The 72,089-nt window shown below is 45.3% G+C and overlaps 2 protein-coding genes across 2 annotated transcripts in view; both read right to left on the minus strand.

Moving 5' to 3' along the window:
* LOC115098949 (ADP-ribosylation factor-like protein 8B-A) overlaps window positions 1-2,839 on the minus strand; it is a 25,542-nt gene extending 22,703 nt beyond the window's left edge. The window contains exon 1 of the mRNA XM_029616096.1: window positions 2,530-2,839. Within this exon, the coding sequence (XP_029471956.1) occupies window positions 2,530-2,652 (123 nt within the window). The 5' untranslated portion in view covers window positions 2,653-2,839. The remainder of the gene's footprint in view (window positions 1-2,529) is intronic.
* Window positions 2,840-34,440: 31,601 nt separating this feature from the next.
* Window positions 34,441-52,912, minus strand: LOC115099159 (hyaluronidase PH-20-like). Its single transcript, XM_029616553.1, has 3 exons — window positions 51,840-52,912; window positions 48,583-48,672; window positions 34,441-35,596 (listed from the first exon to the last, which is right to left on the minus strand). Exons 1-3 carry the CDS (start codon window positions 52,812-52,814, stop codon window positions 35,042-35,044), a joined length of 1,620 nt encoding a protein of 539 aa, XP_029472413.1. The 5' UTR covers window positions 52,815-52,912; the 3' UTR covers window positions 34,441-35,041.
* Between the last annotated feature and the right edge of the window lie 19,177 nt (window positions 52,913-72,089).

Raw genomic sequence — 72,089 nt, forward strand, 5'->3', positions numbered from 1 at the left:
CCCATGATTCTCCTCTGGGAGTATTAGAGAGGGCTGAAGATTGCACCTGGAGGAAGGATTGCAATCCCTCTACCCATGAAAAGGTAGAAAAATCCAATACAGAAGGTACTTGAGGTGTTCGCACTAAGCTACTGTCCCCTGCTGAGGAACCAAGTTAGGGGAGTTCCAAAATCAGGTGCTCCACCTGAGCAGTCTGTGCCCAGGCCTATAGCCGGCTGGGAAGAACCAGGGTTAGTGAAATCAGAGGAAGGCAATTCTCCCTGAGCCTCCAAACAATGCTGGCACAAATTGGCGGGCACTCCTGGTTGAAATGCCTGAATATGACAGCTTCCTAGCTACGATTAAGTACCTATGATTATCGTAGCTTCCTAGCTACAATTAAGTTAATGTTAATTTACCCTTGTTCGATGTGAAACGATGTGATAGGACATGCATCATGAATGTCAGTATAGAAAAGAATTAAATAAAGAGAAAGGTACTTAAGCTTCTTAGGCAGAGGCACCATTATGGCTGACAGTGCGTTTGAGCAGCAGCTGAAGCATCCATAAAGTTTTAGCTTTATTTTTTTTTTGTACGTCCAAATATTAGGCATCTCACACCTAGGCGTCCCAAAAAATAAGCACCATAAAACAATTTAAGCACACAATGTAACTTGTGTGCACAGATAAGTATGTGGCCACTTACGGCACCACTTAACTTAGATGCACATAATACAAGGCCCGACTAAGCATCCAAAAACTGGACGCTCAGCTAGACAGACATGCTGAACCAACAATCCTGTACAGGGTAGCCTAAGAAAGCATGCGAAATGCCATTGCGGCCTACCACACAGCGAAAAAGCCTCAGAGCTGGGCCTAGCCTACTGAGTCTGCTCAACCCACTACCCACATCCCTTGACCTCCCACAAAGTGAGACAAACATTGGAACAGCGCATCTAGCACAGAAAAAAAAGGAGAAAGCCCTACACTACAAAGCGCTTTTATGTCTCTGTAAATATATTTATTTTTAAACTTACCTGAGCTCAGCCTTACCTAGCTGAGCACAGAGACAGTCTCGGGGAAGAGGGCATTTGCAGTCCCACTGCACTCAGCTTCCTGCACCTGCTGCCTTTCTGCCACTTAATCAGTTAAGTCCACGCAGGCTAAAAAAAACAGCAACTGGACCAAGACAGAGGGACCACAGAAATCACCTCAGGAATTCCCAATGGGGAGGGACCTTTTGGTATCACCGCAAGAGAGCGGGATGAATGTAATATCCTTAATTCTCCTTTTTTTCAAAATGAAACGATCCTCAGTAAGGAGATGCACATCCACCATCTGCTGGAGATGGAGAATACTGGCAGGCTGATGTCACTGCAGGGGTATATGTATTGTGACATCTGTTTGCTCCTTCTCCATCTACTGGTGGAGATGCATAACCCACTTGTTCTGAATTCATCTGAGTGGACGCTAAGAAATCTATATTTAAAGTTTCCCCAAGAACTCATGATAGGATGAGGGTTTAGCCATACGGGATGGGATTATACAGAGATCATATGACAGACAGGCCAGTGGCTGCTGACAAGCCTTTGGGTTGTTTGCTTGGTTGGTTTTTTTTGGCTAATTTCTAATACTGTATGTCATAAAACCAAGAGCCTAGGACTCCACTTCCTCAAGTTCACTGCAGCATAATTGATCCCCAAGCCCTTGTCCTAAGTCAGGGATACAATTTTGTACAGCTTTGTTACTGACCAAACGTTCCAGCCAAATCTAAAGGAGACTACTTTCCAGCCGCACACGTACATAGTTCATTCGTTTTTGTTACTATGTACTCACATTGCCGAGAGACTGCAGAATAAGCTTTTTTTTTTTTTTTTTTTTTTTTAATAAATATGCATGGATCTAAAAAAAAAAAAATGTATAGCCCACGTACTCCAGTCTCGGAAATCAACTAGAATAAATGTTTTCAGGTGTTTTTTAAATTTTCAGCACGAGGTAAGCCAAATCTGTTTTGGCAGGTCTCCCACCGTCCTGAAAATGTGTTGGGGAGGGGGATATCATACACATCCTTCTTTTCGTAGGGTAGGCTTAAAAAAAAAATTAAAATCCAGATCTTCAGGGGAGGGAGAAAGGAAGACAAAATCAGTTCACCCAAACCTCAGATTAGTAAGAGTTCTGCAAATCAATGTAGACTGTAACCAGGATCCCAGATCAATTAAAAAAAAAATCCACAATCAAAATCTGAAATTATTTGCATGTTTTGAGAAGTCAAAGAGTAATTAGAAGACTATCGCAGGTTTTTTTTCAGAGAAATACCAACATATTTTTCTTATGGACACGAATATTCCTTTTAGGAGGGGGGAGGGCGCGCTGGGATGTGGGAAGAAAACGCACAGGACAGGTTAACCGACGCCCGGCCAGGCAAGAAGCCTTGGCGAGGGAAGGCCGGGGCGGCAGGTGACACAGCACAAACCCGGAACGCGAGAGACACGGAAGGAGGGAAAGAGGGGAGAGGAGGGCTGGGGGGGACGGGGTAGGGAGAGCACTGTACCGCTATGACGTTGACGAACGTCGTCTTGCCCGAGTACTGCAGCCCGACCAGGGTCAGCTCCATCTCCTCCTTCCAAAAGAGCGACTTGAACCAGTCTAGCAGCCTGTTAATAAGCGCCAGCATGACGGCAACGCACGACCGCCACCGAGCAGGAGAGAAGCCCGGCCCTTCACACACACAGCACAGCCACCACTTCCCCACCCGCCCGCTCCCGGACCTCGGCGCAGCCCCAAACCGTCCGCCCGGCCCGGGTCATATGACGGGAGTGACGTCACACTGCAACAAACCCGACACGCGGGGCGCCGGAGCGTTCCAAGGAGCGAGGCACGTGACGCCCGTGACTACTCCTCGCCAGCCTTCCAGTCACGTGCCTCCCCGGGGCGGGGACGAAGTTCTTCCCAAGCAGGGTGTCAGCTCTTTGGTTTTGCTTGTTTAGCTTGCGACCTGTAGTTTGCGGTTCGCAGGGTTTTTTTTTTTCTGCTACAGAAAATAATACGGGTAATGGCAAATTGTGTTTTGGGCGTAGTAGCTTCCAGTTAAATTTAGAATAACATAGAGTTGAAGAAAAAAAGAGTCTGTTACAGTGAGATTTGAGCGAATGATGATAGCACAGTGAGCTAATTCCATTGTCAATGAGTCATTCGAGAAGTGGATGAAATCGGGAGTAAGGGCATGCATCTTACTGTAAATCGATTGAAACGTGAAGGTGGTTAACGTGGAGCAAAGATGGAAATATAAAGTGAAGACGTAAACGTTATATTTCAGTTTTAAGCATCACAATTTAAAGTAATATTTTTATGTTGGCACAAGGGTGCCCAAACTTGATTTGCAGAGCAACTTGCTTTGCCCGCAGAGCAAGATTTACTTTTCAAAAAATGTGTGTGTGTGTGAGGGAGGAGGGGGGGGGGGGCAGTGTGAGGGAGAGGAAGGGAAGAGAGTGTGCATGAGAATGGGAGGAGGCTGAGAAAAAGAGAGAAGAAGAAATGGGTAATATACAAGGGAAGGGGATAAGAGGACAGGAAAGCAGTGTGAGTGAAGAGGAGATGGAAGGAAGGGGGAAGGAGAGAAAGGGAGTAAGTGAGCGGGGGAGGACAGATGGTGTGAGAGAGGAGTGAGAAACATGAAAAAACAGAGAAAATGGATGGGGAAGGGGAGAAAAGTAGAGAGCAAGAGTGGGGGGGGGGGGGGGGGGGAGGAGACAGAGGCATAGCAAGGGGTCCTGGGGCCAATGCATTTGTGTTGACTGCCCTGTGCCCCCCTCCTCCACCATCCTTGTAGAAATGCTTGTGGTCACAGAAAATCACACTGATATAAACCCCAAAAAAGAAATGAACCTATAGACGCTTGTGACTACCTATGGGGCAAAAGCTTCCTTGCCTGCAGACAGGCCGCCAATAGATTTTCATTTGCCTTTTCCCTGTGTGGTACTGCAAACAAACAAAAACAGCCTTTGAAAAGAATGAGAGTGTGATGTAAAGTTTCTAATTTCTTCCAAAATGTCCACTTGACTATCAGGAAAAAAAAGGAAAAAACTATTCCAAATGTGTCCTTTTTTCCAGACTTGCAGCCTCATTACAGCAGTATGCAGTGATGTGTGCAGAATAATTTACTACAAAGAGAAACATGGAGATAAAAGCTAAACTGGAAACTCCAAAAAGCCACAATCTGCAGTAAAACACCAGAGAAATACATAAAAATTGCATTTTCTATGTACTGTAAAAAAAAATAAAAAATAGAACATTTCTAAAAAATGATAGAAAAAAAATCAAATTCTTCCCACTTCCAGTCTCAGAAACAGAAGCAATAGCAGTCTCACTTTCCTTCTTTCCCAGTCCCCAGCAGTCGTGATCCCAACTCCCTCTCCCCTCCCAGACCTACCAGCCAGATTCACTCCTGCAAAAACAGAAATATTTCCATATTCATAAAACAAAATCAAGAAATATAAATCAATTATAATAGTAAACCATACTAATAAAAACAATATATTAAGACAGGTGATCAAAAGAGCATCTAATAAATAAGAACAGTAAGGATATACAGTTGTGCTCATAAGTTTACATACCCCTGGCAGAATCTGTAAGATATGTAGCATTAAAAAAAAAGCCACGAGTGATCAGACAAAACACGTCTGTTATGTTTAATAAGGTAAGCTCCCTTTCAAATTAAACTATTATGCATCACAGAATAGCTTTTATGCTCAGGTTGTGAATCCTTGGGCCGATGGGAGGATGGTATACCTTAGGAAGTGGATCCGTAGGTTCTCCCATCGGGTGGCGAGGCAGGACAGAAGATGCGACCAGCTGACCCTCGGCACTGGAGACTGAGGCAACTGGAGGAAGACGAAGAGTCATGACGTCAAAAAGAGGATCGGAGTCTTTGCCACTGGAAGTCCGCAGTCCCCCCAGGAGGAGCCCGTAGGGACCCGGACCGCTGGGACTTAGGTGGACCTTTGAGAGGTCAAGGGATTGAGAGTTCGGTGCAAGGGCTAACTGGAGCTTCACCACTGGAAGCCCATGGTCCCCCCGGGAGGAGCCCGTAGGGACCCGGGCCACTGGAACTTAGGTGGGCCCTTGGAGACGATGGTCCAGAAGAGGTCCGAGGTCAAGTGCCAGAGGGTCGTCGCTTACCAGTCCAAGGTCTTACACTGAGGGATCGCCGCTTGCCAGTCTGAAGTCACACACCAGGAATCACCACTAGCCAATCCGAAGTCAGGAACCAGGAACACCAAGACAAGACAGGAACAAGGATTCGAAGTAGAACTCACCAAAGCAAGCAGACCTGACTAGAGGGACATTGCCAAGTCGAGGAATGGGCAGAGGAAGCTTCCCTATATACTTCCTCTACTCAGGCCCATTAGAAACAGCTGTGAGTAGTTAAGGGGCCTGGCCCCTTCAAATCTAAGGAGAAGGCGTGGCCTTGCACCTAACGATGGCGGCGGCCATCTTGGATTTCCTCTGCGGAGGAAACTGCAGGACGCCGCGAGGAAGGAGCAGGGACGGCTCCCCACCTGGAGGCCAGACCAGGGACTCGCGCCGAAGCGATGGGCACCCGCCAGGAGGCTATTCTAGGAGCTGCCGCGGCGGGTCGCCACCGCGGGTGAGGTAGGGGGCGCACCCGTGGCTGTCCACGGGCGCGGAACACAACAAAGCACAATCATTAAACAAACCATAGCAATAAAGGAAATAATAAAATAGTCCTGTTGAAAGGTTTGCATACCCTTAATTCTTAATATCGTGTATTGCTCCCTTTTGCACCAATGACAGCTTGCAGTCTTTTGTGATAGTTGTGAATGAGGCCCTTTATTTTCTTATATGGTAAAGCTGCCCATTCCTCTTGGCAAAAAGCCTCCAGATCCTGTAAAATATTTGGTTTGAGTTCTCTCCAAAGTGGCTCAATGATATTGAGGTCAGGAGACTGTGATGGCCACTCCAGAACCTTCACTTTCTTCTGCTGCAGCCACTGAAGGGTCGATTTGGCCTTATGTTTCAGATCATTGTCATGTTGGAAAGTCCAATAGCTTCCCATGCGCAGCTTCCTGGCTGATGAAGGCAAATTCTCCAGTATTTTCTGATAAGATGCTGCATTCATTCTGCCATCAATTTTGACTAAATTCCCTGTGCCTCTGTAGGTCACCCCAAAAACAGCAGAGATGCTTCTCGGTAGGGCTGGTCTGCTTTTATTTATTTATTTTTATTTATATACCGACATTCGATCGAGATATCACATCGGTTTCCAGATAACTAAAGGAATAGGGTGGTAACAGCCCTATTTTACATTATAACATGGTATTAAATAGATATAAGAATATTTTACATTATAACATGGTAATAAATATAACAAGAATATTTTACATTATAACATGGTAATAAATATAACAAGTTGTAACAGAACTAACAGGAGTACATGGAACATTAGACTATAGTATATAACATATGTACATAAATGCTTTTCATCATAGCATTTATGGTTGTGACCATATGTTCAATTTTAATCTCATCAATCCAAATTATTTTGTTCTATATGTTTTGAGGCTTCTCTAGGTGCTTTTTGGTGTATTGAAAGCAGGCTGTTTTGTGGTGTTGGCACAGCAATGGCTTTTTTCTGGTAACTCTTCCATGCAGCCTACTTTTGTTCAAATATCTTCTTATTATGCATGCACACCACTTTGTTTCAGAGAAGCCTGTATTCAGTAGAAGTTGCTTGTGGGTTTGTATTTTCATCCCAACAAATTTTCCTGGCAGTTGTGTCTGAAATCTTCTTTGGGCTACCTGACCATGGCTTGGTATTAACAGAACCCATAATTTTCCACTTCTTGATCATAGTTTGAACAGAACTGATTGACATTTTCAAATCTTTGGATATCTTTTTATATTTTTTTCCTGGTTTATAAAGTTGGTCTACTTTTGCTTGCAGATCCTTTGACAGTTCTTTTGCTTTCCTCGTGCTTCAGTAATCACCAAAGTCAGGGCAGCCCTGATTGAATTGCACAAGGATTTCTCTAGAGCTAAGAAATTCATTGACAATCTGTACACAGATACTAATTACAATCAGACATTGTCATCTCAAACTGTGTGTGTCAACTTGAGTTACTCCTTGGGGAATTCTGCACAAAAATACTTAAAATTCTGCACACAAAAATTATATTGGTCAAAATAACACAATACATATCACAGTCTTTGAATAATTAATTTAAAATTCAATACAGAAAAGTTATTACTCAAAGATGCAGTGTTTTAACTATTTTGAGCAGAATATCCCTAGAAGTACACTGTAAGAGTGTCCCTTCTGCCTCTCTCCTACTCCCCTGGCCAGAACTCTTTCACTCTGCCCTTTCAAGCCCCAACTCCTCCACTTTCCACTATCTCTCCTCTTCCCCTTCAGGCTTAACTCCTTTCACTCTATCTTTACTTCCCAGCCCTCCACTCCCACAGTTTGACCCCCTCTCTCATACAGCCGCTCATAGAGGAAAGTTAATTGGAGATTTGAGTTGCCCCGCTCTCCTGCGGTGATACCTAATGGTCCCTCCCCCAGTTGAGAATTCCTGAGATGATGTCCACGGTCCCATAATGAGTTACTTGGTCCAGTAGCTGGTTATTCATTCAGTGTGGACTTAGCTGAATTAAGCAGCTGGAAGCCGAGCACAGTGGTGACAGTATATGCTCTCTCCCCCTGCAGCCGGAGACCCTTTCTGTATTTGGCTGGGAAGGCTGAGCTCAGGTAGGTTTAAAAAAAAAAAGAAAAAGAGACAGGGTGGAGGGGTTGTTGTAGGACTTCCTCCAGTCTCCGTTCCGATGTTCGTTCCCACTCCCATGGGGGTTAGGGGAACTGAGCAGCCTGGTGGGTTGAGCAGCCCAGGTGGGCTAGGCCCCATTGTTAGGCTTCTTTCTGTGCGCTGCGTGGTAGGCCACGGCGGCGATTTTGCAGGCTTTTTTCTGTGCGTTCGCTGCCCTCTACAGGACCGTTGGTGTGCACAAATGCATCTGCTGTGCACCTGCATTGTGCACCCGGTTTCTTTTGGGCGCTCTGCCTGTGCGCACATTCTGGCATATATTGGTTGTGCGCTCAGGTTTGGCGCAGTAACAGTGCGCTTAGTTTTATGGCGCGCAGTCTTGGGATGCTTAAAATTTATGTGCATACATTTTGTGCATCTAAATTTTTTCAGTCCCCCTCACGTGCTCGCCGCTCTCACACAAGCATTCTTTTTCACACTCACACACACACACACACCAATCGGGCCCCAGCCTCCACCCCGTCTCTAGGCCTCCTCGATGAGGTCCACGGCAGCCCTGCTGCGTAGGCCTCCTTGTCTGTGCTGCCAAGGGATGAGATCCGTGGCAGCCCTGCTACAGGGTCGTTTCTTTGAACTCCGTAGAGGGCTAATTGTGTGGACCATGGCCCACCCCACGGCCTCAGAGACGCTGCTGAACAATCTTCTCAGTATGGGGACGAGTCCATCCTGCCTCCTACTTCCTGCCTGCCCGGCTCCTGCACTCATTTTCCGAGTGCTGCTTCTACAGGAAGGAGCACCCGGAGTTTTCAGATGGCCCGGAGACCCGGCAATTTCTGCAGAATTCTGGCCTCTCTAGGCCAAATCCAGAGAGTTCCCAAGTATGGCCATCAGGCTGGCCCTAATAAGGAATGTTCATGAAAACATTGGAGGATTTAGGTGCAGAATTCCCTCTTTTTTCCCTGCAAATTTTCTAGTTTTAAAAATTGTTCTTTCATAAAATTCATTAGTAACAATGAATGAATGCCAATGCAATATTAGGAAAGCTTGACAATTTCAAAGTTGTAAGCTAATTTTTCTTGCTTTTCTTATGGCTAATACAATTTTTTTTTTACAGCAGTGTCATGGGTTTCTGTCTCAGAATAAGTTTAAATGTGTCATGTTAAATGTGCCTACACAGATTTTGCTTATATTTCTTGTGTAGTAATATTTTATGATTTTTTTTACATTTTTTTCTGCTCCAGTCTCTACTTCCCCATCCCTGGGAGAACCTTTAGGTGTATGGGTGTGTTACACACATGCTCATTCTAAACCACACAGATGCGTAATGGAGTTATGTGGCTCCTCCCATAGCTGGGGGAGTTATACTATGTATTGTTTAATAATTTGTTTACTTAGATTTCCTGAAGTGGAGCTTTCTCAGATGATGTTGTTCCACCAGTTTGTTGCATTAGTATTCTGTGTATCGAAATATAGAAATGATGGCAGAAGAAGACCAAACGTTCCATCCAGTCTGCCCAGCAATCTTATGGTAGAATCTGCTGCGCCATACAGGTCACCTTCATACTTATCAGTTTCCCAAACTGTAATTCAGGGCTCTTGTTTATTGCTGCCTGAGTCCAGTTCCCCGTTACCTCTTGCTGTTGAAGCAGAGACCAATGTTGGAGTTGTATTAAAAGTACCAAGCTTATTGGTTAAGGGTAGTAAAAGCTGCATCAGCAAGTTATCCCTGTGCTTATTTTTTCCCCCAGACCATAAAAATCAGGGTCCTTGCTGTTTTCTCTCTGAATCCAATTCCCCTTTTCCTCTTTTCCCCCTGCTGTTGAAGCCAAGAGCAATAATGGAGTTGCATCAACAGTATGAAGGCTTATTGGTTAAAGGTAGTAACTGCCACACCATCAAGTTACCCCCATGCACTCTTTTCTTCATTTCCATCCTCTAGCCTTTAGGGATTCACAGTGTTTATCCCATGCCCCTTTGAATTCCTTCACTGTTTTGTCTTCAGTACTTCCTCCGGAAGGGCATTCCAGGCAACGACCACCCTCTCTGTGAGAAATATTTCCTGATGTTGGTTCTGAGTCATCCTCCCTGGAGTTTCATTTCGTGACCCCTAGTTCTACTGATTTCTTTCCAACGGAAAAGGTTTGTCAATTATGCATCATTAAAACCTTTCAGATATCTGATGGTCTGTATCATATTTTCCCTGTACCTTCTCTCCTCCAGGGAATACATATTTAGGTTCTTCAACCTCTCTTCATAAATCATTTGATGGAGACCCCTCACCATTTTGGTCACCCTTATCTGGACTGCCTCCATCCTGTCTTTATTTTTTTTGAGATGCAGTCTCCAGAACTGAACACACTACTCCAGGTGAGCCCTCACCAAGGACCTGTACAAGGGGATTATCACCTTTTTCTTACTGGTTATTCCTTTCTCTATGCAGTCCAGCATTCTTCTGGCTTTAGCTATTGCCTTGTCACATTGCTTCACCGTCTTCAGATCGCTAGACACTATCACCCCAAGGCCCCTCTCTTGGTCTGTACACAACAGTCTTTCACTCCTATCACATTACAGCTCTTTTGGATTACCGCATCCCAGATGCATGACTCTGTACTTCTTGGCATTGAATCCCAGCTGCTATATCTTCGACCACCGTTCAAGCTTCTTCAAATCACAACTCATTATCTCTACTCAATCAGATTTGTGTTGCGTCCGTCGGTCTCAGACGGCTTCGACCTTTGTGCCTCACCTTTCTTCTCTCTCCTCAAGCCTTGGGAAGTTGGCTGCCACTGCGTTTTCATGCTGTTCTCCCCTTCGTCCCCGGATCAGCAACAGCGATGGTGTTCGCCATGTTTCTCCTAAGGGGCTCCTAGGGTGCGCGAGCGCACGCCACCCATGTCTTTATCCACGTCATGGCGGGAACCTCGGGGGCATCTCCTCCGAGTGACGTCAGCACATCCTGGTATTTAGCCTGCCCTTCGTTTGCTAACAAACTGAGTTAGCAAAGATTAGATTGGATTGGAATTGCTCCGGTCTAAGCTGCTCTGCCGCTTTCCAGCAGCCGCTGGAAGCTCTCTTTTTGCCCTTCAGGGTAATTCATCGCTAACCTGGGTACCTGCTCCTCGGGGGCCCTTCTTCTCTCTTTCAGGTACCTATCTGGGAAACCGGGTACTCGCTCCTCGAGGGCCTCCGCTCCCTACTCTGGTGCCTGCATCTGATCTGCTTCTGCCTGCCAGGATCTTCATCAATACAGCTAACTACTCAGTGAGTACTAACTCTCTCAGTCTATCTCACCTTCAGCTTCAGCACTTGGAGTCTACATCCGGGTCCTGCCTCTGCTACCCTGCGCTGCCTTTCATCTACTCAAGTGTGAGACTGGTCTCCTCTGCCGAGGACCCCTGGACTACTTCTACTGGGTTACCTTCACTACCGTCCACCCCGGGCAGTACCATCAAGCTGTATAATAAATACAAATTCTCTGTGTCTGCGTGTCTAGAGTCTAGCCTAGTACTGCGGTTCCTCATGGGGCTCCTCCCCGTGAGAGTGGCCATCACCGCAGTACCCAAGGATCCACTTCAACACTTCAAAACAATAACAATTTGTCTGACAGGACCTTCCCCTTGGGTCCAGCAATCCTCTAGACTGTAGATCAGGACTTCCCAAACCTGTCCTGGGGACCCCACAGCCAGCTGGGTTTTCAGGATATTCACAATGAATATGCATGAGATAAATTTGCATATATGGAGGCTCCATGGTGTGCAAATGTATCTCATGCATATTTATTGTGGATATCCTGAAAACCCGACTGGCTGTGAGGTCCCCAGGACAGGTTTGGGAAGCCCTGCTGTAGATAGTTCATTATCCTTTCCTTCAGCAGAGTCTATTACTTTTCCCATCATTGAGGTGAGGCTAACCGGCCTGTAGTTTCCAGCTTCCTCTCTCCTCCCACTCTTGTGAAGTGGGACCACCACCGCTCTTCTCCAATCACTTGGCACCATTCTCATTTCCAGGGATCTGTTGAACAGGTCATGCAGTGGACCTACTAGTACATCTCTGAGCTCCCTCAGTATCCTGGGATGAACTCATCCGGCTCCATGGCTTTATCCACTTTCAGGACAGTTTGTAAGTTTTATGTATTGTTTCTTCATTCTTGTTGCATTGTCTGCATACTCCTGCCTGCAATATTTACATCTTTCTTCCTTCACTAGCTTTATCTTCACTATAATGAAGCCACACACTCATTTTTTTTTATTAGGCATTATTAGGAGTACTTCAAACCTAAAGCACTAAAAAGCTAACAGATCTTATGCAAACACTTGCAGCTTCCCCATTTCAGTAAAAGAAATGAGACACTGCTCTGTGTACTGAAAATGAAACACAAATTAATCACAGGGTTTGGGTTTTTTTTTTGCAGCTAATAACAGGAAAACCACAAATCCAGCTCTTTCTCTTTCAAGCAAATCGAAAATGAGTTCTGAAATTTCCATGTAAATTCTGGCCAGAATATTTGCATAAGAGATCTCAGTTTAACTTCACGAGATTGCTGAATACTTTAGATGAATTTCTTTGCGGTTCCGTTGCTCTGATTGGGTGATGAACACAATTGCAAGATGCTTGGGAAATCCACAATGACTTCTAGTGCTTCATGTGAACCAAGTGATCCTCACCAAAATAAAAAGTTTCCTCAATTCTGAATAGAATCAGAACATATTTACTTATTTATTTATTTGTCGAGTTTTATATACCGTCGTTCGGTTTCGCCATCGCAACGAATATCTTCCAAATATTCCCTAAAACTAAGTTTCCTAATACTAATAGGGTGTAAAAACTATCCTAATATTGTTCATCTAACTAGAAAATAAACAAACCAAAATTTATCTAAAATCATCTTAATTATCCTTGCTAAAAAAACACAGCAAAAAGACTACACTTGTTTCAGCCGACAGAATAAGAAAGCAGACAAAAAGCAAACTTCTGGCAGCAAAGAAAAATTCCCTTTCCCCTTTTTTACTCTTTTGTTTTCCACAGCCAAGCTGCAGGCAATCTCACCTCCTGGCTGTATCATATCCCTGATCAAACAAGAAAAAGTCAGCTATCAAAGAGACAGCTGTGATTAAGAATTCTCATTAGTACTCTGGCATTATTGGCTACAGTGATATGACTTGTTAATGTATTGCTTACTTAAGCTCTGATGCAAAGATCTGCTATTTTAAAAGAGAATGTATTATATCCCCCCCTTCCAGTAGTGTCCACTTGCTGTCGCTCTTGGCCAGTGAATGGCTTCCAGCCAATAGATCACATAGTTCTTCATTTGCAATTATAAGGCACCAATGTCCCTTACCCATGAGATTTCAAAAGATAGTATGGACTTCACTAGTACACCATAAACAAGAGTTGATTACCTTTTGTCTATCAAAACAATATTTGCTATCCCCTGAAAATTAGGTGGTTCCTAATGGCCAGGGCTGTCTCATTTATTACTGAATTACACCTTAGCTAAGCAGAGGGTGAGACCATTTAAGTTAATAAATGCTTCTAAGTTACTGACTTGCACACAGTATAGACATTAGCATCTATATTTTAAAACTGTGGTCTTCCACATTTTCAGATCCAGGACCCATTTTTAGCCTGAATATTCATTATAATAAGGCCTGCTATTTATTTATTTATTTATTTATTTTACCATATATATATATATATATATATATATGGCAGTAGTGCCATTAATGCAATCCACCATCAAGTCAGGCTGTGACCCATCAGTTGAAGACCAATGTTTTGAAACATTACCATTCTGAAAGTTGTTAATGCAACTCTGGACTGTTTATTTATTTAAAATATTTGTATCCTATTTTTCTGCTTGTGTATTGTTTTGGCCGGCCATGGGATGTCCCATGATCTCCTGCCATGTCAGCCCAGGGACTCCTAGGTGTTACGATTCCTCCCTTAGCTGGAGCTACGGGAGGTCTCTCACCTTTCTCTGGAGGCCGCGCCGAAGCCGGGGCCTCACCTGATCTGGTTGCCCATGGCCTGGGAGGCCTTCGATGTCCTCGGGGCCTGCCTGAGAGGCCTGCTTCAGTCTTCACCTGGACTTCCTGGTTTGGGCCCCGCCCTTCTCCCTAGGGGTCGGCCCGCAGTGCTTCTCTCCAGTTATAGGGCCAGCCAGGTGTGGCCCATCTGAACTCCTCCAGGGAGTTGCTTGTTTCCTGTCCTATAAAAGGACTTCCTCTTCCCTCAGTCCTTGCTTCGGCAAGGGGCTAGTCCACCTAGGCTATGTCTCCCTTGGACTTCCTGTGTGTTCCAGTGTTCCTGATGTGTCTGGTCCAGACGCCAGAATGTGGGACCCATGCTGCTGAGAGTCTCCTCCTGTGTTCTGAGTCTTCAGATTCCTCGTTGCCTTGCCTAGTTCCGACTCTGAAGGATCCGAGGGGTTTCCATTACCCTGTGCTAAGTGACTTTCTGAGCTTCTCCCGCTCTTCTCGTGGTCCGCAACCAGCCGCCTGGCTGTGTAGGGCGCATAGGAGACAGTGAGGTCCGCGACCAGCCTGCAACTGGTAGGGCGCCTGAGGGTTCAGCTCATCCCTCTTGTTCCTGTCTTTGTCCTGAACTCCACTTGTGCCTTGCTCCAAGTTCCAAGACCTTGCTTTGACCACTTCAGTCCTGTGCCTTCCTGACCTCTGTCCGGCCTGCTGCCTCTGCTGCTCCCTGCCGCAGATCCGAAAGGGCTGGGAACGGTCGGAGGACCGTTCAGAGACCACCATAGTGTTGTGGTCTCCCGGGGTGTGTAGGTTGGTGGAGTGGCCGAGACTTGGACCATCTTCACCACCGCAAGGGCACACCTCACTTCTCTTCCACCTAGAGAGCCCTGGTATGCCAAGCCTCGAGTGCTTGCTCGAGACTGCTGCTAGCCATAACACTAGGTGCATGCAGCGCAACTCCCCTTAGTAGGCCCCACAGCAGGAAAAACCTCAGTCAGTGTATTCTGATGATGTCATGTGGTGGGGTATTTAAACCCTCACCAGGCTATGAACCAATGCTTCAATAATAGGTTCTCTTGCTCCTGCAGTACATATTGCTATTGCAGTCTTGTGCTTGTCTTGCTTTTCCTCACTGTTTTCTTTGACTTGCCTTGCTATTTCCTTGCCTGTTCTTGTTGTGCCTTTCCCTGCCTTGCCTTATTTGTTTCATCCGTGTCTTGGTCCCCAATTTTAGTCCTGTCTGTCCGTCTCTGCCTGACTCCTGGTTTTGACCTTAGCTTTGAGCCTGATTTTGCTCCTGGACTTCCACCTGCCCTGACCTCAGCCTGGACCTCGACACCATTTTCTTGCTGCGTACTCGGACCTCAGCCCACTACTCAACTTCATTTTACTGCTCCTTTCAGGACCCTTACCTAAGCCCTGATGGCCCCTGGAACCCAAGGGCTCAACCTGAGGAGAATATGGCTGGTATAGGTGAAGCCCTAGACCCAGTCCTTGTAAGAGCATGTCCACCTGCAATCAGCATGGGCCTAGTAGGTTCTCCTGCTAGGCTGCATCAACCACACCACAGCCCAAGAGCTCACACCCATGACAGCCTGCAGTAAGCAGATCGAGCTTAGTGCTCTGGATGATGGCAGAGGCCAGACTATACTTCCTTTTGGCTATGCAATCCCAGAGCAACTGAGCAGCAAATTGAGCATCAGAGTTTTTTTTTTCTGGGATAGAAAGGCGGGGAGCAAGCTTCCTGATATTTCTACTTCTTTTGATGGATGAGGCCAGCCTAGAATATGCTAAAGTCAAAAAAATATTTAAGAGCATAAGAACCTGCCAAACTGGGTCAGATCAAGGGTCCATCAAGTCCAGCTTCCTGTTTCCAACAGTGAGCAATCCAAGTCACAAGCACCTGTCAGGATCCCAAGGGGTAGAGAGATTCCAAGCTGCTTATCCCAGAGATAAGAAGTAGATTTCTGTAACTCCACTTTAACAATGGTTTATGGACTTTTCCTCCAGGAACTTGTTCAAACCATTATTAAATGCAGCTACACTAATAGCTTTCACCACATCTTCCGACAACAAATTCCAGAGCTTAATTAAGCATTGAGTAAAAAAATATTTTCTCTTATTAGTTTTAAATGTATTATCTAATAACTTCATTGTGTGTCCCCTGGTCTTTGTACTTTTTGAAAGAGTAAACAACTGATTAGTATTTACTTGTTCCATTCCACTCCTTATTTTATAGACTTCTGTCGTATCTCCCCTCAGCCATCTCTTCTGCAAGCTGAAGAGTCCTAACCTCTGACCTCTCCTCATAGAGGAATCATTCCATCTCCTTTATAATTTTGGTTGCCCTTCACTGTGCTTTTTCTAGTTCTGCTTTATCTTTTTTGAGATGTGGTGACCAGAACTGCACACAATACTCAAGATGAGGTTGTATCATGAAACAATACCGAGGCATTATGATATTCTCTGTTTTATTCTCCATTCCTTTCCTAATAATCCCTAGCATTTTATTTGCTTTCTTGGCTGCTGCTGCTGCACACTGAACAGAAGATTTAAACAAATTATTAATGATGACGCCTAGATCCCTTTCCTGAATGGAGACTCCTAAAGTGGAACCTTGCATTGTGTAGCTATAATTTGAGTCGCTCTTCCCTAAGTGTATCACTTTGCACTTGTCCACATTACATTTCATTTGCCATTTGGATTCCCATTCTCCCAGTTTTGCAAGGTCCTCCTGCAATTTCTCACAATCCTCTTGTGATTTCTCAACTTTGAATAATTTTATGTCATCTGCAAATTTGATTATCTCACTTGTTCCCATTTCAAAGTTAAAAGTTGTTTTTGTTGTAGGAACTTGGTAGCTCAAGTGAAAAAGCAGATTAGCAAAGACTGGAAAATGAAAATGTTGAACTGCCAGGTCTGGGAAAAGAAGCAGCATGATCCTTACTTTGAAGATCACTGTTACCACAATCTACCATGAGTAGCTGTTTAAGGTTTTTATCAAATTTTATGGACAAAATATCAAAAGAAATCAAGACCAAGCAGATGAGACATGAACTCAGACCATATTTGCAAGTGGTGCACCTTGTTACACATCTGAAAATTAATACTGAAAGCAACATTACAAGTTAATTTGCTGATCGTATATACTATTGTCTTAGTAACATAGAAATGATAGCAGATGAAGACCAAATGGTCCATCCAGTTTGCCCAGCAAGTTGCTCCTGGTAATACCTGCTGCTCCTTGCAGGTTACCCTCATACATTCCATTAAGGGTAGTCACTACTGCTCCAATCAGGTTATCTCCATGCCTTCTGCTAAGGATAGTCACTACTGCTCCATGCAGGTTATCTCCATGCCTTCTGTTAAGGGTAGTCACTACTGCTCCATGCAGGTTACTCCCATGCCTTCTGTTAAGGGTAGTCACTACTGCTCCATGCAGGTTACTCCCATGCCTTCTGTTAAGGGTAGTCACTACTGCTCCATGCAGGTTATCTCCATGCCTTCTGTTAAGGATAGTCACTACTGCTCCATGCAGGTTATCTCCATGCCTTCTGTTAAGGGTAGTCACTACTGCTCCATGCAGGTTACTCCCATGCCTTCTGTTAAGGGTAGTCACTACTGCTCCATGCAGGTTACTCCCATGCCTTCTGTTAAGGGTAGTCACTACTGCTCCATGCAGGTTATCTCCATGCCTTCTGTTAAGGGTAGTCACTACTGCTCCGTGCAGGTTATCTCCACGCCTTCTGTTAAGGGTAGTCACTACTGCTCCGTGCAGGTTATCTCCACGCCTTCTGTTAAGGGTAGTCACTACTGCTCCATGCAGGTTATCTCCATGCCTTCTGTTAAGGGTAGTCACTACTGCTCTGTGCAGGTTATCTCCATGGCTTCTGTTAAGGGTAGTCACTACTGCTCCGTGCAGGTTATCTCCATGCCTTCTGTTAAGGATAGTCACTACTGCTCCATGCATGTTATCTCCATGCCTTCTGTTAAGGGTAGTCACTACTGCTCCATGCAGGTTACTCCCATGCCTTCTGTTAAGGGTAGTCACTACTGCTCCATGCAGTTTACTCCCATGCCTTCTGTTAAGGGTAGTCACTACTGCTCCATGCAGGTTATCTCCATGCCTTCTGTTAAGGGTAGTCACTACTGCTCCATGCAGGTTACTCCCATGCCTTCTGTTAAGGGTAGTCACTACTGCTCCATGCAGGTTACTCCCATGCCTTCTGTTAAGGGTAGTCACTACTGCTCCATGCAGGTTATCTCCATGCCTTCTGTTAAGGGTAGTTACTACTGCTCCATGCAGGTTATCTCCATGCCTTCTGTTAAGGGTAGTCACTACTGCTCCGTGCAGGTTATCTCCATGCCTTCTGTTAAGGGTAGTCACTACTGCTCCATGCAGGTTATCTCCATGCCTTCTGTTAAGGGTAGTGTTATCAATCTACTGCTAGGAGTAGCAATCTGTTAGAAATCTGCTCCCCAGGGGGGCAGAGTTAGCAATCTGTAATAATTCACCCTGCCAAGGGGAGGAGTTGGCATTCTGTTATAAGTCAGCTAGGGAATTAGCAATCTGTTATGGATCACCCTGCCAAAGGGGAAGAGCTAACAATTTGTAATTCTCCGTAGGCGTAGTTAATGATCTGTGGTGGGTTGGCTTCCCACAGAGTGGCAGTCTGTAATACCGCTCTAGTAGTGTAAGGAATGAACACTTAATATAAATTTGTGAATCCCTGGGCCGATGGCAGATGACAGCTCCCCCAGGAGGATATCCTGAGAGGGACCACCGGCTAGGAGTATGGAGACAAACACAGATAGTTCTTTATTAGACAGGAAGTAGAACCACCAGAGGTGGCAGTAGTGAGCTGATGTGCCCAGCAGGGCTGAAGTCCTTCAGATCCTGGAATTTCGGTCTCTGGTTCGCTGAGCTGTAGAGAGAGGCTATAGGTAGTGAGTAGACAGGGTATGCTGGATACATAACCATTAGTAAATGATACACTCACAATTGTAGATATCTGTAATGGCTTCTATGCAACAGAGAGTCTTCAGTATATTCAGGAACAGGAGCTGTAGGCGAGTACTGGTTCCTATATGCAGTCTGGAATGAGAACTCACAATATCTGTGTATGAGATGGCTTCTGGAATAGAAGAGAGTCTTTGGAGGATTTTTAGGAACATAGGCCCTCATGGAGCGAGTACCGGTTCCTATCTGCAATATATAATAGTAATTCACAAGATATAGGTATGTAATAGCTTCTGAAATAGAAGAGAGTCTGTGAAGGGTTTTAGGAACATGGGCCCTCGTGGAGCGAGTACCGGTTCCTATCTGCAATCTGAAATAGTAGTGCACAGATATAGGTATGCGATAGTCTCTGAGATAGAAGAGAGTTGAGAAGGGTTTTAGGAACATAGGCCCTTGTAGAGCGAGTACTGGTTCCTATCTGTAATCTGCAATAATGACTCACAATCTCTGTACCTGCGATAACGTCTTAGACAGGAGAGTCTTCGGAGATTAGGAACATAGGCCCTCGTGGAGTGAATACCGATTCCTATCTGTAATAGAACTCACAGAGTTCACGTCTGCGATCGCTTCCAGGTAGTAAGGAGTCTTCTGAGCATTCAGGGACATAGGCCCTTGAGGAGCGAGTACCGGATCCCGTCTTAGCAATCTGAAATCAAGAAGAGAGAGTGGGGCCCCTGAGGAGCGGGTACCCCTAGGCAACTTTGTGGAGACAGAGCAGCGGAGAAAGAATTCCCCTTGCTAACTCGATTCGTAGTTGCAAGCAAAGACCTTTTAAGTTGGAAGCGGATGATGTCACTACTGGGGGACGCCCCCGAGGTTTGCGCCCTTGCTGGTATAAACTCTGGAGCGTGCGCATGCGCGCGCCCTTACATCATCAAAAACATGGCGGGTCTGCAGCGTCAGGCTAGCCCTGGGATTCCGGGGAGAAGCGGCGAGGAGAAGCCGCAGCAGCATTTGTCCGTCAGACCCGAAGAGAGTCGCCACTAAGGTAGAGAGGGTGGAGCGAGGGCGAGAACAGGCACGAACGCAACAGGTAGTTACTACTGCTCCATGCAGGGTATCTCCATGCCTTCTGTTAAGGGTAGTCACTACTGCTCCATGCAGGTTATCTCCATGCCTTATGTTAAGGGTAGTCACTACTGTTCCATGCAGGTTATCTCCTTGCCTTCTGTTAAGGTAGTCACTACTGCTCCAATCAGGTAATCTCCATGCATTCCATTAAGGGTAGTCACTACTGCTCCATGCAGGTTATCTCCATGCCTTATGTTAAGGGTAGTCACTACTGCTCCATGCAGGTTGCCCCTATGCATTCCATTAAGGGTAGTCACTACTGCTCCATGCAGGTTATCTCCTTGCCTTCTGTTAAGGGTAGTCACGACTGCTCCAATCAGGTAATCTCCATGCATTCCATTAAGGGTAGTCACTACTGCTCCATGCAGGTTATCTCCATGCCTTATGTTAAGGGTAGTCACTACTGCTCCATGCAGGTTGCCCCTATGCATTCCATTAAGGGTAGTCACTACTGCTCCATGCAGGTTATCTCCATGCCTTATGTTAAGGGTAGTCACTACTGCTCCATGCAGGTTACCCCTATGCATTCCATTAAGGGTATTCACTACTGCTCCATGCAGGTTATCTCCATGCCTTCTGTTAAGGGTAGTCACTACTGCTCCATGCAGGTTATCTCCATGCATTCCATTAAGGGTAGTCACCATTGCTCCATGCAGGATATCTCCATGCCTTCTGTTAAGGGTAGTCACTACTGCTCCATGCAGGTTATCTCCATGCCTTCTGTTAAGGGTAGTCACTACTGCTCCATGCAGGTTATCTCCATGCCTTCTGTTAAGGATAGTCACGACTGCTCCATGCAGGTTATCACCATGCCTTCTGTTAAGGGTAGTTACTACTGCTCCATGCAGGTTACCCCCATGCATTCCATTAAGGGTAGTCACTACTGTTCCATGGAGGTTATCTCCATGCCTTATGTTAAGGGTAGTCACCACTGCTCCACGCAGGTTATCTCCATGCCTTATGTTAAGGGTAGTCACTACTGCTCCACGCAGGTTATCTCCATGCCTTATGTTAAGGGTAGTCACTACTGCTCCATGCAGGTTATCTCCATGCCTTCTGTTAAGGGTAGTCACTACTGCTCCGTGCAGGTTACCCCCATGCATTCCATTAAGGGTAGTCACTACTGCTCCATGCAGGTTATCTCCATGCCTTATGTTAAGGGTAGTCACCACTGCTCCATGCAGGTTATCTCCATGCCTTCTGTTAAGGGTAGTCACTACTGCTCCATGCAGGTTACTCCCATGCATTCCATTAAGGATAGTCACTACTGCTCCATGCAGGTTATCTCCATGCCTTCTGTTAAGGGTAGTCACTACTGCTCTGGGCAGGTTATCTCCTTGCCTTCTGTTAAGGGTAGTCACTACTGCTCCATGCAGGTTATCTCCATGCCTTCTGTTAAGGGTAGTCACTACTGCTCTGTGCAGGTTATCTCCATGCCTTCTGTTAAGGGTAGTCACTACTGCTCCATGCAGGTTATCTCCATGCATTCCATTAAGGGTAGTCACTACTGCTCCATGCAGGTTATCTCCATGCCTTATGTTAAGGGTAGTCACCACTGCTCCACGCAGGCTATCTCCATGCCTTCTGTTAAGGGTAGTCACTACTGCTCCATGCAGGTTACCCCCATGCATTCCATTAAGGATAGTCACTACTGCTCCATGCAGGTTATCTCCATGGCTTCTGTTAAGGGTAGTCACTACTGCTCCGGGCAGGTTATCTCCTTGCCTTCTGTTAAGGGTAGTCACTACTGCTCCATGCAGGTTATCTCCATGCCTTCTGTTAAGGGTAGTCACTACTGCTCCATGCAGGTTACTCCCATGCCTTCTGTTAAGGGTAGTCACTGCTGCTCCATGCAGGTTACTCCCATGCCTTCTGTTAAGGGTAGTCACTACTGCTCTGTGCAAGTTATCTCCATGCCTTCTGTTAAGGGTAGTCACTACTGCTCCATGCAGGTTACTCCCATGCCTTCTGTTAAGGGTAGTCACTACTGCTCCATGCAGGTTACTCCCATGCCTTCTGTTAAGGGTAGTCACTGCTGCTCCATGCAGGTTATCCCCATGCACCCCTTTCTTCATTTCCAACATCTAACCTCTAGGGATCTGCAGTGTTTATCCCATGCACTTTTGAATTTATTTAGGGCCTGATTTTCAAAAGCATTTTCACTTGTAAAATTGGGTTTTACATGTGAAAATGCACTTTATTCATGTAAGTGAGCTTTTGAAAACTACTACAATATGTGCCATTAAATTGTCCATAGGATTTGCTCACACAAGTGCACTTTACGCTTGTAAATGATTTTGAAAATTACTACAATAGTATGTTACATTCACACGCACAACTCCTTTGAAAATTTATCTTTTACTTTTTTTTTCCTCACCACGTCTTCCGGGAGGGCATTCCAGGCATTCATTACCCTCTCCAGGAAGAAATATTTCCTGATGTTGGCGCTGAATCATTCCCCCTGGTGACCCCTGGTTCTTCAGTTTCTAACAGAAAAGGTTTGAAGTTTGTGCATCATTAATTCCTTTCAGGTATCTGTAGGTCTGTACTATAACTTCCCTGCATTTCCTTTCCTCAAGGGTATACATATTTAGATCCTTTATTCTCTCTTCATAAATCTCCCGATACAGACCCTACACCATTTTGGTCATACTTCTCTGGATCACCTCTTGTTGTGCTCGAGGCCTTGGCAACCTGTTGGGCTGGGACAAGTGGAGTGTGCCCTTGGACATCAGCGAACCGGGAGAGGAGCTCCATGGAAGCGCCGAGGCAGGTGAGACGGAACCTCGTCTGGGCGGAAACCAGAAGCCCAGGCCCCTGCCGACCTGCATGGCCTCCGTTAGGTCAACCATGCAAGGTTGGTCTCTGAGTAGTCCTCTGACCATTCCAAGCCCTTTTGGACCTGCTGCTGGGTAATGGCAGAGGTGGCAGGCTGGACAGGAGGCAGAGGTGGACAAAGACCACAGGTACTAGACAGACTCAGGTGCTGATGAAGACGAAGACTCTGGAGCTGAAGAAGATGAAGACTCTGGTACAGACAAAGACTCTGGTACTGACGAAGACTCAGGAACAAGGCATGGCACGGCATGGCAAGGCATGGCAAGACAAGGCATGGCACAGCAAGGCGTGGCATGGCAAGGCAAGTTAAAATCAAGCAATTTAAAGTCCAGAACTTCCAAGAGAGTGTAGGACCTCCCGTCACTCAGACACTCGGTGAAGAGCAGCACAGAAGCGCAGGAAGGATGGCAGCCCCTCAGGGAACAGGAAGGGGTGGACAGGCGAGCAAGGTCCCTCAGGCGCCGTACACAGCCCAGCTGAGCTGGTCACGGACCACACTGTCCCCTACGTGCCCTACACAGCCGTCCGGCTGGTCGCAGACCACGAGGGGAGCGGTCAAGCCCAGGAAGGGAATGACATCCGGACTCACGGACATCAGGACAGGCAGGCATCAGGTCAGGCAGGCAACATGATAGGCAGGCATTAGGACAGGCAAACAGGCAATGAATTTCATAGCTTAATTGTGCATTGAATGAAAAAAAATTTCACAGATTAATTTTTTTACTCTTTATATATATGTTTATTCAATATATACAAGCATAGCTTGCAGCGTAATACAGAATATTGGTAATAGAAATTCAATAAATAAAAATAAGGAGAAACAAAAAACATATTTCAGGAAATACTTGGGGGATTCCAGAATCAAGGGAGAATAAAAAGAAATGAAAAAAAAAAAGAAAATTCTTCTCAGACAACAAATATACTATAGCTAAATACACAGGGCCATTCCCTATTCTTACCCTCCGCTTTATCAAGGATAGAATCTGGAAGAGTTCCTCTTACTGGGAGTCTGGAATCAATAAAGAAACAAAGCTGAGAGGGCTCAAAGAAAACAAACTATTTATAAGTAAATGTGACCAAACATTTTACATGTAAATCTTAAGATAAATCGAGCCCCAAGAGCAACAACTTTATGACGCACATTAAGAAATGTTTTCCTACGCTGTTGGGTATCCTTAGAAAAGTCAGGATATATCCAAACTTTGAAACCCATAAAAAGAATATGAGCACAGCAAAGATATAGTCTAAGGACCTTATCTCTATCACATAGTAATGTAAAGATAATGAGCAAAGTAGCCCGGTGATCTTCATCTATCACAGTGCACTGCAAAATTGCAGTGAGATCTAAATCCAAAACTCCTTGGTTTCCATCAGTCCCCACAGTTTGACCATAGCCAGGAAGGTAATAGACCTTCAGGAGAGAAGGAACAACTGTGGGAAGATTTTGAGAATGTCTCTCATGTAAGATTTAAAAAGGTCTTCCATAGAGATCATGGAGACTACAGGAAAATTTAAAATCTGCAGATTCGGATTTTTAGCCAAATTTTCTAGCCTCTGATTAAACACAATCTTGAACCAAGGAAGCTTGCACAGATGACAACCTAGAAGTCTTTTCTTGTAAAGGTCTCCATCTGTGAAGTATAAGATTATACATCCTAATTTGTGATTCCACCTCACACTCTTTGAGTAGTGAATCATTTAATTTCCAAAATCTGCGGCCATTATCCAAAGATTGCCTCTGTAATTCCCACCATATAGGCGCGTAGTCTGACCACGTAATGGTCCCAATTCCCGCCTCCAGGAAATTAGCTGCTAAAGATTTATCCACCAGAATGTAATCAGTTCCGGTATATGTATCGTGGGTCTTAGAATAGAATGAAAAATCCCTCTCTGTGGGGTATCTATCTTGCCAAATGTCTACCAGGTGCCACTTAACCATAAATCGCTGAAGTGCTATCCAATCAGGTTTTGAATAATGCCCTCCCCCTTTAGAGCAGTCCACTTTGGGATTATACACCAAATTAAAATCCCCCCCTATGATTAGTTTTCCACTCTTAGGCCTGGATTTATCAAAATGCACTAAATATTGCATGCGATAGGAAAAGAGGTGTGTTTCATGGTAATAGGCAGTTTATTGCAATTTGCGTGTTGGGTTTGTGGCATATTGTGGACTCTTGTTTGAAGTGGCGATGACTCCTCCCAGGGGGAGGGGCCCCGTGGGGAACCACAACGATGGGCTAGACTCAATAGCAAGCGGACACAGAGGAAAGGAAGCTTTATTATACTGCTGTGATGAAGATGATCCTTGTCCGAGGAACAGACAGTGCTGTAGTCCAGCGATATCACAGGAAAGCTCCAGATAGTCTCAGTAGTATGTAGTTGATGATCTTACCCAGATGTAGCAAAGGTCCGGTAGTGTTCCGCAGCGGGTAGTAGCAATGATGGCTTCCTTCGGTAGTTGAATGAAGAGAAGGACCCGTGGTCCGAGGTGCAGGATACCCAGAGCAGGATAGGCCCTCGAGGAGCGAGTACCTAGGAGCACCGAAGGTATCTGGAATAAAGCAGACAAGACCCCCGAGGGGCGGGTGTCCTGATGGTTAGGCTGAATAACCCCGGCGGGCAAGTAGAAGCGAGGAGCCCCTGAGGAGTGGGTACCCAGAGCTTCAGTAGGTAGCGAAATACCCCGGAGGGTAGTGAGGAATCCAAGCGAGCAGCTTAGAAGCGGTCAGAGTAGCAAAACCGAAGTCCTTGCTAACTCGTTGTATTGGAGCGGAGCGGAGGTTTAAATATCCAGAGGTACTGACTTCATGCAGTGGGGCCGCCCCCGAGGTTCCCGCCATGACCTGTTTTAAGAACGTGGGCAGCGTGCACGCACGCGCCCTAGGAGGCCTCAGGAAGAAGGATGGCGGACGGGGACGCCCATGCTGGCTGGGAGACGCCGAGGAGTTCGGCAAACAGCAGTGGAGGCAGCCATCCTTCTGATGGAGGAGGAGAAAGGTAAAAGAGAGATGAGGCAGAGCAGTCGTAGCCGGCTGCGACCGACGGATGCAATATTGCGCTAATACCTATGCGAAGCAAATTGCGACAACTTTTTCACAGTTTGCGATAAGTGCCAGAATTAATGTATTTCCTACACACAACCACTGGGGGGACCATGTTTAAGCTCCTGAAGAGCCAGCCTGGAAGGAGAGAGAGAGAGAGAGAAAGAGCGCCTAGCCCTAATGCCCTCACACTAGATTGGTATTTATATCTCTATGAGAGGCCCACCTATGTATGTGAGAGAGCATGTATGAATGCATATGTGTGTGTGTGTATGTGCATATAAGAGATGGAATACATGTGTGTGTGTGTGTGTGAAACAGAAGGAGCATAGAGGTAGTTTGTATGTTGGAGTGTGTGAGTGAGAGAGTGAGAGAGCGCATGTGTCAATGTGTGTGAACATATGTGTGAGAGGGAGCACATATTATCCTCTCTCACCTTAATGGTTTGTTTGTGAATATGCAAATTAAGGTATATTGTCAGACATAAAATCGATTACGAAAGTCCCAACCTGCCTAACTCCTGGATGCACTAAGCCGTAATGTGTGGGGGGTGTTTCCACAATAGTGGGGCCCCTCCGCTGAAAAATCATTGCGGCTATATGACTCGTTCTTTTGTCTAGAGGCCAAACACCATGGGACAAAAGAACACTGCGAGCGGCCCTTTTACACGATGGTGGCCCCCAACTTCATGGGAATGCAATTGCCTTAAAGTGCCGCTGGTCCAAAAAAAACCAAACCCCATCGTGTGCAATCGGGGAGGTAGAGCAAGGGTCAGTGCTGTTCCCCGTCTCAACCTGGGGCTGCCAGTTAAGGCGGCCCTGACTCCCCCAAAATGCTAATAAAAACAAAAAGCACAGCGACAGCGATGACCCTGGCACCCTGCTTCCACCATCCTCCACCCCCCTAAGTAACAGAGATCCCTCCCCTGATGTCATCCCCCTGCCCCCACCCCCCAAGTGAAAGAAATTCCCCCTAATGCCATCCCCCCCACCCCCCCAAGTGACAGAGATCCTCTCTGAAAGTTAAAGGGTCCTGGGCCCGGACCCACCCTCCCCTCACCCCTCACTCTCCACCCCTGACCCCGCATCCCCATCAAACCTGTAAAAGGATCCAGCATAGGGCCCAGGTTCACCCTTGCACCTGGTCTGGTCGGCACCATTTTCCAAAATTGCACCGATGTGACCTTGCCCCAGTCATGTCTGTGGTCCCACTTGGGAGGGTCACATTTTCCCATTAAACATAAGGAAGGGGGAGCCAGGGCCATCGCCATGCCTTTCCTTTTTTTTTAATTAACATTTTGGCAAGGGAGCCTGGGGCTGAGACGGGGGTCAGCACTGACCCCTGCTTTACCTCCCAGTTTGCACACGACTTAAACATGAGGAGGGAGCCTCAGGACTCACATTAGGGTCTTGAGCCTCCCACCTCACATCTAATGCATTTCAAATTTTATCATGGCTGACCATGTTCTCGATCAACTGTGATGAAATATGTACATCAAATCGACTAGTAATGACCTTCTTTGCATGCATTTGCATTATTCATGTATGCAAATCACACGCAAAAAGGTCATTGTAATAGAGGAGTGAATCTGGGTGGGGAGAAGCAAAATATCGTGTATAAAACATGCATTACAGCATTAATGCGGCTTGACGCATCACCCAGTAAGGGCTGGATTTTCTAAGATCGCAAATGTTTATGAATTGCACGGTAATGGGGGGTGGGGGGGGCGGGCCTGTGAAAGCCGGCAGCGATCGCACCACCGCGGTGTTATCGCTGCCGGCTTTCGCACCCAATAGCGCCACCGTGAAAGGTGGCGCTATTGGGCGTGCTACTGGCGGCGATAAGGGGCCTTACCTTTTCGCCGCCAGCAAAGATTCCGCAACGTCCGCCCTGACTCCTCCTCTTCCAGTGCCGACCCCGCCCCAACTCCACCCCTATCTAGCTATCGCACGCAAAAAGGGACTTTTCACGTGCGAAAAGTCCCTTTTCGGGTGCGATAGGGATAGAAAATGACCCCCTAAGTTTGTTGATTTTATCATCATTTGTCCTAACATCTCCTACCAACCTCCGGTTGAACCACTGGCAATGTGGGCTCATCCATCATTCCACTTACACTGTCGAGGGATGGGATTGTGGCGAGAAGCTAGGCCCTTCCTTATTTAAGCTCTCCAAGGGAATCAGTGCCCTCTAATAGCCCATTTTCTGAAATTCTTCTAAAGGCTCCACGAATGCAAGGTTTCCTGAGGTCCAATTTGCAATAGTTACCTAGATTTTAGCTAGCTAGATTTAATCCAGCTGTCCTTGTGAGCCTAGATTTAGCCAGCCAAATTAGGAAGCTTATGCTGAAAATCAGTGTTAGCCACATAATTTTCTTACCCTGATCTAATCCAGCCCCCATGGATCCCCATCAATTAAATTTAGCAGCTTGGAACCAGTAGATTTTCAAAGAGGCCTATCTAGTCACATAACTCCACTGTTGGTTGACTAAATGATCCCTTTGACAATACTATCCTAAGTGTTTTTTTGGGGGTTTTTTTGCCATTTTTTGTTTCTGGATGGAAAAGCTTTGGGCCTGATTTTAAAAAGCATTTACACACTTAAAATTGGGTTTTACACGTGTAAATGCTCTTTACCCATGTAAGTGAGCTTTTGAGAATTGCTACAATAGATTCTATTGAATTCACCAAAGGATATTCACAAGTAAGTGCACTTTACACACGGAAATGGCTTTTTAAAATTGCTATGATAGTATGTAACATTTACATGCGTAACTCCTTTTAAAATTATCTCCAGGGACAGTAACTTTATTTATTTATTCCAGAAATTAGCCGGTTAAATGAATATTTGGGTACTTATCCAGCTAAATTCTAGCCATGGTTTCACTATTGAATATACCTCCAAAGTTAGCCGGATAAGTTTATCCAGCTAACTTTGCTAGCCGGACTGTGTCTGAATATGGACCTCTTAGTTTCTAATTTTGTCTTGTTAGTGCAAAGGCAGTTAATCAGATAGAGGCAGTATTTCTGCTTCAATTTTTTACTCAAGCTCTGAGTTCATTAGTTAAGTTAGAAAAATGTTCTGCAGGCCAAATTTGATTTTTTTTTTTTTAATTTCAGTACCTGCTTCTCAAAGTCTCATTGGAAGCAGATTTCATTGCAGACACAAATGTAGTTGTAAAACAAGTTGACATTTAATAATACTAAATAACATTGTCCTAAGACAAAAATATATTCACGTTTTTAAATTAAACTTCTTAAAAAATTCAGTTTGTCTTCTTTGTCATAAATATTAAATTGGATTTGCTATTACAAGAGTAAATCTGCACGTATGTCTTACATAAGTTTGCTTAGAAAATCCCTGGGTAATTGACCAAGCACACACACTTATTACAGTGCATTAAGTTATACCAGCTTTTTGTGTGTTGTAATTATGCATGCGGCAGGCCCATTAGATGGGTCCTGTGTCACAGAAGGTTCCTCTGAAACGATTCTGGGTGGGGAAGACAACAGAGTCTCTGCTTGGGTTTTGATCCAAATTTTGGGAGGAGGTTTGTGGTTATCCTATAGGAGAGAGCAGAAGCCATCAGTCACTGCTCACAACTTACCATGGAAAGTGTAGTATTTTGAATGGCCACCAGATGGCAGCTTTTCTGGTCAAATTACACTATGCATTTGCATGGAATAAATGTGGGGAGAGGGGTTAATGGCTGGTGTGGGGGCATGTCTCCATTAAGAAGGATAGGGAAAGCGAGGAAGCGTTCCTCCGGTATAAAATGCTGGGCTTGGGATTTGGCAGTTGTTGGAGAGAGCTCAGCCAGGGAGCAGATTTTCCCAGGGTGGCCTGTCTCGTGAGAGGGCCCTGCAGGGGCTTTCCTCCTCAAGGAGAAAAGGCCCTAGGTGGAGAATAGTTTCTGCTCCAGGAGAAATAACCAGGGGACCCAACCTGAGTCCTGGAGGTGGAGGAGAGTTGGGAGATCCCACAGTCTGTGGAAAGGAACTGGAGCTTGGAGCCCAGGAAGGGTAAAAGCCAGGGAACAGAGGGCATCCTTTGATATTACTGCCTCATGTAACTAATGAAGCCCAGTTGTGTAAGCCTGGGTATCCTAAGTTACTCACGGGCGATACAGTAAAGTGCGCTCCGGTGGAGCGCACTGTTAGCCCGCGTTTGGCCGCATGTTTTCGACGTGCTATTTTTACCCCTTATACAGTAAGGGGTAATAGCGCGTCGAAAACGCGTGGCAACCCCCCGAAACTAATAGCGCCTGCAACATGCAAATGCATGTTGATGGGCCTATTAGTTATTCCCGCGCGATACAGAAAGTAAAATGTGCAGCCAAGCCTCACATGTTAATTTCGGCCGGCACCGGGAAATTGTACAGAAAAGCAGAAAAAACTGCTTTTCTGTACACCCTCTGACTTAATATCATAGCGATATTAAGTCGGAGGCCCCAAAATTTAAAAAAGATCAAAAATTAAAAAAAAATAAATTAAAATTCTGCTCCTGGCCCGCGGGTTGGAAGACGGACACTCAATTTAGCCGGCGTCTGTTTTCCGAACCCGTGGCTGTCAGCGGGTTCGAGAACCGACGCTGGTAAAATTAGGCGTCAGCTGTCAAACCAGCTGACAGCCACCGCTTCTGTCAAAAAAGAGGCTCTAGGGACGCACTAGTGTCCCTAGCGCCTCCTTTTACCATGGGCCCTAATTTACATACCTGGGTTTTCTGTATCGCGCGCCCAGAAGAGTGGCCTGTGCGCGTGTCGGGAGAGCTAGCCCTTAGCCTGCTGCTAAGGGCTAGCTGCACAAGAGCCAGCATGGATTGCTGTTTGGTTGCTGCATAGAAGCTAGGCAGCCTTGTATTTACATGTTGGTGTGGGAAATTATTTTAAGGAGTTATTTTAGGTTACGTGAAGAACTTTGTATTGCGATAGAAAGTAGTGGAGCAGAGAATCACTAATATTGCTACTGTAATTATTTAATATAAGGCCTATAAGTCCTGAGAATGCATGTACCATTTTTCTTAGCTTGCCTTATACCAAGAAACATGTCATGAGATCATATATATTAAGCAGTTATTCTTGAGGCTAACTGTGCAAATATCAGGGAAAACAGGACAATAGCAACTTAGCCACACCTATTTGCTGATGTGATAAGGACAGACAATTGAGGCCTCAAGAACAGATGGGAGTAGCCCAGAAAAAACTGAAACTAGGATAAGGGTCAGCAGAATCATCACAAAAAGACCTACTTCAAGCTAACAGGCCAATACAGTAAAGGTCACGGGAATCCTGGCGCACGCACAGGGGGGATTCAGGGGGGACAAACATGCAAATTAGGGCCCGCAGTAAAAAGAGGCGCTAGGAACACTAGCGCGTCCCTAGCACCTCTTTTTTGACGGAAGTGGCAGCTGTCAGTGAGTTTGACAGCCGATGCTCAATTTTGCTGGCGTCGGTTCTCAAACCCGCTGACAGCCACAGGTTCGGAAACCGGACGCCGGAAAAATTGAGTGTCCAGTTTTCAACCCATGAGCCGCAGGCCGATTTTAAATTTTTTTTTTAAATTATTTTAAACTTTTAGGACCTCCGACTTAATATCGCCATGATATTAAATCGGAGGGTGTACAGAAAAGCTGTTTTTACTGCTTTTCTGTACACTTCCCCGGCGCTGGCAGAAATTAATGCCTACTTTTGGGTAGGCGCTAATTTCTGAAAGTAAAATGTGCGGCTTGGCTGCACATTTTACTTACTGAATTGCGCGGGAATACCTAATAGGGCCATCAACATGCATTTGCATGTAGCAGGCGCTATTAGTTTCGGGGGGGTTGGACGCGCGTTTTCGACACACTATTACCCCTTACTGAATAAGGGGTAGAGCTAGCGTGTCGAAAACGCGCGTCCAAACGCAGGGTAACAGTGCGCTCCGGTGTATCGGCCTGATTCTGTTTGAAATCAGAGAAAGAACAGATCAGAGGAAAAGCTTGTTGGACATTACAGTAGTTAATGAAGTGCCTGATGAACTGTTCCTGGTTTTCCAATGCTGTGTTTCAGTCTTTCCAAAGATATATCAGACTTGCATTGGAAATTGTGAGGGGAAGTATTTTTGGGTATATTCTTTAATGCAAAACCTAATCTTGTATGCTTCTATTGCTTATTTTCAGACTTATAAGTAAAACGTATATGCTTATAAATAAGTATGTTACGTATTCTATGACAAAATAATCACCAATTTTCCTACCCACTACAGTTGGCTATACATGTTGAAGGAACTAAGCTATTGACTTTGAAGCAACAAATTTTAAAGGACAGTAAGGCTGTGTGCTGCATGAACTTGGCCAAGCTGTTTTCAAACAATTCTGGAGATGTTTGTGGCTGACCAGGGCAATGACTCGTGATGGTGTTCCAGAAGCCCGGCTTACCTGGGTCTGAGGCTTAGTGTTGGGTGTGGGCTTAGAGAAGTTCCTTTGCTGGCAGGCACCATTGGTAGTTAGTAAGCCTCCATGTAAAGAAGAGTGTGTGCTGTTTTGTAGGGATCAGAAGATCAGCACTACTGGAGGAAAATAGTACTGGCATTTATGCAGCAGATTAGCAACGGCTGTCGAGTTTTCCTCGGCTGTCTCCATTGCCGCCAGTAATCAGCGGTACAGAAGGTAGAAGGTTGTCCTTTCCCCACCAATAATGCACTTCCATTAGCCCATCTGTGTGTACTGAAATAGTAGCTGTGGTAATCAGTTACCAAGACCACATTGGGAGCAATGTTCACTAAGCAGTCAAACACTTTTGTAGCTGTGTAACTTTAGTGAATTATCATCAGCACCTGCTTACCTAGTCCCCTCTGTTTCAGTGGCTGGGGGTTACTTAGGAGAACCTCCATGTGTACATTTGAAAATTCTATTATTTATGGATATGTTATTTAGTGACATCAGGGAGCTATTTTTAACCGTTCTGAGCGGGTCCATTTTCAGCTTGACAGATCTAGCCAGTTAGCCCAGGGATGATGAACTCCAGTCCTTGAGTGCCACAAACAGGCCAGGTTTTCAGGATATCTACAATGAATATGCATGAGAAAGATATGCATGCACTGCCTCCATTGTATGCAAATCTATCTCATGCATATTCATTGTGGACATCCTGAAAACCTGGCCTGTTTGTGGCACTCAAGGTCTGGAGTTCGCCATCACTGAGCTAGCTCCTTAGTTAGTTGGGTAAACTGCCTTCATTACACTCTGTATATCCGCAGTCATCAAACATAACCATACCTAATACAATTCAATGGTGCTAGCATAGATACATTCTATTGATTACACTGTGCATGAGAGGACCATATTCAGCCACTGTCTGGATAGCAAAGTTAGCTGGATAAACTCAACTGGCTAACTTTGGAGGTATATTCAATAGCTCAGCCGCGCTAATGAATATATCCGGCTAACTTTACTCGGAAAACCGTAGCACAGCTCTTTAGCCTGACCCCAGATTTAGCTGGCTAAGTTATCTGAATATCAGAGTTAGGTGGATAACTTAGGCCTGGATGCCCTAAGCCGCGATGCTTTTTCACGGGAGGGGCCCCACTATTGCAGGGGGTGTAGCAGCGATAGTGGGCCCCTCCCCTCAAAAACATTGCGGCTGTAGCCACGCATCGTTTTGTCTCACAGCAAAACACCACAGGACAAATCAACAGGGCATATGGTCCCTTTACGTGCAATGTTAGTCCTTAATACAAAATAGAAAAACCCAAGACTGAAAAAGGAACAAATTCCCAAAACAAATTTTCACTCAACTTAGCAATGCAGCACAATAGTATTTTAAATAGATATTGCAGCACTTTGCATTGATGGACCTCATATGAAGGCACTAAGACAGCACCATTGAGTGCGGTGTCTTAAATCATATGAATTGAGCTAGTGCCTGTGTTACATGAATAATCATAGGTCCAGGATAGGTAAAACTATGAGGGCTAATTATGTTATCCCTCAAAGCATGGGGCTGCTATCTCCTTAGAGGGACCACCAAACAAAAAAATAAGGCCAAAATAGTACAGCAATGTATGGGGGTCAACAGTGACCCCCTTGTCACCCTGGAGCTGCCACTTGAAGCGGTCCCGATAACCAAATAAAAAAAAATAATGAGGAAGTGGTTGCATGATGACGGGGTCCCCCAAGTCCAATCGCCAAGTAGGCCATTGCGGCCAAAGGTATCCCATCCCCCCTTTCACCTAAAAAAATTGCAAATAAAATACCCCTCCGGACCCCCCTCCCAAAATGAGAAAAAGACCTCGTTGGTCTATAGTGGTCCCCCTCCAAGTCCTAAAGAAGCATTGGTTTCTAGTGGGGGAGGGGGGCTCTTCCAACCCCCTGACCCACCCTCCCACACCCCAGTACCTCAAAATAGCGAAAGTATCCATCGAAAGGGTCCGGGGCACCCCCTAGCCCTGGGTCCAGTTGGCACTATTTTGACATTGCCCCAGTCACATGCCTGGGGTAAGGTCTGAGCATCGGACCTCAGCCAGTTATCCGGCTAAATGCTTTTGAATATGGACCTCAGAATGTTTATTAGAATGGAATTTTCAGCTATTATTCTGGCTGAAAGCGGGAAAGCCATGGTCTCTGAGCACGCAAGGAGCAGTTTTGTTCCAAAACATAGCATGCAGCGGGAGCAAGGGAAGAAAATCGCTTTTATTTTTCATTTGTACAACCCAAGTTCACTCCATCTGGTCTCTTTCCCACATACGAAAATAAAAGTATTAGCCCACGCTAGGACATACTGTTGCCATATTTTGTGTGCATGTGTGTGTATGTGAATCTCCTTTTCTGTCCAGAAGGTAGTAGCTCCAATAATACTGTAGCCACAGTAAATTATTTGCAGCTTAGAATTATCTTCTGCTAGTTGGCAATTGCCCATAAATTCTCTCTCCTTCAGAACATCTTTTGGATTGGTAGTTAATCTTCTTGAGCTGGATACTGTACCAGGTATTTTCCTTATAACCACAAAATGGATGGGCCTCTTATCACTATACACCAGGTATCACCAATGTAAATGTTTCCGTGCCTGACTATTTACATCCAGTTCAAGATAGAGGTTGTAGAACTGTGTCTTCTTGCATTATAGAGCAGTGGCTCATAACCCAGTCCTCGGGTCATACCCAGCCAGTTGGGTTTTCAGGATATCCACAATGAATATGCATGAGAGAGATTTTTATGTACTGCCTCCACTGTATGCAAAGCTATCTCATGCATATTCAGTGTGGATGTCAAACTGGCTGGCGGTGAGAACCACTGTTATAGCAGGTCATTTATCCATTGTCCAAGCAAGTTGTGTCATCATTGCTGCAAGGGGCATTTTAAAGATCTAAAATGAGAGTCTATAAAATATAAACAGTAAGTACTGAAGAAGCAAGACAAATGGTATTTGAGAATGGTGTATCAGTAGTGCTGACCCAGAACTTGCAGTGCCCGTGTTGTTTTTTACAGGCTTTGTACCGTTCACCTTCTCTTTATGAGGTGAAGGTTTCTTGGTAGTTGCTTCGTAGGTTACAGAATCCAAGCTTACTGTAACACAAGTATCCACCGACATGCAGACATGGATGTGTCCGAAATGCCAAATGTCAGTGACAGGCTCACAGCTGTATCCTGCATAGCAAAGGCAATTAAATCTCTCTGTGAACTGCTGCAGATCGTCAGCCGTTGGCCGTCCAGTTACAGAATACTTCCCATCCTTTGTCTGCTGAATAAGAAAGTTCTCTGGGTTTAAGTGAAGATAATCACTGGCGTTCCAGTTCTTCCTTGTACACACGCCATTATTCTGGCAAAGTACTTGGCTACACATTTTTGCTGCCAGCGTTACGTTTATGATGTAGGGATTTAAAACATCCTTCAGGTAGTTGTTTAAAATGGTGCAGCTTTTCTGTAAAATTTAAGTAAAGAAAACAGAAAGAAAAATGTCAAGGCACATAAAATACAATGTAAATATCTAGGCTGTTTTCTCTGTATGCATCAAATATTTAAAAAAAAAAATCCAATATGATTTTTCTGTAGTCACTATGAATAACTGTGGCTATGGCTGACAGCTGGGTTATATCCTTAGCAGTATAGACTGGAATAACTGGCCAGGTGCTCTTTATCTGCCATTATCCACCATGTTACTATGACTGCAATTCCAATATATTGGGGGAAAAGTGATAAGAGTTTATAGAGATTTGTTTACCACAGGCTAGTCTACCATAACTTGCACACATTTTCCTAAGCTAAGAGCCCCAATAAAAAATAGGAGTATTTATTTTATGTTGTACATATGTATGATCAGGGGCAGTTCTCTGTTGTCAAAATTTTGGGAGTGGCAAAAAGTGCCCCCTCAAAACAGTCCTGTAGTGGCTGCTTTAAATGCCGAAGAGCGGGGCTGTAGTGGACGCTGTCCCGCCTCAATCCAAAGATGTGAGATCCAGCGGAGCCCATCCCACCTCAGCCCAAAGATGTGAGGCTCATCCCACCATGGCCTGAAGATGCGAGGCCCAGTGAGTCAACAGTGGAGCTCATCCTGCTGCAGTCCGAAGATGCAAAGCTCAGCAAGGCTACAGTGGAGTCCATCCCGACTTGTCCCAAAAATCAAAGGCCTGGTGGTGCCACAGTGGAGGCCATCCTGCTGTAGACTGAAGGTGCAAAGCCTGGTGAGGCTGCAACAGAGCCCATCATACTGTGGCTAAAAGATGCAAGGTCCGGCGGAGCCGTGGTGGACCCCATCCTGTAACAGCTGAAGAAAAGAGGGTAAGAGTGTGTATGCATGTAAGAGAGAGTGAGGGCCCATGTGTGTGTGATGTGAGAGAGCCTGTATGCATGTGTGTGTGGGCATGCATGTTTGAAAGAGCCTATATGCATGTGAGGGTGTGAGAAAGCCTGTGTGCATATGTACTGGTGTGAGAGAACCTGTATGCATGTGTGTGTGTATGTAAGAGAAAGCGCCTGAGAGTGTGTGGGTGTAGAGAGAGAGAGAAAGAGGGAATGAGTGCCCGTGTGCATCTTTGTGTGTAAGAGAGCCTGTATGCATATGTGAGTATGAATGTGAGAGAGAGGTTGAGTGAAAAAGCCTGTATGTGAGTGTGATACAGAGAGAGGGGGGTGTTTGAGAGCTTGTGTGAGTGTATATGTGAGAGAGAGGGTGTACATGTGTTTGTGTATGAGAGAGGGTGTGTGTGTGGGAACAGAGAGCCTGTGTATGTGTGAGAGATGGAGTGTGTATGAGAGCATAGGTATGTGTATGAGAAAGGGAAAGTATAAGTGTATGTGCGTGTGTGAAAGAATAACGTTTGTTCGATCCCCCTCCCCTAATCTAGGACAATCTCAAGGTGACTGGAAATCAAAAGTTCCAAAGTATTAATCAAGTTTACTTAGGGAATAGCCACTGCTATTAATTGCATCAGTAGCATGGGATCTTCTTGGTGTTTGGGTAATTGCCAGGTTCTTGTGGCCTGGTTTGGCCTCTGTTGGAAACAGGATGCTGGACTTGATGGACCCTTGGTCTGACCCAGCATGGCAATTTCTTATTTTCTTATGTATGGAGAGTGTGAATTTTTGTATTCTTATTAGATTTAATCTTTGGGTGTTTTTATTGTTTTTTTGAGAACTTTTAAAAACTTATCTAGTTTAATTATTGAATGATCTGTTTGTCTAGTTTTTTTGAAATACTTATTCTTTCTATTAGTATAGTTTTACTATCATGATTGATGTGTTATATATTTTTTTTATTATTATTTTATGAGGAATGATGATATTTTCATTTTTCCATTTGTTACAACCAGGAGGGACGTGAACCCTTGGACTGACGGGGAGGTTGGTACTACCTTAGGAGATGGCTCCTCAGGTTCCCCCGTCGTGTGGCGAGGTGGAACAGAAGTTGGGACTGGCTGGATCCTCGTTGCTGGAGACTCAGATGGCTTCTGAGAGGGCGACGAGGCATGAAGTCGGAGCAAGGGCCAGTTGGATCTTTGCCACTGGAAGCCCGCGGCCCCCCCCCCCGGGAGGAGCCTGTAGGGACCTGGGCCGCTGGGACTTAGGTGGGCCCTTGAAGGTGGATGGTCCGAGAGAAGTCCGAGGTCGAGTACCAGAGGATCGCCGTTCGCCAGTCCGAGTCACACACTGAAGAATCACCGAAAAGAAGCAGGAACTAGGAACCAGGAACCGAGGCACCAGGAGACTCACCAGAGCGAGCAGACTCGTTGCCAAGTCAAGGAGTGTGCAGAGGAAGCTTCCTTAAATACCTCCCTGAGCCTGAGCCTAATTGATGCAGCTGAATCCAATATAGGGGATGAGGCCCCTTTAAATTCTGAGAGGAGGCGCGGCCTCGCGCCTCTGGGCAGGGCAGCCATCTTGGACTTTGGAGCAATGCAGAGTGGCCCGATGCCACGAGTGGAGGCCTGGGACGCCTCCCCCGCTGGCAACCACCGCGGGGGCCCGCGCCGAGGTGCGGGGCGAACGGAGCCGTGCTCCAGTGACCCCCCCGACGCTGCCGCGGCGGCCCCAACGGCACAGATCAGGTAGGGGGCTGTGGTTGCGGGCAGCCGCGGCCGCGAAGCACAACACCATTATTGCACTGCATACAGAATCTGGCTTCTTTCGGTTTCCAGTTCAGTTTTTGTCTGCACATTTCTGTTTATACTTTATGATCATTTTATTCTGTATTTGGTGAGGGTTTGTCTGTGTTCTACATGTGTGACTAAGGTGAGGTAGTCTGCTGGCATGAAGTTTCTGCGTAGGGATCTATAGTAATCTGGTTTGTTCTATTTTCTTAAATGGAGGTGTATTGATGTTTTAGGGCATGATATAATATTTGCAGTGTTGCCTTTTCATAAGTAGGGTTATTACTGTTTGCTGGCATTTAGTGCTGTATTGGTATGGGAGATTTACCTTATTGTAATTGTAATTCAGTTTATTCATGGCTTTCTGAGGGCCAAGCTCACATCAAATGCATTTTACAATGTGCTTAATACCATATGGTTCCAAATGTGTCTTTTTTGCAGGGTTTTCTGGTTGGAACCATAGCAGGGCATGTAAAAATAATATACATATTGTGATATTTTTTATTTCTGAAGATTACAAATGTCTTTTTCATGTAAAATCTGTTATTATAAATGCACAATTTTTTATTGTGTGTGGTGAGGGCTGGGAAGGAGGTTGTAAAGTTTGCTTAGGGTGCCTAATACCCTTGCAGTCACCTAAAGCGAGTCTGCCACACAAGACCCTCACAACTCACCCATCTCCCACTTCTCCAGGGGGCAAATGCGACGGTCGCTCCCTGTGACAAAGTGAGGGCAAAGGTGATCGGCGCCATTTTGAAACTTCCAGCACCAGCACCGGCACCGAGGGTATGATTGAAGGGATGGCTCCTGGACCCCCCGCTAGACCACCAGGTACATGTAAAAGGTTTTTGGGGGGGTCAGGAGGGTGGGAGAAGCAAAGGGGTAATTTGTAAAGGGTCAGGGTGGTTTTTTTTTTTATCGGGCCATCGGCGCCATTTTTATCAGTGGTAGCCAAAATGGTGCCGATGGCCCGGGAGCGGGAGATTGCGCCGGGACCCCCCCCACTGGACCACCAGGTAATTTAACATTTTGGGGGGGGGGTGTTCGGGAGGGTGGGAGAGCAAAGGGGTCATTTGGGTGGGGTTTTTTTTATCTGCTCAGGCCTCACTAAAAAATGAACAATGTGAATTGGAATCGGAACCGATTCCAATTCACATCTCTAACGATCCGATTTTTTTCTCCCACCATCCGAACCTGATCGTTAAAACGATCAGGCACACGATTCACATCTCTACTACATACAGGTATATCTGAAGGTTTATCAGCATTCTGTAAATACAGCCTGACCCATCAGAATTTCCTATCTTATCGAGTTGATCAGAAATTATTAAAAAGAAAGATTCAAAAAATGTATGGAACTCCCCATACTCTGAGCCCTTTGGAAAGGTTCCTTAAGTGATCTTTCAGTGTCAGGGAAGGCTGTCTCTCATGTTTATAACTGTATTACTGATTTGGATAGCCTCCCAGACCGGCTGCTCTCACTGATTCGAAAATGGAATGTGGATTTGCAGCTTTCCTTAGAGGAGTCTGACTGGGATGAGATTTGGCTGGCAGCTCATTCAGTGTCTATGTGTTCCAGGAGAATCAAATGTATGGTGAAACTCCTTCACGGGGTTTACAGGTGTCCTGTTTCCTTACACCACATTCTCAAACTCTGCTCCCCCCTTATTTTGGAAGGGGTGTGGATGTCAAGGCCCCCACCTTCATATTTAGTAGTCTTGCCCCTTGGTCTCTGCCTTTTGGGGGATGTGGAGACCGAGGTAAAGGCATCTGTACTGTAGACTTCTCTATTTCTCCAGTGTTGGGCCGGCTGTGTTTATGGAGGTATGACCCATTCAATATCTCTAATTCTGATAAAGCCCTTGTTACCCAATGCCAGTTAGCTGCAGACATACTGCCATCCACAGCAGACCCACGGCGCGGCCCCCTCACCTTTCCACAAGGACTCCAGCCTCTGGTTCCTCCTCGCTGGTGGTGGTGGGCCGCCAGCTCCGACCTTGGGCCTCCCCCGGAAACTCCGGCTCTGGTTGCGACCGTCGGTCTTCGATGGCTTCGCCCCGCCTACCTCTCACTACTTGCGGCTCCTCCCGCTCACCTCGGACTACTGGCTGTCGCGGCGTCTGTTTGCCATCCTCTCCGGCGTCCCCGGACTGGCTTTGGTGCTGCCTCCCGCCATGCTCCTCCAAGGTACCTTACGGAGCGTGTGCGCACGCCGCCCTCATCTTTATTTCCACATTGGCGCGAACCTCAGGGGCGTCCCCCTGATACAACATCACGCTGCTCGGATGTTTAAGCCTACAGTATTTGCTAGCTCATCGAGTTAGCAATGGTAACTCTACGGATGGGATTCGCTCTCCGTATCAAAGCTGCTCTGCCACTCCAGCACTATCTGGAACTCTTACACCCTTTGGGGTTTGCTAACGGGGTACCCGCTCCTCGGGGACCTCTTCTGCTTCTTTCAGGTGCTATCAGGAAACCGGTTCTCGCACCTCGAGGGCCCATGTTCCCTGAGTCGCTGCCTGCATCTTCAAACCCTTCTACTTGGAAGACATCACTAACAGTTTCCATCTGTGAGTACAACTACCATCTATTCCACAATACTGCTTCACTGGAACCAGGTACTCGCGCCTTGAGGGCCTGCCCTCTGTTCCAGTGCCAGACCTCTCGTCTAGTGGAATCTCTGTTACTGCTACGTGAGTACAATACAACTGAGTCTCTCTGCTCTAAGGGATCAAGTACTCGCTCCTCAAGGGCCTGCTCTCCCTGTCTCAGAGCTTCTCCTAATTCTACCTGGGACTCTGAATGCTTCTTATCGTGTATTCATAACTCTCAGTCTCTTTCCACTACAGCACAGCCTAGCAGAGGATTCGCTGTTCCAGCGTTCTGTGGGAGACCTGCCCAGCCGGGCTCAACATCTACTACTCACTACTGCCACCTCTGGTGGTTTCCAAAACTGTTTAATAAAAGATTCAAATCTGTGTTTGTGTGTCCAGAGTCTAGCCTGACACTGTGGTCCCTCATTAGACTGCCTCCCGTGGGCGTGGTCAGCTGCCACAGTGTCCAAGGATCCACCCAAACATCAATACACATATCACTCTGCCACAGTCCCCAGCGTTCCTCGTCCTGCTGCTACTGCTTGTCAGGCCTCTCCGCATGGCCCGGGGAGAGACGCCACTACCCGCGCCGCGCCCCTCCCTAGGTGCGCACGCATTGCTGATCCTTATGTAGGGATCGTGGCAGGAACCTGGCCGCAGCCCCGGATGATGACGACAACCTCTTCATAGTATTTAAGCTCAGTCCCTGCTCCATAGCGTTGCCTTTAAAACAGGTCTCCTCGCTGGTCGAGTACTCGTTGCTACTAAGAGATTCGTCACTACTCTACGTTCCTGATCCTCGTTGTTCCTGGTTCCTGTTTCCTTCTTCCTGCCCTGCCTATGCTTTGGATTGATTACACAGACTTTGACTTCGCTTCGCCTGACTACGCTACAGCCTATCTCCAGACCCAGACCTCCGCTTCGCCTGACTATGCTACAGCCTATCTCCAGACCCAGACCTCTGCTTCGCCTGACCACGTGTTGCCTATCTCCAGACCCAGACCTCTGCTTCGCCTGACCATGTATTGCCTATCTTCAGACCCTGACCTTTGCTTTGTCCAATTACGCTATTGACTATCTCCATGATCAGACCTCAGCCTTGATTGACTACGCTATTGACTTCTCCGTGATCAGACCTCAGCCTTGATTGACTACGCTATTGACTTCTTCGTGATCAGACCTCAGCTTTGATTGACTACGCTATTGACTATCTCCGTGATCAGACCTCAGCATTCTTGTCACAGCCCCTGGATTGCCGCCAGCCCTGACTCAAGCCTATCATTGGATGCTTCTTCTGCCTATTCCCTGGATGTGGACTTATCAGGCTTTGGCCTACCTTTGCTCGAGCGCCCTCAGTCTGCCTTCGTTTCATTGGCGCCCAAGTTTCCAGAACCTTACCCAGTCCAGAGTAGGACTGCACCATCCCTCACCTGCTGTCTCTGGGCTGAACCAACTTCTCTTACTATTCTATATTGAGGCCCACCTAAGTCCTGCCAGCCCTGGCAGCCAAAGGCTCAACCCGCGGGGAATGAGGGCTGGTATAGATGAAGCTCCAGTGGCCTCTGCCTATCAGCCCACTCCACCTGCCGATGGTGGGGACCTGTAGGTCCTTACCTACGGGTTGCATCAACCCCACCTCGGCCCAAGGGTCCACCTCCGACGCAACACATACCATTTATTGCCTTGTTCTGGACGAGCATCCCTGGCTTGCTGAACTGGAAAAAGCAATATGTGGAAATTGTGATTCTTGAAAAGGTTACTTATTCTCTCCAGGGGAAAATTTAAAAATATGATGCAATCTGGGGACAGTTTTGGAGTTATTGGGATACACACTGATCTTTGCCTGTTTATTTTGTAATATCCTGTTTTCTACAGTCTATGAATCATTTGTAGATTGTAGAAAACAGATTTGAAATTAATATTGAGTGCTTTTGTATTGTCCCAACTTGACTATTGTAACTCATAGTATTTAGGAATTACTGAAGCCAACCTAAGAAGAATTCAATTGCTACAAAATATTATCATGGTCCAGTGCTGTCTGTTGCGTCCGTCGATCTCAGACGGCTTCGACCTCTGTGCCTCACCTTTCTTCCTTCTCTTTCCTCAAGCCTTGGGAAGATGGCTGCTGCCGCGTCTTCATGCCGCTCTCTCCGGCATCCTCGGATTGGCAACGGCGATGGTGTTTGCCATGATTTTCCTGAGGGCCTCCTAGGGTGCGCACGCCACCTACGTCTTTATCCACTTCATGGTGGGAACCTCGGGGGCGTCCCCTCCGAGTGATGTCATCATATCCTGGTATTTAGTCTGCCCTTCGTTTGCTAACAAACTGAGTTAGCAAGGATTGGGCTGCCTCCGGTCTAAGCTGCTCTGCCACTTCCTAGCTGCTGCAGGAAGCTCTCTCTGCCCTTCGGGGTATTTCTTCACTAACCTGGGTACCCGCTCCTCGGGGGCCCTTCTACTCTATTTCAGGTACCTATCCTGGGATACCGGGTACTCGCTCCTCGAGGGCCTGCTCTCCCTAATCTGGTGCCTGCCATTGAACAACTTCTGCCTGCCAGGACCTTCTACAATACAGCTTCAGCTCAGTGAGTACTACTTCAGTCTGTCTCATCTTCAGCTTCAGTGCTCAGGGTTTACATCTGGGACCTGTCCCTGCTACACTGCGCTGCCTACTTGAATGTGAGACTGGTCTCCTCTGCTGAGGACCCCTGGACTACTTCACTGAAATACCTTCACTGCTGTCCGCCCCGGGCGGTACCGTCAAGCTGTACAATAAATACTACTTCTCTGTGTCTGCGTGAATAGAGTCTAACCTAGTACTGCAGTTCCTTACGGGGCTCCTCCCCGTGGGAGTGGCCATCACCGCAGTACCCAAGAATCCACTCCAACACCTTTGTGCCTGATACTTCACTTTCGATGCATATCCAGCATGGCTCTCTGCTTCAACAGCATGGGAGAAGACTGATACTTCACGCATATCCAGCATAGCTCTCTGCTTCAACGGCAGGGAGAAAAAAAGAAAACTGATACTTCACGCATATCCAGCATAGCTCCCTGCTTCAACGGCAGGGGAGAAGAAAAACAACCAATAAGGGCTGTATAACATAGTCTGGGTAAAACAAATAAGCATGGGTGTAGCTTGCTTATTGCGGCGGCTACTACCCCTAACTAATCAAGCTAGATATTTCACTTGGATGCAGCTCCATCACTGCTCTCTACATTAAAGGTGGGGGTGGAAGGGAAATAGAACCAAGAGCTAAGAGAAACAGATAAGTATGAGAGAAAAAATGTGTGAAGCTTGCTGGGCAGACTGGATGGGCCATTTGGTCTTCTTCTGCCGTCATTTCTATGTTTCTATGTTTCATAACCATAACACTGTCTTACTTGGATTGTTGCTAAGTATATTGCTCACTGTGTACACTTTCAGTTCTGATCTGTGTATGCTGGTTTAAATAAAAAGTTTTTTTTAAAAAGTATGCAAATGTACAAATTAATAAAGATCTCTAGGAGCTTTCATCCAGACCATAATCTCAGGAGAGGTTCCAGTTGTTGCCCTTCTGTGACAAATGGGCACCAAATTGTGGGATATAGCGAGGCAGATTTAGAAAGGAAGAGGGAGACATCAAAGTCCAGAAAGATTATCAGGGCTAAATTTAATTTAAATTCCCTCTTTATTTTTAAAAATAAATACAGGTAAATGTGCCAAATTTATAAAAGTATATGTTTGTGAATATTTGGGGGCTAATCCACTAAGCTGTGTGTTTAAAGTTAGAAAGCTACCATGGGTAACCTTTTAAATGTAATGTGTGGTAAAATGTTTTGTTTTTTTTCACCCAATTGATAAGAAAAACCTCACGTTAATGGCGCCACTAAGCACACTCCTTTCCTTTTCCTGGGTAATTGTAGGACAGTCATTTTTAACCAACCAGACTTATGTGGATATGTTTATCTGGCTGGTGCCTTGGGAATACCTTCTGCCCTGCCTCTTTCTATTCAGTTACATTTTAGCTGGTTAATGATTTGACCGGCTAAAATTTCATTGCTAAGAGGGTTGGGAAATTTAAAACTCAGGATTTGACCCGATAACTAAAAAATTACCAGGATAAACCCTTTTGAATATCGACCTCATAGTAAATGTTGACAGAAATAGATTAACTGATCTTTCCATTTTGCCCAGCTATTCTGTCCACACAGCTAAGGATATATCCCGACTGCCAACCACCGAATGTGGCCATCTACAATATACCTCTTCTTCTCCAGGAGTGTTTTATTATTTTTCTCATATAAGATCCCTAGTTAGTTCCTTCCAGAACCCTACCTTTCTCTTCTATGTGTAACCAAAAAGCTCTGTAATAAATGCCACCTTTAAGGCCACTCTTCCTCATGGAGAACATTTTTGAGTGGCAAGCAAGCTACACAAAATTCTTCTGCATGGTTCACAGGTAAGTGACTAGTGGGATAATGAGGTAATTAAACCCCTACTACACTCCCACGACTTCTACACGGTAATTCAAGCCACCCTGTCCTCGAAACTGGATTATTGTAACTCACTCTTCCTAGGGCTCCCCTACTTCACCATAAAACCGCTCCAAATGCTACAAAATGCAGTAGCAAGAATAATCACAAACGCACGTAAATCCAACCATATCACCCCTATCCTCAAAGACCTTCACTGGCTCCCCATCCCATCTCGCATCCTATATAAAACCCCTACTATTATCCACAAATCTTTATACTCTCATGACTCCAACTGGCTTGATTCCCCTTTCAGGATTACAAATCCGAATTGACCCACCAGAACAATCAATAAAGCGACCCTCCATGTGCCCTCTCTCAATAAAGCACACCTATCCTCCACACGGGATCGTGCCTTCTCTATTGCAGGGCCTTCACGATGGAACTCCCTGCCTACAAATCTCCGCCTTGAACCTTGCCCATTCAAATTTAAAAAGAAACTAAAAACATGGTTATTTAATCTGGCCTACCCCGACTAACCTCCTCTCCCCCCCTATCTGAAATCAGCCATTGAATACTGTACATTGAATTCTGCCATGTACACTGTATATTGTTCCGAACCCTTGCATTTGCCACTGAACCCTGTATATAGCTCCTGTTCTATACCTTCTGCTATCCACATCGTTAATTTCTGATATGCCTGCTTCTGGCAAGTTCATTGACCGTTTGTTCCTCTATTTTCCACCTTGACCTTCCTCGTTCCATTTGATCCCAACCCAAGCCCTGTTCTGTTCGGTACAATCTATGTATTTTCCAATCTTTTGTTGAATGTGAACCGGCATGATGTGCCCACTAATGCCGGTATAGAAAAGCTCTTAAATAAATAAAATAAAAATAAATAATGAACTATTTGCATAATATAATACATGGCTGCATTCATTTTGAATGTGGTTGCGATTGAATGATTTAAAATATATCTTTCGTGATTAGCCCGGTCATTACCATGCGCACTGATGACAATGACCCCGTTTCCATCTGCTAGCAGGGGAGCATATAATCCATTGGTCCTGAGTCCATCTGGCTACATGCTAGGAAATCTATGTTATCAATTTTAATGAGAAACAAGCCTGTAGATCAGGAGTGTCCAACTCTGGTCCTCAAGAGGTATAAACAGGCCTTGTTTTCAGGATATCTACAATGAATGTTCTTGAGAAATATTTGCATGTATTGCCTCCACTGTATGCAAATCTTTCTCATGCATATGAATTATGGATATCCTGAAAATCAGGCCTAATTGTGGCTCTTCAGGAATGGATGTAATGAGCACAGTATCCGTGAGCCCTGGGTGCTGTGGCTTGGTTGGTGCAGCCTAGTAGATGAACCTTCTACGCCCACACCGACAGCAGGTGAACGCACCCTACGATGGGATAGACTGGAGCTTCACCTATACCAGCTATCTCCCTCGTAGGTTGAGCCCTTGGGTTCTGGCGGCCGGCAGGGTTTAGGTAGTTCTAAGGGTGAACAGGGGAACAAGAGCCCAAGGCCAGCAATGGTCAGGATGGGCAGCAGATGATGCATACCAGGAGACAAGCCAGAGGTCAGGGCAGGCAGCAGATACCAGATGACAGGCCAGAGGTCAGGGCAGGCAGCAGTCAATGCAAGGTCAGGTCCAAGGCAGAAGATCAGGTCCAATCAAGGAAAGGTCAAAGTCCAAGCAGAGGTCAGGATCCATAAATCAAGCCAAAGAAAGACAAGACAAAGAACAAAGACCAAAACTACAACTATGGCAAGGCTGGGCAAGTGGACAAGGAAAAGCAAGGCAGAGAGGAACTCAAGAACAAGGCAGGAAGTCAGGAGCACTGGAACAAGACAGGAACAATGGCAACACACACTGAAGACCAGAGGCACATCAGGAGATCTGCTTCTCAGGAAGACCCTTAAATATGGGGAAGCCAGTGATGTCATCCAAGGGCACCATGGCTAAGTTCCCACCATGGGCTCTTTAAACAGGCCATCAGGTGCGCTTGAGCCTAAGGAGAGTCACTGCATAGCAGGCTGGTGGCATTGGGGGGGGGGGGGGGGGGGGGGGGGGGGAGGGGGTTGAGGCGGCTCATGGAGCTGTCCCATGAGCTGCCAAATGTAACAGTGGAGTTGGCCATCCCTGATGTAGGTGCTTTTGATAGTTGGTCTCAGAGGTGTAGCCATGGGTGTGCCTCCTCACCTTTGGCTCAGACCATCAACTCTAGCAGCAGGATCATTTCCTGTCTGAGTTGGCTCCTTAGAGATGCAGGAGTTAGTGTGTCTGGATGCATTGGAATCACTGCCAGTCTATGATCCCCTGCGCCTTTAAGGAGGATGACTTGCATGGAAAATACCACTGCCCTTGTGCTAGACTTGTAAAGGTTTGGGGCCCTCAAAGTCTTTGTTTACTTTTGGCAGGTAATTATTTATAACCCCTATTTTCAGCCCGTTTAAAGTTCAGAAATGCATGGGTTGGTGAAAGCATAATTAAATAATTGCTGTTGAGCAGCCTGAGAGAGTAACTCTGGTGTAAAGTAACTGCCGTGACCATAGAAGGAGAGGGAGAAACAGTAGAGACAGGCCAGGGAGACAGTGAAGAGCTGAGCGATAGAGTGGTGCCAGAAATTAAAGGACATTTTGTAGCCATTGCCAGGAAGACCCACAAAGCATGGAGTAAGGGAAGGGGCAGGCGGCAAGGCCACAGCACATACCCATAATAATCTTGGTTGGAAGAATTACAAAGGAAACACAAAATATGGGGGAGGGGTGGGGTGTCTGTGTGCAATTTTCAAATTGTCCACATTGGTGCACAGTGCGCCAGTGGTTTCTATCACAGTTCAAAATCGCTCACCCACTTTTTGTGCGAGTAGAATTTTCATGGAAAGTGACACACACAGAATTGAAAATGCAATATATGAGTGTTATTTTCTGATCCTTCCATAAACATGCTCTCTCCCCTCCCCCTGGAAATGCCTCTTCCAAATACTGCTAAAAATAAAGGCCTTGTGATGGAAGTAGACACATACATGTATCTGGATAGAAGGAGACTGTTGGGAAATGCAGCTCGCGGGGAGGCCTCGCGAGCCGCCTCACACACCCTCTCTGCAGCTACATCACACCAGGACCACAACACATAGCTCGCATGCTGGCGCGGTGTCTAGGCCAGAGTAATGCATCCACAGGGAGGGCAGTTCTGGAGACTGCACCTTTTTTGTATAAAAAAAGGAAAAAAAAACTTTGATTTTTCATACCATAGTCCGTGCTAAAGAAAGATCGCCCCACATTATAAATCCAGAGACACCCATCGCGGCACTTTCTCCCATTGTGTGAACAAGATCAACCTAGAAAAAAATAAAAACAGTACAAAATGTGTTCTAAAAAATCTTTGCATAGGTGAAAGACATTACAGACTCAACCAGCGTATATGGGGCCCGATTTGGGAATAGGTAACATAAGCATGTGCCTAGGGCATCAAATTCTAAAGGTCCCCCTTTAGAAACATAGAAACATGATGGCAGAAAAAGAAAACATCTAGTCTGCCCATCCTTCCAATTTATCTAGCCCTCACAATTCCCATCATTCCCTCACAGTTCCCTTGTATTTATCCCCTGCTTTCTTGAATTCAGATATTGTTTTTGCCTCCATCACCTCTATTGGAAGGCAATTCCACGCATCCACTACCCTCTCTGTAAAGAAATATTTTCTAAAATTACTCCTGAGTTTACCCCCTTTCATCCTTATCCCATAACCCCTTGTTCTAGAGTGTCGTTTTATTTATTTATTTATTTATTTAATTTGGCATTTTTATATACCGATAACCGTTTGCACATCGTATCAGTTTACAATTAACTTAGAACTAATAGGCAAAGGCCTTTACATGGAACGATAACTGAAATTAAACAGTGAAAGAAGCTCACCTCCTGTGCATGAAATCCTTTGAGATATTTGAATGTCTCTATCATATCTTTCCTATTTTGGATAAGATATATCATCCCTGCCATACCTTACACCAGTACCCTTTGGGTTTTTCCCACTCAGCCAGTTTCTAACCCAACCAGTCATTCTAGGCTCCATACCAAGGGCACGCGATTTATTTATAAGTCTCCTGTGCAGAACTGTGTCAAAGGCCTTACTGAAATCCAAGGATAGTACATCTAGCGCTCTCCTTTGATCCAACTCTCTGGTCACCCAATCAAAGAAACTGATCTGAGTCGTCTGACAAGACTTCTAGTAAAACCATGCTGCTTTGGATCTTGCAATCGTTTGGATTCCAGAAACTGAAGGATTCTCTGTTTTAGATCCCATTAATTTTCTTTCCACAGAGGCCTTCTGCTATTTGGTTTCCATGGTCAAACCCCACCCCCACCCCTAGCTCCCTGCCTATGGTAAATTTGACCCGGAGCGAACACCACGTCGCAAACTTAGGTCTAGCCAAAGGTCTCTGTTGAGCATTCCATAAAGGCTTGTAATGCTTTTGATGAGACAGAGAACTGGGGCTTTTTCTGTGGCTGCAACTATGCTTTGGAAGCATTGAATATTAGATCTGAGATGAATAATCTAATGTTCAGGAAAAAGGTTAAAATCCTGGATCTTTCCTGGACATCGACTGCTAGTGTGGGAGTTCATATTCATAGGTGTAGACAGTATGTCAGTTTGGTAGCTAGGTTTCATCTGAGGACTACCTGGATTGAGGTGCAGGAGGATATCAAGCAGGCTTCTGAAAAACAGGGGGATGGGGGGAGAGAGGCCCTGACCGCTAAAAGGTGAAATTCAGTTCCCTGTTAGATATAACGAGGTTCATATTCAAAGCCATTTAGATGGTTAAATCACATGTTATCATCTAAATGGCAAGTTTTGCAGATAAAGAGGCTCAAGCCGTCATTATCGGGCTGAAATCTAGCCAGGTAAAAAAAGAGGTGTTCTGGTCAGTTCCAAAGATATCCAAATAACTTAGCTCTGGTAGTAGCGCTAGAAGCCTAAGCTGTCAGCATAACTGTTCGGCACTGGGCTAAAGAGTTGTGGAAACAGCTTACGCTTCCAGTGCTACTACTAGAGCCATGCTGGAAGCGCCCAAGATTGCAGTGCACTGTGATCCTGGGTATCAAAAAGGGGCGAGATGCGGGTACTGGGGGGGGGGGGGTTACTTTTTTATTTTTAAAGGAGTGCCATTTAACCGGATATCTTTTGAAGATAGCCGGTTAAGTGGCAGGTTATCTGGTCTCACAGGATTAGGTAACTTTAGACCTAACTGGCAATATTCAAAAGCTGGCTGGTAGGTTTAAAGTTATCCAGCTAAAGGTAGCCGAGTAAACTTAGGTGCATATATCCAGCAGAAATATGTCACAAATTAACTGGTTACCTTTACCCTCCCCATATGTTTACTTAAGAACATAAGAACATGCCATACTGGGTCAGACCAAGGGTCCATCAAGCCCAGCGTCCTGTTTCCAACAGTGGCCAATCCAGGTCATAAGAACCTGGCAAGTACCCAAAAACTAAGTCTTTTCCATGTAACCATTGCTAATGGTTTGGCTCAGGGGCTAGTGGCTTTAAGCTTATTGTCAGAATGTTTGCTTTTGTATAGTTCTGGCAGACTGTGATTTGCTTTGTTTTAATGTTGTGGATTATGTTTTTATTGATTTTAATGTATGTGTGAAACTATGTGTGTGTTTTTTTTGTATAATACTTGGGCAGCTATCAGTCACAGAAGCGGTCTGTAAATAGACATAAGTAAATAGATAGATGTAAAATCGAGATTACAAATATCTTTAAATTGCATATTCTTGAATCATAGTGCTCTATTGACTAACACCTGAGGGAAACAGTTTTGCAGTAAATGTCTAAGGCGGTCATAATGACACGATTCCTGCCGGCACTTTGGGTAAACTCAGTAAACGTTATGTTGCATGATGAGATGAAAATGAAACCCATCTAAATAAACAAAACACTCAGGATGAGCAAATAAATGTTTGCGCTTATAGTTTAATCAGCTAAGGTTTTTCTTTAAAACTATTTTGCCATCGCAGAAATGGAGTCCTTGCATTACCACTTCCGGCATTCTTAATAGAAAGTTAACTTAATTTTGACCAAGCTATATAATTTGCTTTCTTTTTAGAATAAAAGGTGCTGGGTACTCACACGCAGGATGCATGTGTTTTTTTGAGGGATCAGAGGGAAAATAAAGTGGTGGAGGAAAAGGTGTCGTACTCAGTACCGGCAAGTACCTCCTGCAAAAAAGCCCTGGCTATATCAGCACATAGGAACCTATTCAAATCTTGGACACTGTCGCTGTTGAGCAAAATATCTGATGTTTCTTCTTTAATGAGCCTGAACCAGCCAATTAATTTTGCCTATTCAGCCTGTGGCAATGAATTAACACCTGTATTGCGCCTAGGAAATATTTGCGCTGGGCCCCTTAATTGTTAATCAGCTTGTATGCATCCATTAGTGTCTGAAATGTGCAAATCAATTAATGTAATAAAATGTATAGGAAATAAGTTACAATTACCTCAGAGAGATATTTTTCAGGGCTGTCTGTAAACACGGGGCGCGTATATACGTAGACTGGAAGTGGCGAGATGACGTTGGACAACTTGGAGATTCGTATGGCTTCTTTAATACGGTTCCTGACAAAGAGTGGTGCATTTCTTGAAGATTTCAGAGCTGTCTCCAGATAGATATTGGGGTAAAGGGCTGTACTTTCCTTCCACAGCCACATGAGTTCATTGTTTCTCTTTAACTCTATTTCAGGGCAGCTTCCTGTGTAATTGTGAGAATCGTGTTTGTAGCCATAGTTGTAGCATTCTGGGAACAAGAAATAGCCCCAGAACTGCTTAGGCCTGAGTGATTTTCCCAGCCATAGAGTATCCAGCATAATCCTTTGTGCTGCGGCCTCAAACTCTATTTTGGCAATTGCCTGGGCCTGCCTTCCTGTCAGGGTTAGATCTTTCTGTAGCACAAACTCAACAGACTGTTTCCTGTAAATGTCTTTCGTGGCCCAGTTTCTTATCCATAATGGCCTCCAGTTTTCCCAGTCAATCACAGCAAACCCTTCTTGTTTCTCTGAAGGTATGTAAAATAAAATATCTTCCTCAACTTTTTTAAAATGTTGATACAGAGGAATCATTTGGGGAATGCCCCCATGGAACATTTCTCCTGTGTCTTCATTTATGTAGGGGTAATAGCCTAACCGGTCATAGTAGAATAGCGTGATGCTTTGGTTGGTGCTCGTCTTCATTGGGCTGCCTATGAACTGAAAGAGTCCGAGATCGACATTGATTTTGTGCTTCCTCATGCAGACCTCGGTTGGAGCATTCCAGATGGACATAAAAGGAGACCCATGTGTCAATGGAGGTGCTCGCTGAGACAACACGTGGCAAAACGGAGGTAGAATGACAAATATTAGGCAGGTTACCTTGAGGGAAAAATCCTGGTAGTGGAGGATTAAAATGCAATTTCTGGATGTCATGATTAATTTTACCATGCCAAAAGTAAAAAATAAATAAAAAGCAATTGTAGAATTGTTCACTGGTGAGTAATGAGATGATGTAACTTTAGCTTTTGGGTACCACAGACTTGGCATTCAAGTCGTACGCTCTTCCTGATCTTTGCTTTTTGCACTGGGTAGTCCTATAAAATGTTTCATGTTCAACCTAATGTAGAGAGAGAAATGTGTGCAGTTACAAAGGGGTTCTTCAAAACAAGAAAAGGAATGACTGCTACTAAATGAAGCAAAAAACAATCTGAACACTTAGGGTCATTTTTTCAAGACAGTATCTTTTACAGTACAACTTGGAATATTGTGAAAGCAGTAATGCAATAAGGGTGTTATTACATAGCCTACGTACCTCATTCAGTCAACAGAGCATTTCCTTCTCGATTATGTTATACCTTTAGGGCTTTGCACACATATTGCAGAATGCTAGGACTTGGCTCCGTATATTGTTGAGGTCTATCTGTTTTTGTTGACCCTTAACCAGAAAAGTCATTGTGTGATTAAAACTGTTTTCCACAGTCCGGCCTGGTGGCTCAATGGCAGCGATGTGCACTGCCTTGTGAAGGACCTGGATCAAGTCATCTGCTCTCTGGGCAGGCTGGGATGCTTTGGAAGCAGTGTTCACAGCCTCTAGACAGGGGGAGCCCTAACAATTGTGCAATGGTGACACCCTGTGGCAGGATTTAGGGTACATGGCCTACTGTTGTTCTGGGACCAGGAGATGGACATCTCAGCTGAACCAGTACTAGTTTTGTTAAACCCCCTATTCAGACAATTTTTTATATTGAAAAAAATTAAAACTATGTGTCTCCTAATACAATAGAACAAGTGCAAAAAAACCCTCTCCAGACCCACAGTGTAAGAAAACTTAGATGAGAACCTGCCCAATCTTAGGGCAAGTGATTATAGATAACTTCCTTGAATTGTCCTATATATCCCTCACTAACCTGGTTTGTTTATGTGTTTCTTAGTATTATGGTGATTTGTATAGCACATCCCATGTGCATGCAGTGCTGTACAGAGACACATACAGGCCAATTCAGTATGGTGCCCTCATGCCGAGCACACCGTTAGCCCGACTCGTGTTTTCCACATGCTATTATTACCCCTTATACACGGGCCGATACAGTAAAGTCTGCGGGAGAGCGCATAGGCCACTATCCTGTACGCGCGATTCAGTATTCAAATTAGGCCCGGCGGTAAAAATAGGTAAAAAGAGGCGCTAGGGACACTAGCGCATCCCTAATGCCTCTTTTTGGACAGGAGCGGTGGCTGTCAGTGGGTTTGACAGCCGACGCTCAATTTTGCCGGCGTCAGTTCTCAAACCCGCTGACAGCTACGGGTTCGGAAACCGGACGCCGGCAAAATTGAGCGTCCAGTTTCAAGCTGCGGGCCGACTTCAACTTTTTTTTTTTTTTTACTTTTTGTAACTTTCGGGACCTCCGACTTAATATCGCCATGATATTAAGTCGGAGGATGCACAGAAAAGCAGTCTTTACTGCTTTTCTGTGCACTTTCCCGATGCCCGGAGAAATTAGCGCCTACCTTTGGGTAGGCGCTAATTTCTGAAAGTAAAATGTGCGGCTTGGCTGCACATTTTGTTTTCTGAATCACGTGGGAATACCTATTAGGGCCATCAACATGCATTTGCATGTTGCGGGCGCTATTAGGTTCGGGGGGGTTGGCTGCGCGTTTTCGACCCCTTACTGAATAAGGGGTAACACTAGTGCGTCAAAAACGCGCGTCCAATCGCGGGTTAACAGTGTGCTCCGCTGGAGCGCACTGTACTGTATCAGTCTGACAGTAAGGGTAATAGCGCATGGGAAACGCACGCCAACCCCCCCGAAACTAATAGCGTGCTCAACATGCAAATGCATGTTGATGAGCCTATTAGTCTATTAGTCACGCTCGATACAGAAAGTAAAATGTGCAGCCAAGCCGTTTTACTCTTAGAAATTAACTTCTGCCAAAGGAAGTTAACTCCTGCCAAAGGCCAAAGGCAGGAGTTAATTTCGGCCGGCACTGGGAAAGTGTACAGAAAAGCAGAAAAAACTGCTTTTCTGTACACCCTCCAACTTAATAACATAGCGATATTAAGTCGGAGGCCCCAAAAATTAAAAAAAAATTTAAAAATCTTAATAAATAAATAAATAAATCTGCCCGCAGCCCGCGGGTTGGAAAACGGATGCTCAGTTTTGCCAGCGTCCGTTTTCCGAACCCGTGGCTGTCAGCGGGTTCGACAACCGACGCCGGTAAAATTAAGCGTCGGCTGTCAAACCCGCTGACAGCCGCCGCCTCCTTATTAGCGCGGGTCCTCATTTGAATACTGAATCTCGCACCCAGGAGAGTGGGCGCTCACCGCGGAGCGCCGGCTCTCCCGAGCAGTTTACTGAAGCGGCCTGATACTGGAGAATCGCTACTCCTTGGAGCTTTCTGCACGATCTAGTCATGACAGACAGACAAGCCAGGCAAGGAAAAACAAGAGGCTTTGGGTTACTGGCAAGATAAAAGGTAGGTGTGCAATAGTTGTGATGGAGGAAGGGCAACTTTCATTGAGGAAGGCTGTAAAGAATGAGATATTTTAAGAATCTATCCATTGGGCTGGGTCAGGTGTTAGAGGTTTATTTTGTTTTAATTGGGGACACATCTACACCTGAAAAGCAGCTTCCAGTCTTTCAATTGGTGGCATTTTCACAGCTAGTTAAGCATTTCCCCTGCCACTGGGAAGAGTGGGGTGGATTATGAGAGAGCAAGCAGCAATTAGCACTTTACTAGGGGAGTTCAGTTGAAGACAAGCAGGACTTTAATTTGGCGAGTCAGCAAGTTTAAATCTTTGGCCATTAGCAGAAGAAAGGGTAGGGGTGGGAGGGCAATGCCTAGCCCACCTTCGGCTTTCTAAAGCTGCCTCTTTAGCAATGGAGGGCGGCTCCATGTGAAAAGACCTAAAAACAGCATTATGAGCCATTATGGGGGTAATTTTTCTAAATTACGCTTAAGTTAGCTGGCACAGACGTACATATGTTACACCAATCTTCCACGTGGACTTCCACACAGAAATCCGCTTTAAAAATGATCCCGGCAAAACCACGTGCATGCGGTTACACCTGCTATGTGGTATGCATGGTTTTGCTGAGAAAATAGACAGGCATTCGTTTTAAAATGAAAAAGTGTGTGCGTGAACGTCTCTATCCTGCCCAAACTCCACTCCTGGTATGGCTCTCCGCTATGCATGTAAAAGTATGCACATACCAGAGGAAATTTTCAAAAGGTTTTATCCTCAGAAATGGACTTTACACATGTAAAAGTATAAATAAATAAATAAATAAATAATTAATTAATTAAATAAATAAATGGGCTTTTGAAAATTGCTACTTTTCCACATGTAACTCCTTTGAAAATTCACTCCATAGTATGTGCATACTTTTACATGCATATTGTTTGTGCAATTTTCTAAAGGGCCATTTCGGCGGGTAAAGCACTACTTTATGCACTGAAGTCCCTTTGAAAATATCAACAGCAGCAGAGTTAAAAAAACAAACAAACTAGGCCCGACCATATTGAGGATCCAGGGGCTCACGAGAATGGGTGCTTTTAACCTGCCTTTCTAAATACAGCTTCCATCCAAGCGATCTACCGTACACACAATTACAATAACCAGGGAAGCCAGGGTTCAAATCCCACTGCTGCTCCTTGTCACCTTGCGCAAGCCCCTTTATTCTCCTTTGCCTCAGCTACAAATTTAGGGACAAATGTAAAAAGCATTTCTCGCACTAAAAGGCCCATATACACGAAGTTGGGGGCTGCATGTGAGCAACATGGGTTTTATAAGCTGCTATTTACGTGCGTATGTGTGCATGCTCGAGCTTAAAAAGGGGGCGTGGCTAACAGTTATGCACGTAAATCCATATTTTAAAACTGGAGGCCGCAGCGCACGGCACCTTATTAGCCACCTATAGGTTCTGCTGCTCTTGGTGAAGTGTAAATATGCAGAAATCGCTTTTTAGGCCTCATACGAGAGGGTAAGAGGTCTGGGTCAACTGGGGGACGTGCAGGCTGAAGAACCAGAGGGGTCTGGATCACCTAGAGATAGACTGGGTAAACTAGTGGACTAATTATAAAACTGGGAATGTCCTTTGTTTTAAAATCCATTTACCTGCGTTTGCTAAAGCCGACAAAGTCCTAAGGAAGATACACAAAGTACATTTGCTTGAGTAACGGCTTAAAATTAGGAGCATACATACACACAGGAGACGTATTTTAAATTATATGCGTGCAACTACATGCATGATTTAAAATTTCAGAAAATGTCCGCTGCTGTGCTCATACATGTGTTTATTGGTGCCTGTGCGCTTGTTTTAAAGTTGCCGTCCACTGGGAATAGGGAAATACCTACAGTACCTAAATGTAATTTGCTTTGAGGTGCCAAAAAGAGAAACATTAAAAAAAAAATCAAACGAAATCATAATGGTAGGGAAGTGACTTTTAGAGCAATAAAGAACAGCCTTTGTCCTGGAATTTTTTCGTGCAGTTAATTCAATTCAGGCCACTGACATAAACAATGTGTCCTGCCTCTATTTTTCTTTCTTTGCTCACCTTTATCTGACTCTGTGTGGCATGCTGATATGCACCAGTCATGAAAAAACAACAGTGTCATTACTTACGTTCCTTAGAATATCCCCGTGTCTGACTCTTCTGCTGCCTTGTTTGGTCTTATTCACTGGTCTCCTCCTTTTTTTGCACGCAAGTATATTTTATTTCCTATCTTTTCACCCTTTGAGGCCTCCACACTAAGGTGCAAGCACATTTGCAAAAGCGCTGTCATGATGGCAAATGGCATGCGTAATCACGTTTGTGAATTTTTACGTGGACCAGTTGCCATTTTTCCATGCGTAATTTTGCATTTGCAAAGCCGCTCGCAAATATTATGCGAAGACACTAATGTGGTGAAAAATCAGGCAAATCACCTCATTGCTAATTTTTCCAGTGGGTTAAAATCACTCAAAGTGGCGATTTTCTGCAAAACCTAACCACTCAAGAGAGGTGCAATTAAGTTTTTTTTTGTTTGTTTGTTTTTTTTTTTGCGATAAAATCTAGGATTTTGTGCGGACATTATCACAAAAAAAACAAATCCCTATGAAGCCATTTGAAAAATATTTAAGTGAGCCAATATCGCGAGAAAAATGTGCCCAATACTGACTCTTTCCCACGAACCCACTTACGGTTTGTGCTTCGGGCTTTTCTTAGAATACGCCTTCTTAATATGGGCAGGCCCCGGCTTTGAAAATCTGGCTCCCTAAGTCCATATTTCAGTGGAAAATTCCATACTTATTGTATATGTCAATGAGCTGTCTGCATGGCGTGCTGTCAAGGATCAACTCAGCAGCACCCCAGATGCCATGGCCAACACAGTGGGGGCAGTAGCTAAGTAGGAGGAACTGTCAAAACCTTTAAACACTAACGTTTCCTCAGGAATGAATTGTAACTTAGAGCTTAACTGACGAGTGCATTATCAAATGAATGTTTGGCTTCTACTGCAGCCTCGCTAAAACGCATTCTTGCAATGTGACAATGTGACAAGCACTCAACCAATATTGCTTGCTTGAGACACAGTTCACTAGTCCCAGGCCTTGGGACCTGGGAATTATGCACTTTCTGAAGCTAGGAACGGATGAGACTGTAAACAAGATTGTACAGGACACAAAAGGCCCTGCTGCCTCACGTTCAGCACAAGACCCAGAGCAAACAGAGATATGCAATTGCAAAATGAGCTTTCATGAGCTCTGCGCCTAACATGTCTCAGAGAGCTGGACATTGTGTTTCCTACTTGTGTCAATACATTGATGGCTTTATGTTTCTAAACTTTTGGTCTCTCGAGATCCCCCTGTGCTGGGTGGTTGCACGCATCTCTTGGCTGATAATGGCTTGGCACAGTCAGAGTTGGTCAGGGTCAGGCTGCAACGCTTCATCCCTGCAGTCAGCAAAGTAAAATTCTATTATTTGCTGCTATGACAACACATTCTTTGGCCATTCTTTGTATTAATTCACAGCATTTCTTCAGAAAGAATCAAAGAGAATCTTTCTTAAATTTCCCCCCAAAATTATAAAATGTCTCCCAAGCTTCTGGAAACAGGAGATTTTGAGGGCACCAGCACTCAGAGGCTTCAGATACAGAGGATACTTCAGTAAAGGTGAATTTTAAACGCCCTCCGCCTGCCAAAGCTGGGAAGTACGCGCAGAAGGCGTGACCGGCGCGCGCTGCGTGGATTTTAAAAAGCGCACAAGTACGTGTGTATGTCCTGGTATGTGCACAAAAATCTTTTTTTGCAAAAAAAAAGGCATGGCATTGGCTTTGGTCTAGGTGGGGCATGGGTATTCATAGATTTCTCAATGAAACCTGCACGTAAGTATTTAAGTGCACAAGCGCACGCCGGAGGTTCCCTACCGTGTAACTTTACTTCTGCTATGGATGACGTGTAAGTCCCGAAACAAAAAAAAAAACTAAAGAGATTAGCGCCTTATTAAGGATTGGGGCTAACAGAGTAAAAGTAGGCTTATTAACTAGGGGGGGTTAGGAAGTCCTATCCTCTATCTGGGTGAACTGGGGAAACTGGTAATTGCGTCGGCGCCCGTGCCTACTAAAATCCCCCCGCTTACGCGGTAGAGGCGATATTTGCGCGCATGCATTGCGCGCGTACAGCCTATTTTATGCGTGCGTGTATGCCGGCTCGTGCTATGCCCATGCAGCTGTTTAAAAGTTACCGTCCCCGTGAGCAAGGAACTGGAAGCTGTTCGTTGATCATTGAGAGGTGTCACAGATGACGTCCAAGGCTGAATCCTTCCAGCAGGACACACACAAACTGAAACTGTATAAAGAGGTAGCACTGTATCCACCTAACTAACAAGGCAGGTTCCACGTGAAAAGAATGGGTATTATTCTAAAAATGCTATCACCAATTATAGATGAGCTGTATTCTGGTTGCACTTTCCTTTTCTGACGGTTTTAATTATTGTATATAGGTTTTGTTTTAGATTGTTCTAAATAAGGTTAACACAAAGATTAAGTTCCATATACAACTTGAGTACTATTTAAAAAAAAAAAATAAATAATAATAATAGTAACAGAACGTAAGCGCTTTCCGACAGTGAATCATGTTGTCCCTTCTGTTAGAACACTTTGGTTAGTTAAGTCCAGGACAAGGGCCTTTTCAGGAGCAGCCCTTAGTTTCCCCTATGAGGAAAGACTAAAGAGGTTAGGACTTTTCAGCTTGGAGAAGAGACGACTGAGGGGGGATATGATAGAGGTGTTTAAAATCATGAGAGGTCTAGAACGGGTAGATGTGAATCGGTTATTTACTCTTTTGGATAGTAGAAAGACTAGGAGGCACTCCATGAAGTTAGCATGGGGCACATTTAAAACTAATCGGAGAAAGTTCTTTTTTACTCAACGCACAATTAAACTCTGGAATTTGTTGCCAGAGGATGAGGTTAATGCAGTTAGTATAGCTGTGTTTAAAAAGGATTGGATAAGTTCTTGGAGGAGAAGTCCATTACCTGCTATTAAGTTCACTTAGAGAATAGCCACTGCCATTAGCAATGGTAACATGGAATAGACTTAGTTTTTGGGTACTTGCCAGGTTCTTGTGGCCTGGATTGGCCACTGTTGGAAACAGGATGCTGGGCTTGATGGACCCTTGGTCTGACCCAGTATGGCATTTTCTTATGTTCTTATGTGTTTAATTCTCTCCCTCCCTCTCACTTGAAAGTTAAGTGAGTGTTATATGCAGTTTTGTTGTAATTTCGAAGTCTCGCTATTTAGCCAGCTTGAATCTGGGGCAGTTCCATGATTTAAATATGACCTTGTTAAAAGAGATTTTCTAGGGGTTTAGTATGTGAGTTACGGTTATTGTTGGAATCGGCTATCTTATAGGGCCTTGTTTTGGAAGGTCTGTGGCCTAGTATAGGGATAGGGTGTTCAGGAATGTAAATGGGGGTCTACTATGCTGCTATGATTATTTTAACTGTTTACATTTAGTTAAATTAATGAGTGTACACTGGTTGATTTAATTATGTGTTTAGTTCAGGGGTTGATGTCTTGAGGTAGAATTTGGATCATACATACTGTAATATGGTAATATATATAATTCTATATTAAGTTATGCGCCGTAATATATGTTTGAGCTGCAATCACCTTGTACTAAGGCGGAATATAAATTATTAAATTAAATATTAGTTTAGCATTTATATGTAGAACTCTAAACCAGGTGCTTTACAGCAAAATATATACAGGTACAGTGAATCCCTTCCCCAGAGAGTTTATAATCTAAGCAGGTACCCGAGGCAATGGTAGATAGTGACTTATCCAAGGTCACAACAAGTGTCAGTGATAGAAGCACAAGCTGAACTCAGTTCAGCTGGGTCCCAGTCCATTCTAATTGCTGGGCCAGCCAAAAAATGTAACTGCTTGCCAATCTTCTAGCTAGATGCCTTGATCAGGATTTTAGTAAAAAGAAAAAAAAGGAATAAGAATCTTAAGAGCTCCTTTTTTATAAACATTAAATATAATCACTTAAACTTTGTCTAAATGAAGCTACAACAGTAAAGAACAAAATTAGAGTTACGTACATGGAATTTATTTATATATAGCCTCCTCAGTCAGAGCATTTCACACAGCATTTACAGAAAATAAGTGATGGCTGAAATGGAGCCTGAGGAAGGCTTGGTCTGTGGAGATTAAAGGAAGGACTAACTGAATAAATGGTTCTGGAAGTGGGAGTGGAAGATGGATAGAATAGGTAACTTCCGAATGTCAGGGGCTAAGTTTGTTCCTGAGCCAGAGGTGGGGGATAGAGCGTGTTTAGAAGGGACAAGGTGTTATTATTTGTGATATTTGTGGGTGGGTCCTTGGGCCGGTGGCAGATGACCACGCCCATGGGGGAAGATCCCGAGAGGGGCCACCGGTCAGGCTCAGAGTTGGGAGACAGACACACACTAGATCTTTTATTAACTGTATAGTGAACTACCAGAGGTGGCAGTAGTGAGCTGGAAGTGCCCGGCTGGGCTGTAGTCCCTCAGGCACTGGAACAGTGATCCCAGGATGGCTGAGCTATAGAGAAACTGAATAGTGAGTAGGCAGAGTATGCAGAGTTCAGGAACAGAACCTCCATGGTAACACTCACACAATAGTCTCTTGAGACAGCCCAGAGGCTGGAATGAAGTAGGCCCTCGAGGAGTGAGTACCTGGTTCCAGGGAAAGCTCTGAGAGAGAGATGGTAACTCACTGGTGTTGTAGGCAGCGGTGACTTCCTGGCAGAAGTTATATTCGGTAGCAGGTCCGGGAACATGGGCCCTCGAGGAGTGAGTACCAGTTCCAGACTGCGACCTGAAAAGTAAGAGAGAGAGCGAGGCCCCCGAGGAGCGGGTACCCCTGGTAAAGTCCGAGGAGGCAGAGAAGCAAGGTATGCGGAGAGCGAATCCCATCCGCAGCGATACCTGGAGAAAGCCCTTACTAACTCGAATAATTAGCAAAAACGAAGACCTTAAGTATCTGGTGAGGATGACGTCATCTCAGGGGACACCCCTGAGGTTCGCGCCACAACTGGTACTTGATTTCGGCGCCGAACCGCGCGCACACCCTTAGGCCTCAGGAGAACATGGCGGAAGGCAGCGTCTAGCCGGTCCAGGGACGCCGGAGGAGGTTGGCAAGATGACGCCGCGGCAGCCAAACTTCCATCAACCAAAGAGGGAGTCGCAAAAGAGGTAAGGTGGGCGGAGTGGAGACGTTGGGCAGTGACGGTCGCAACACAAGGCATGGAATTGTAAAGAGGATGATTTGAAGTGAGGCTTGGTAAGGAAAGTCCAGGACTGGATGTATAACTGACGAAAGGGCAGGTAGTGAGAGACCAGAGAGGTGAAGTAAGCGGGTGCCAAACTGTGGATACACTTAAGAGCAAAGACTAAGGTTAGTCCAGTGGCTCAGTAGCAGTTCAGTGCACTGCCACGCAGAGCGATTTGGGTTTAATTCCTGGCTCAAGGAGGATGTTGCAGTGGCAGCATTCACAACACCTGGGAGAAGGAGTCTTAATCATCATGCAATGGCCTCACCTAGGACCAGATTGAGAGTCCATGCTGTAGGATTTTGGAAAGAGCCTTGCTGTGTTGGCCCCTGATCAAACACTGTCGCTGCTGTGACTGGACCAAAGTACTTTAGGAGGAGATATTAAAATAGGGGAAAAGTCCTGGGCTGGTTGCAATGAAGGCTCATGGTGTCTGATCCCACCCCTGATTTTGATTGAACTGGAAATCCAAAGGAGCAGGAAAAAACTGTGGGCTCATAAAAAAAAAAGCAAAAAGCTGATTTTAAATTGGGAATTGTATGTACTTGAAGGGTGAACAGGAAATGGGAAGAGCCGGGTAATAGGTGTGAAGATGTATTGCTGAATTTTGAAGGTATTCGAGTGGATGAACTGAGGAGACAGGAATCCCAGCTAGAAGACTGTATAGTATTCTAGGGGAGAAACAAATAGGGTGTGAATTAAATAGTCAGACCTCAAGGGAGAGAGAAGGATGGATTTTATAGATATGGTAAAAGAGAAAACCCAGCGAGGTGCAGGGAAGAGACTTAGTCACTCTACGCTCTCTGGCTGTATCTGAGAAGAGAGGCGTGGAACTAATGCTAATGAACCGTGGACAAGGGTGGGACCTGTGTTGATTGGTGGGAAAGAAAAGAAGCTCAGTTTTGGAGGGGCTCATCAGGAGACGATGAAAACAAAGCAGCAGCAGCAAGACAAGAAGAAAGCCTGGTGGACATCTCCAGAAGAAGGGTGGAAGAATGACATCTGTGAAACAGTAATAAGAATGTCCAGAGAAGGTAATCTGTATGCCGCGAGTATGCGTGTAGATGGAAAAGAGAAGACAATCCAACGCAGAGCTCACGGGGAAGCCAACAAGTGATAGGAAACAGAGCGGAGACGGCGTTGTGGACCAGAACTTGATTTGTACTTCTGGAAAGATAGGAAGTGACTCGTTGTGGGTGGAACCGGACAAGCCAAGTGATGCAAGGGTCTCAAGAATGGAATGGTCTCAGGTATCAAAGGTATTCAGTAGGTCTAAATGAGTAAGAATAGAAGGGAGACCAGAAGTTTTTGCAATGAACAATCTACTCACATAAGAGCAGTGGTCCTCACCCAGACCTAGAGGAGCCACTAGCCAGGCTCGTTTTCAGAATATTCCCCAATGAATATGCATGAGGTAGATCTGCATCCATTGCCTCTGTTATATGCAGATCTACTGTATCTCCTACATATCCTGAAAACCAGACTAAGGACTGGGTTGTGGGGCTAGGCTTAGGAGTAACATTTTATTTTATTTATTTTGCATTTCAGCACTTATAAGCAGATCATATTCAAGGACTATAGGTTTTTCCTTATCCCCAGTGGGCTTACAGTCTAAGAGTCTGATCTACTAAGGCTTTTCTCCGATTCTGTGTTTATGGGAAAAGTGCTTAGTAAATGAGGTCCTAAGACAGGAAGCAGAGAGTAGGATTAAATAGTCTGTTTTCACAGTGGAAAAAGGTAAACAGGGGAGTACCTCAGGGATCTGTAATTGGACCACCTCTTTTTAATATATTTATAAATAATCTGGAAAGAGGTACGACAAGTGAGGTGATCAGATTTGCAGACAACACAAAATTATTCAGAGTAGTTGAATTACAAGTGATTGTGATAAATTGCAGGAGGACCTTGCAAGACTGGAAGATTGGGCATCCATATAGCAGATAATATTTATGTGAACAAGTGCAAGGTGATGCATATAGGGAAAAATAACCCATGCTGTAGCTACATGATGTTAGTTTCCATTTTAGGAGTTACCACCCAAGGAAACAATCTGGCAGCATAGTTGATATTACTGAAATCGTCAGCTCAGTGTACTGCGGCGGTTAAAAAAAGCAAGCAGAATGTTAGGAATTATTAAGGAGGGAATGGTATATAAAACAGAGAACGTCATAATGCCTCTGAATCACTCCATGGTGAGACCGCACCTTGAGTACTGAGTTAAATTTTGGTCACCGCAACTCAAAAAAGATATAGATACACTGGAGAAGGTACAGAGAAGGGCAATCAAAATGATAAAGGGCATGGAAAGGCTCCCCTATGAGGAAAGACTAAAGAGGTTAGGGCTGTTTAGCTTGGAGAAGAGGCGGCTGAAGGGGGATATGATAGCGGCGTTTAAAATCATGAGAGGTCTAGAACGGGTTAATGTAAATCAGTTGTTTTCTCTTTCAGATAATACAAGGACTAGGGGGCACTCCATGAAGTTAGCAAGTAACTCATTTAAAACAAATCGGAGAAAATTCTTTTTCACTCAATGCATAATTAAGCTCTGGAATTCGTTGCCAGAGGATGTGGTTAAGGCAGTTAGCTTATCTGGGTTTAAAAAAGGTTTGGACAAGTTCCTGCAAGAGAAGTCCATAAACTGCTATGAGTGACGTTGACTTAGGGAATAGCCACTGTTTATTACCGGCATGGGATCTATTTAATGTTTGGGTACTTGCTGGGTACTTGTATCCTGGATTGGCCACTGTTGGAAAGAGGATGTTGGGCTTGATGGACCTTCAGTCTGATACAGTATGCAACTTCTTATGTTCATTTCTTTTCTGGGGTTTCTATTAGTCTGACTTTCTTGCCCTTAAGAATTTCTACAAGGAGGATTTGGGAGGAGGGGAGGGTGTAGGGAGGCAACACAAATGCATTGGCCCCCGGGCTCTGCAGACCTCTTGCTACGCCTTTGCCTCCATGCCTAGAAAATATTTCTCAGAAAGGGTGATGGGATATATGCAGATGCCTCCTGGTGGAGGTGGCTGAAGCAAAAATCAGTAACAGAATTCAAGAAAGCATAAGATAAGCACAGAGGATCCTTAGCTGCAAAGAACTAGAGGCTTGGGGGTCTAGGGCAGTGTCTCCCAGTCCCCTTCTGGAGGCGCACCTACCCAGTCAGCTTTTCGGCTCTTCAGGATTGCCATAATGAACATGCGTGGGAGAGATTTGCATGCACTGGGTTTGCAACATATGTAAATCTATCTCCAGTGTATTCATTGCATATATCCTGCAAGCCCGACTGGTTAAGTGTGCCTCCAGGAGAGGGCTGGGAAACGCTGCTCTATGGCATCCGTAATACCGTAGGAAGTAAATTGGGCAGACTAGATTAGTTTCACTGTCGTTATCTGCCCATATCCTGTTTCTAATAATATTCAAATGCAGTTAAAACAAAGTGTTAAAAAGGTTTTACAGAAATAAAAGCTGGTTGCAGCTGGCCCAAGCAAGGTCCTGCTGTCAGTACAGAATCCCCTGGTTCAGGAAGACACAGAGAGACCCAGCCCTTTACAGTGATTGCCTACGTCTTTGTTCTGGGGGATAGGGCAGACTGCTCACTCATCCCAAATCCCAAAAAGGATTCTATGACCATGGTAATTCCAACAGGAGAAATTAGGGGATGTAAAGCTATAGAAAAAAAATACCGTACTATGGAGTGTCTTTCATTCAAAGAGGATGCCGATGTGTTTTACAATTTAACATTTCAAGAAATACGTTTGCGGGATGGCCAGGTAGCTCAGTGGCTGTGCTCTGTGCTGCCATGAGGGTCTCTGGTTCGATTACCGGATCAGGCTTTCTGCTCCCCGGGTCAGTTGGGACTGGAGATGCAGCCTTCACAGCCCCTGGGGGAGTCATGATCATCATTAAGGGGGACGCCTGGTGACCGAATTTAGAGCCCATGATACAGGGTTCCAGAGGCAATGGCCTCAGGACCGTTGCTGTAATGACCAGATTGGAAACAGTGGAAGGGTGGGCCTATTAAAAAATAAGGAAAACAATTCCACGGAGAGTTGTGAGTCTGGGATTTGGGTTTAATTACTCGCCTTCTCAAACCTGTGCTAAGGCACAGTAGGTGGATTCAAGCCCCAGAGAGGACCTGCAGTCTGAGTGGCACCCGGATGCAGGCTCTTGGTACCAGAGTTCCAATATTGCTTAAAACGGAGAAGCCCGTTTGCAGCCGTGTCTGGAGAGGATGAACTGGCAGCTCATTTCCAGAAGACACCATGAAATCCACAAAGAACAATGCAAGTGCAGATATTCCTAAACTTAAGGCTGCAGAACTCTTAGTTACAGCAGTAGGTTATGTTTATGAAGCTACACTACTTATCTATACTTTACAAAGTCTCCCTTCTTCATATTAAAAAGAAAAATCAATTGTCCGCAATATCTCCTTATCTGATAAGAAACTTGAGCACAAATCATAGAAAGTACTGTCCTATTATTACTGATCATTTCACTAGTACCACCAGACACATGCAAAAAGCAATCCATGAGTAATTCAAAAAGCAGAATCCCTAAGTGCATATACCTTGCCCTAACTGGGAAATATGTCAAAAGACCTAAAAAGGCTGTTGCAGATGCTGTGCCCAGCTGCTAAAATTATTCTGAAAGCCGTATAAAGTGGATTAAAATAAGATCTCACCTCTGCATTTGCTACCAGTCTTGGTGCCTGATGAGCTGGAAGGAATAAAAATCCATTGAGAATGGGAGGATGCTTAACCCATTCTATAGCAAAGGGTGGGGCCGGGAGACTGACAAGATTCAGTGTTCAAGAAACCCAACAAAATCCAGTGGAGAAGGTTTCGTGCAGCCCAGTCAATTTAAATGTCATTAGATTGCCTCCTATGTTTATTAACTAGCTTGTAAACAATGTTATCTAAAAGTAGGCTTCCCTGTGGCAGACCTTTTCTACAGTCCGTCTGTCTTAAATCTAAACTAATAGTTCAAATTTAAGGGGCAAATTTAGCAAAGATTTCTCCCATGGACATTAAGTAAAGGACGCTCCTTACTACATTTGGTTCATTTCCAGTGGGAGAAAAACCTGAAGGTCCAAGTCCTAGTATTTTATAAGGTGATTATTAAACGGGCGGTTCTTTTTTTGGGAGGTGGGTGAGGGGAAGATGGTGCCAAGCAGTGTCCTCTTGCCCCTTTGGGGGCTGTCAGCTCAGGCGGAACTAGACATGGGGTCTGGTGCCATTCACAACTGCTCAGGGGTTTTCCCCTGTATTTTTCTGCCCTCCCAGGTCACTTAGCGTAGTCGTTGCAGTGACATTCCTCAGCCGGGAAGGCGCGGGGTAGTGTTAGGCACGCCCCAGGGCTGCTCCTGGAATCCTAGGCCCTGATTCTGACCACTTGGTGTCACCATTGCTCGAGGACTGAGGCTCCCTCTCCTAAAGGGCTGTGAACAATACCTCCGCAGCCTGCCCAGCCCCGGACAGCCAGCGGCCTGGAAGATCTGACCCAGGTAGCGAAGCCAGGCCTTCTGCCTAGCAATGCAAAGTACTGCCACCCCCGAACGGTCAGTTGTGCCCTTTCTGAGAAGCCCCTAAGCCTTTGGTGGTAGTTTTTGTTTTTGACCCTTAATTGGTTCCTCTTTTGTTCTTATTTGGATCGTAATACGATTTATTTGTCCTATGTTTAGGCTTTTTAGAATGAAAGGGGTGCAGCTTTTATTGTGGCCCTGTTCCCCTGTTTAAAAATCCAATTCTTAAATTGTTGTGAGACAGGAGGGAGGGGGGGGGGGGGGAGAAGGCTGGGAGGGCGTGAAGAGGAAGAGTTAGGGCAGAGGGGAGGTTAGAAAGAAGAGAGAAGGTAAGAAACCAGCTGCAGTGCAAGGAAGGGAATGAGAAGGAAGAAGGAATGAAAAGTAAGAAACGAAGAAATAATGGCAAGAGAGCAAAGTAAATAATCCAAAGGCGCATAACAAAGGGTTGGAAAAGTTAATTTGTATTTATTTCTTTCTTTAACATCCGAAGTAAAAATAAGACTTTTCCGTGCTCTTCGAAATGTTGCAGCCTGTGTGCAAACGTGCCACGGGATCTTGAGAGGCGGGCTGCAAAATATCCTTACGCTGGCCACCAAATCTGCCCCTGAACTGCCTCCAGAAACCGGGTCTGTGGCTCTGGTAAATGCTTTGCACAGGGCAGGAGGGGCTCCGATAAGGGTCAACACTGCAGCACCCACTCTATTTATAGCCCTCCGGGTGGGCGTGGCTAAGTAGGAGGAGCTTCCAAAAAAACTTCAGTCACTAATATCTCATCTGAAAAGATAAAGAAATGAGTGCAAAAATAAAATGAGAGCTCAGTGTTTGGGGTTTTTTTTTTTTCCAGCTGATAACTATTATTTAAAAAAAAAAAAAGATTCATGTGACTAAGTACTACCCTCTGTAGGTAAATTTCTGAGCGGTTAGAAGAAAAAAAATTAACATTTCCTTTTTTTATGATGAGTGTTGCATTCCTATGGCCAAATAAATGTTTGAAAACTGCTCCTGCTTTACTACAATCAGCCTTGTGGATTTAAGCCCATGAATGCACGCAAGGTTTTTTTTATTTATTTTTGCTGCGCCAATAATGTACACAGTGCTGTACATAGCAAACAGAGATACATGGGGGCAGGGACTCCATGGACGATTAACCCACGACATTCAGTACGATAGATAGGAACAATAGTGGTACCGTTTTCATGTCTATTATTATTAGGCATCTGCAGTGTCCAGAGGAAAAGGAGATTGAGAGCCGCTCCTAATGCAGTAGGACTCATGGTAAGAGGCACAAAAAAAAGGGGTCGAATTAGCACAAGTTTGAAACTTATGAGCAGTAGCGCCTGTCATCAGGGCTTTAACCCTGGCTACTGTCCACATGCACATCTTTCATATACATTTATAATTCAATTGTCTTTAAAAACAACCTGTCTAAGGCGGAGAATATACTGCATCTCACCTTTACTTACCTCAGGATCTGAAATGCTTGGAGAGCTTTTAAGGAGCTGCCTTGGGAGATGCTAAATATTAGTAGGGGAATACGTTTGTGGGTGGATGTGATTGTCCAGGAAAGGGGGCTGAAAGAACAGCATATTTAAAGAAAAAAAAAGTAGCCAGAATGTGTTATGGCGGCCGGCTGCGGCGCCCCGTGGCCGACCACACTCACCCGTCGGACAGGTCTCCGCCACCGCTCCGCTGTCTCGGGGCCTTCTCCTCTCTCTGTGAGGCAAAGGGCCGGCCCAGCCGCCACCGTGTGGCCAGTCGCGTCTGTTGCTAGGCGCGAGCGGCTCCTCCCCCTCCTTAAAGGAGCTGCGCTGGAAGACCTTCCCGCGGAACCCGGATGCACAGGCCCCGCTGGTCCTATTTAAGGCAGCCCCTGCTGCCCTATCATTGCCTCAGCAACAGGTCTCGCTCTGCTAAGGGCTGCTAGTTGCTCCGTGTCTTCCAGCCTCTGTTTCTTCCAGCCTCCGTGCCTTCCTGTTCCTGGTCCGAGTGTCTCCGTTCTTGCCCTGACTCTCCATCCCCTAGGCTTGCTCTTTTGGTACCTGACCCGGCTCATCCTTGGATTCTGTTTTCGCCTGCTGCCGGCCCTGACCGTCTTCCTGTTCACCGTTTCTGCTGACCGCCGCCTGCCTCGACCTCTGGCCTGTCCCTGGATTCCGCTCTCGCCGCCAGTCCTGACTCCCGGTTCGTCTGACCTCCCTACGCCTCACACCTTCAGACCAGCTCGCAGGAGACCCACTCCTAAGTCCTGCCAGCCCCGGCACCCAAGAGCTCAACCTGCGGGGAACGAGGGCTGGTAAAGGTGAAGATCCAGTTGGGTCTCCACCACCTACATCCGCCTACCAACCTCGCCTCGGCCAAGGGTCCACATCTCGACGCAACAGAATGCAGTCCTGGAGAAGAGAGATCCATTTCCCAGGACAGCATCCCAGCTACTGTTTTAAAAAATGTGCTTCTTTCCTAGTGCCCCCACCCTCCAGGACAATCACATCCACCCATACATTTGTTCGCCAACTGATAGTTAACATTTCCCAAGGCAACTTCTTAACAGGTTTCTGGGGGTCTAAGAGGAAAGAGCGAGTGCAAGAGAGAGAGAGAGAGGGGATTATCTGAGCACATGCATATTTCTCTGTCCTAGGGCACGATATAAGGAACGCAGTAAAACTCAGCGCAGTTTAACCTGCACGGTAAAAAGAAAACATTTACTCCTGATGCAGAAAGCAAATGGTATGCTATTGCATTGGGAGTTAAAAAGCATGCAAACGCAAGGTAAAATGCATTCTTGGCCTTTTGCATAGGATAAGTGCACATTTTATCTCCAGTGAGCAAAAGGAGTCTCTCGGACCCAAGATTTATGCGCTTTTGTGTGCATCAAAAAGTCTTTTATGCGTCAATACTATGATTTATGTGCACAGAAATGCTTTCAGCACAGAACAAGTTTTGTGTGCATATATCACATTTTATGCACAGAAACTCAAATGTTCAAAAGGGCCAATTTAGGAACCTAAATCCTTGGAAAATTGACCCTATATTTCTAGCACTAAGAAAACATGAGTTAAGCCAGTACATGAGTTAATGCCATACTTTGCATGGGATTTGCATGAGAGGGTGCTAACCTATGCACACATTGTTTTGAGCACGTTTATTTGTGCATAAAACTCCTTGCTGCATCTACAGTAACGTTTGGCACATAAAATATATGCATAACTGCGGGTTAAACTGTGCTCTCTGCTGAGCAAATCTTATTATAATGGTCCCTCAACAGAACTAGGGATTCATTTAGGCCCATGTACATTCCTCTTTTGGTGACAGAGGGGGATTCACAAGGGTCCATGGACACTTCTCTATATTTTTCCCTCCCCCTTCCTTCCCCCTTTAGAGATGAGAATTGTATGCAGGCTTAGGAAACTCCATCAGCAGATTCACAGATTGTGATCTGCATTCACAATTCAGCAGAGACTGAAGCTTCAGTTTGGACTTAGCGGCCTGATAAGTGAGAAAAGAATCTTTTTCTTGAATCACCCTGGCTCTTTGCTTTGGCCATCTTGTGAGTATCTTGCCTTGTCTTACCTTACCTAAGGTTTCTGTTTGCTTTGTCTTGTGTTTACTTTGTCTTGTCATTGGTTCCTGTTTGCCTCTGTCTGTGCATATCTTGCCCTGTTCTTGTGCTCCTGTGTCCCGTCTAGATCCCCGGTGGCCTAGCCTTTTCTGTGCCTCGCTCCTGCCTTGTCTGGGTCTCCCAGTGGCTCTCCTGTGGCCTGTCTAGGTCGCCCATTGGCCAATTCAAAGGGGAAAGGGGAATGGGAGAAACACTGAGGATCCCTAAAGAAAGGGAAGCATGGGGGTAACCTGCTCGGTGCAGTGGTTACTACACTTAATAGACGGCATGGGGTTTACTACCCTTATCCATTA

This window comes from Rhinatrema bivittatum, chromosome 9 (genome assembly GCF_901001135.1).
Source record: "Rhinatrema bivittatum chromosome 9, aRhiBiv1.1, whole genome shotgun sequence".
Taxonomy (NCBI): Eukaryota; Metazoa; Chordata; class Amphibia; order Gymnophiona; family Rhinatrematidae; genus Rhinatrema; species Rhinatrema bivittatum.

What these genes read in the sequence shown, in the direction of transcription:
- LOC115099159 (XM_029616553.1), bottom strand. Translation starts at nt 52,814, where the DNA reads ATGGTAAAATTAATCATGACATCCAGAAATTGCATTTTAATCCTCCAC. An exon ending in CTGAAAAATATCTCTCTGAG is followed by an intron (nt 48,673 to 51,839) that starts GTAATTGTAACT and finishes ATTTTTTTCTAG; the next exon opens with GTTGATCTTGTTCACACAAT. An exon ending in TTTCTTTAGCACGGACTATG is followed by an intron (nt 35,597 to 48,582) that starts GTATGAAAAATC and finishes TAAATTTTACAG; the next exon opens with AAAAGCTGCACCATTTTAAA.